This window comes from Lissotriton helveticus, chromosome 8 (genome assembly GCF_964261635.1).
Source record: "Lissotriton helveticus chromosome 8, aLisHel1.1, whole genome shotgun sequence".
NCBI lineage: Eukaryota > Metazoa > Chordata > Amphibia > Caudata > Salamandridae > Lissotriton > Lissotriton helveticus.
In genome coordinates this window covers 674982756-675054844 of record NC_136069.1, presented here as the reverse complement: position 1 = coordinate 675054844, position 72089 = coordinate 674982756, and positions in this window count along the sequence as shown.

Here is a 72089-nt window from a genome sequence, read left to right as displayed (position 1 = left end):
CCCTTGTGGCGCTGGACCTTGCCTCTCTTCTTATGGAATGATTGACCTCTGCTCAGCTATCAGTTGTCACTAATATCACAATGGACAGTAAACATAGGTTAATTGTTTTTCTAGTAACTATGCTTGGTTTACCTTATTCTATTTTAAATAGGGAAGGGGCACTTACTTCACTGCTATCTGAGTCTGTTGTTAACATGGGATTCTGTTTTAAAATGGTCTTTCTTTTTCTCCTATTTAAGCATTTACTGATAATTAACCTTGGCTCCTTTTCTTTTCCTCATAGGTTCTCTGAGCCCTTCAGTACCTTGCTGTCATGGTAAGTTTTTACAGCTTTTTATCTTGCTTTCTTATTCTTGTAGAACGTTCTTAGTTAATAGTTTATAAATTCACAGAACAACAGTTGAGAATTGAATTGTCTGAGTTAATATATATATATTTATCTAGCGCAGTGTGTTGATTATTGTGCACTTAGCTTGCTTCATCTGTTATCAGCGCTGGCGCTTCTGGCTTGGTTTTCGTTTCCTCCAGGTATGTATTTTTTGAAGAATTGAACACGAAGTCGCCTTTCAGCTCCTCAGCGGCAATTAGTGATTTTCTCTTCTGTCAGCCGCGACAGGCGGCCGCTCCTCAGCTGCTTAGCGGCTGTCACGGATTTTCTCACACTTCAAATCGGGCTCTCGCAAGTTCATTCAGACTCGCGCTTGGCTTGCCGCGCCGAGTCAGAACGCAAGATATTTACTCTGGCTCACTACTGTAATTATTCACGACGTCTGGAAACACTAAAATTAGAAACTTCGTCACTTCAAGAAAAGCGAACCTCCTCAACTCAAGTCTTTAGTGAAGTGCGCGTTCTTCATGACGCTCGCGCTTCACATTAGGATCCTTAGCAGCTGGGGTCTGGAAGACTAGAACGTCTGCTGTATTCCATGCTGGCAGTAACGGCGGCCATCTTATGTCTCCAGGAACGCACCTTGTCCACCCACGTGTCTGCAGTCCCTCTGGATTTGTTTAACAGCGCAGCTGGATGGGTGATGACAGGACTCACAGATTGAGTCCTGACAAAAGCAATGGGTCACGTTCCGTACCAACGGAACCGCCCAATCGGCCGCATCCCCAGTGAGATACGATATCACAAAAGCGACCCTAGAGACATTAGTAGGGAAAGATGCAGGCCGACAAGAAAAGTGCAACGCTATTTGCGTAAGAAAAGTCTGGATTTTAAGGGGGTCCCCTGAATACCTCTCCGGTGTGGCTAATAGGACTGGCGGGGGAACCGTGACATGTATCTGAGGGTTGGATGAGGAAGCATCAAAGGGTTTGCGGGCCTGCCTATCCACCCTTTCCCTCAAAGCAGCGGTCTCAGCCTTGGAATCTGCCAGCTCCCGCTGTACCAGCACAAGAGCTTGCAGCACATCATCCATGGTTGCCATGTTTGCAAAACACCCAGACCAAGAAGAGCAGTAATTCGTGGGTATCGGATTCTGTCAAGAATCCCCACGCTCTTCGGGATCCGGGTGATGCTCAAAGTGTCCACCTCCAGACCTCCCCAAGCTCGGTTCACCCTTGTACCCAGAGCTTAGAGGTGGTCTGGCGAGGGAAAATTGTATAAGGCCGGGATGGTGCGGCCTGGAAGGTATCAACCTGAAAGACAAAGGAAGAACCCATTATAACCACTCTAGGGCACCTCGCCGAATAGTAATCTCTTGCGGGGTGATGATCGTACCTTGCTAAGAATACCGGGCGGGACAACCAATGCGGTCACCTGACGCTCTTCTCTTGTGTGAAACTCCCTGACGGGTACCTATAATGACACAAGCACAAGTTACAACCTTCCTGCCTCCCTGTCTCCAGTCTCTATGCTTTTGGCCTCCCCTCCTCCAGTACGTACCAGAGCCTCACTTCCCGAAGCATTAAACCAGACGTCAGACCTCGCCCTCCACCGGTTTGAATAGCAAGAGGCTCAAAAGTTCACCAACCACCCCTCGTCCTGTTCCGTCACAGAAGCAAGGGCTGGCATCCACAGTTTTGCACCAGAGCCCGAAACAAAAGAAAAAAATAAAGAAAGGAGAAAACACAAGGAGTCACAAGAGGCGAATTTGCCCAAGGCCTACTGCCTATCACCGATGGAGTCTACAGTAGTCTGGGCTCCCCAGTAGGCAGTATCCAAGCTCCTCTAACCTTACCTCCCAGAGGAAGAAGAAAGAAGCATTATTCAGCGTCCGTGTCTTCGCGTTACCACAGCGAAGCACCACAGCGCCGCAGAGCGTGTCAGCCGACACCCCTCCTCCGTGTATGGAACACCAGTCTAGTGTTGGGTGTGTCTTCGCAACGACCAGTTCCTGCGAAGCACCACACCACCACAGTAGTAAGACCTCTTCCCCCAAGCCTCCGCTGAAACAGAATAGTTCCTGACCCAGCCGGGTCAAACAAGCAGAAGTCCGTGTCTTCGCGAATCAGTCTGCGAAGCACCACGGAAAAGCCAGAGCCTAACGGGCAGCCGCACCGTCAGTCCAACTCCAAGATGGAATCCGATACAACCCGACTTCCGGGTTCAGCCCGCATATGTAGCTCCCGCCTTCATGTCGCCGGGACTTCTGGGACATTTATTTCCTCCGCGCTAGGTAGGCGCCATGGTCCGGGACTCAGATCCTGACATTCTTTCCTCAAAGCGCTAAGATGCTCCTTGGAGTGCAAACTGCGCTATATAAAAACCCTTTACATTTACATTTACATTTACATCTACTACCTCTAACACAATAGAGTTGCCCTGCTCTTCTAAAGCACAGCAAAGTTTCAACCCGATGCAGTTAAAACAGATTTGTAAGGGAGATTACAAATGGTTAAGGGGTGGCTGAAAGGCACACTTTGCACGTTGATTTCATTATACGCCCCCATCTCGGATCAGTCCACATTTCTCTCCAACGCTCTTGACCAGAAAGGTGGGTTTACAGAAGGGCCCATATTACTACTATGTGACTTCAACTTAACTTGGCACGGGTCAATGGATAGTTCACTTGCTAACAGGGCCTCTACCAACAACTTCTCCAAAGGGGTAAAACAGAAAATGCTTGCTCTCAGCCTGTGAATTGCCTGGCGTTCCATACACCCCACCACTAAAGACTATACACATTATTCACACGTCCATCAGTCATACTCCAGGATAGACTATATTTTCATTAGCCAGTCTCTGCTGGGGCCACTCCAAGCTGCGCAGATTTTGCCGATCTCAGTTTCAGATCATAGCCTGATTACAATCAGCCTGACCTGGAACAGTCCTAAAACTGGACCTCCCAGGTGGTATTTTCCATCAGTGCTTACATGGGATACAGTCTTTATGGAGGAACTAAGGACCTCCATCATTGACTTCTTCACACATAACATTCCCTAGGACACATCCCTGCACAACAATTGGGACACCTTCAATGCGGTGCTACGAGGTAAATGCATCCAACTTAATTCGACCCTAAACAAGCAGAGGACAAAAGAGTGTTTGGCTCTTGAGGGGGAATTAGAGTTAGTGGAACAGGCGCACAAAGCCACACCAACACGCGCACTACATAGACGACTCACCGCACTCCGGGGGAAGCTATGTTCCATTTACTCAAATCGAGCAGAATACACTCTTTTAAAGCTTCGCCAGACATCCTTTGTACAGGGCGACAAGGTGGGCTCACATTAGGCGTGCCAACTCAGAGTTAAGAGGGAACGTGAATTTATTGGGGGTATCCTGGATCAACGGGGCCAACTCACACACACTGACGCCATTAAAGCCAACATTTTGGGGGATTTCTATGGACAGCTTCATCAAGGCACTACTCCTGATACGACCCTACAACAACAATACTTAGACGATTTGCCGCTTCCGCAGCTCCCACACACAACAGCTGACTCACTGGATTTCCCTATTACTCAAGAAGAGGTACGGACGCAATCTCCAGGCTCATACTACATAAAGCCCCTGACCCGATGGCCTTCTGGCACCATTTTTTTAATGTTTTGCCTCTGAGCTAGTCCCTCATCTTACGACTTCATTTCAGGCAAAAGCATAAGACGCCTGAGTTTCTGGCTCTATGGCTGAAACAGCGATAAAGGTAATCCCCAAATCTGGAAAGGACCCTCAACTCTGTGGCTCATATAGACCCATAGCTCTTCTTAACCTTGACGCAAAGCTCTACTCCGCCATCTTAGCAGTGAGACTCGAAAACCTGATGCCAGACTTAATACACCCTCACCAATCAGGTTTTATAAAAGGTAGGCTAACACATGACAACATCAGACGCACCATTCATTTGATTGAGAAAGAATCCAAATGTAGTATTCCTAGGGTATTGGTGGGCCTAGACGTGGAGAAGGCCTTCGACAGGGTGGACTGTCCTGCCTCTTTTTAGCAATGTGGAAATTTAGTTTTGGGGATCTATTCCTCAATATGTTTAAGGTCAACTATCAACTTCCAAACTCACGGGTCATAGTCAACGGCTGTCCTTCCCTTCTCTTTGCCCTGAGTAGAGGCACCCGACAGGGGTGTCCTTTATTCCCCTTTTTTGCGCCCTCAGTATTGAACCACTAGCGGCTTAGCTTCAGTCCAATGACGAAATACGAGGCATTCCATTTAGTGGCATTGACCACAAGGCATCTCTTTTTGACAGTGACATGCTGCTTACATTTACGAACCCTGCTTCTTTGCTACGGGCGATGCAAAGAGAACTATATTGATTCAAACAGGTGGCGGGCTTAAGGTGAATCTCTCCAACTCCTCAATACTTAACCTTACCCTCCCTGCTGCTGAGGCAAATAGATTGAAAAGCCAGACAGCTTTTCACTGGGCCAAACACTCTTTACTTTATTTGGGAGTACAGCTTACGGGCAAGATGGCTGATCTATATAAAGCCAACTACCCACCTTTAGTGGCGTAGCTACAGCAAGATCTTAAGAGATGGTCTCCTCTTTACATCTCTTGGCTTGGATGGATCAACGTAGTTGAAATGTCAGTACTGCCCACATTTTTATACCTGTTCCAAGCCCTACCCATCGAACTTGAGCGAACTCTAATGCCACACTTACGCTTGTTGATCACTAAATTCATATGGTAGAGAGGGCGGGCCCGCTTGCCTTACCGTGTGCTAAGACACCCAAGGAACAAGGGGGGCTGGCTTTGCCTGATTTTGCATTATACTATAAGGCCTCTCAACTTAGGGTGGCTACGGTGTGGTCGGTGAAGGAATTTGATAAACACTGGCTCCACATGGACCGCTCGGTTGTAGGAAGTTCCATTTGGGATGCCCTCTGGAAACCTAGGGAGATTGGCCTGCAAATGCGTACATTAGCACCCCCACACGTACCACCTTATCCATTTGGGACCAACTCACACAGAGAGAAGGTTGGACCTCCTTCCTATCTCCCCATACACCCATTCACCTCAAATCCAGCATTTCCTCCGGTGCTACACAAGGGGCCTTTCGACTGCTGGAGGGAGGGAGGAATCTGAGATTTGTTCTTATCATTTGATAGTTGTAAGAGAGAATTTGCAATCCCCCATAGTGAGTACTACCACTATCTCCAGCTTAAACACTGGGTTACACTCCCACTCATTAGAGAGGCGACCATTATAGACCTTACACCCATGGAGTGGATGGTGATCTACAAGGCAGATACCATGAAAGGCATCATCTCCTCACTCTATGATATGCTATTAACCACCGTACATACTCCACATGCACGATACATGACCTTCTGGGATCGAGTCCTTGGCACGGAAGTAACCAATGAAGAATGGAAACACATCTGGGGAGACATTACCAAACGCAATAAATCCATGGCCCTAAGGGAAGCTCACAATAAGACACTACACGACTGGTATCTGTATCCTATCAAGCTACGATGAATCTTCCCTGACACCTCAGATCTTTGCTGGTGGGGATGTGGGCTGCAGGGGGATTTCCGACACATCTGGTGGGACTGCCCAAGAGTTCACCCTTTTTGGGATGAAATTCTATCCCGCATCAAAGATATGCTGGGGTATCCCATTACCACCACCATAGAGTTTGCTCTTCTGGGTATTAGGGACCCAATATTAGAACACCAAACAAAAGCAGACAAGGCGATCATGTGGGCTTAGGGGTGGCCAAACTCACCATAGCAGCTGCATGGAAAAGGGTTGAAACACAAGCGATTTCGTTGTTGCATGCCCCGTTATGGAGGATCCTCTCCATGGAACGCATGGCAGACATCTTTAGAGATAACTATAGGGGCTTCAAACTTAGCTGGGGCCCACTGTTTGCCTTTTTATACCAAGGTCTGCCCTCTGCAGTCTGTCCACCCTCCGTACGGGCTATGCACCTTTTTCAAATCTGAGTCAACCTTAGCTCATTTCGTAACAACGTGACCCTTAATATGTGATTCGAGGGGGCCCTACGATGCACACTCTAACCCGCAGCAGTGCGTCAGTAACTCGTGACTCTACTGCACAATTTCATCACCACCGGGACCGGGGGGAGGATTGTCTTAGGGCGGAGGTTGAGGGGTGTTCGGAGGGTAGGTTCTAGATTGAAGAACCTCCTCAGGGGTTTGTTCTTTCAAAACTCAGCATAATTTACTTTACTAGGGGGTTGTGGTATGACCTGGGGCTTACTGTATCTAAGCCCAAAATAGCTGAATGTTTTGCAACCTTGGGGCCTGTGCGCCCCACTGTAGTTCTACTGCCAATTTATTATTTTGCTTGATGCTCAATAAAAAAAAAATTGACAAAAAAAAATGAAAAATGATTCATGGTTCCACAATATCTTCCCGTATCATGGCGGCCATCTCATCATATACTCTATTATTGTTCAATCTAACATTGAAAGCATGGAATTATGCCAGCCCCTAATTGTGGGAGAGTCGAGAGATAGCAATACCCAAAGAATAAACAAATCAAAATTAAACATGAAAGCTGTAGAAAAAGTGAGTTATAAAGTATTGCAGCCACACTGTGGAGATTGTACATTCATACTGTTACCATTAGTTATAATATTCACTAAGGGAAAGAAATTAGCTGCTCATTTGTGCCCTGTGGCATACACCAGCAAACAACAGTCATAGGCCGGTTGTGGTCTCACATGGCAAAAGCCAAAATTTATAAATTTGAAGAAAACAAATTACTCAAGTAAAGCACTCAAGTATACCTCTGATAAAGTTGTTTCTGAAAGTTAGACCTGCAACCATTGTTTTTATACCTTTAAAAATAAGTACACAATAGCCAATTGAGAACAAAAGGACATTCTATAAATTGGTTTCTATAAAATTGTAAATGCCACTTATTCTGAAAATTTCCATTAAACAGTTCAGGTGAAATGGTTTCTCAGTCATAGTATTCCATGAAATTGTTTTTCTATGAAATCACATACAACCGTATGTTTAAATGAGGAAGCACAAGCACTTTAGCACTGATTAGCAGTCGTAAAGTACTAAAGGCCAACAAAAATGAATTCAGCAACAATAGTTGAGGTGAAGGAAATGACCACCCTAAAGGTGACTGGTCTAACAAATTGGATTTACTAAAGCTCCTACCTTCCCATTTATTTGTAAATGTTTTTATATTTGTTTGTCAATTGAATGAAATATTTCAACATTTATATGTTTGTTTGATTAATGCTTATTTCTGTATGTTTGTCTATTAATTGCAGTTCAAATCACCGAACTTGCTTCTGCCAGCGTCCCCACATGCCAATAAAGACTCAGTGGCAGTCCCTGGATTCCAATAATGATTCAATGGGTGCCCCCACATTCGAATAATGATTAAGTGGGGGTACAGAAGTCAGAAGGTTAAGAACCACAGAAATATTGACAATCATGTCCTCTGAGGTATATACTTATTATTACTACTCCTTGAATATGTACAGAATTTCAGGAGTAGAATCTTTTCTTTCTTTCCCAATTACAAATCTCAAAGACGCAATTTTTGCTTCAGTTTTACCTCTGCTAAATCAGATGGACCAGAAACCTGCCAATACTTCATTTGGTTTGCATACTTATTACCTATCCCTTGCTTACTCATTCAGCTTTAATATTTGCACTAGTGGCTTGAACTTGTGTAGTTTAATGTTTCTTCTGCTTAGTTCTGTCAAGCTATTTGTTGTAATGGATAATTGATCATTCTTTTATGACAAACTTGTCTCTTTGATGCCCTCTTTTTGAGATTGATCCTTATGCCAAAATGTACAATTCAAGCTGATAGAACCTCTTTTAATGTGTCATAGATATATAACAGGCCTGTTGCTTCACTGCTCTTTGATATACATTACTCTAAAGCAGAGCTCTTCAAACTTTTTGATGCCGAGACCCCCTTGTAGAACCTTTTTAGGCGTAAGGACCCCCTTCCGACAAAAGTTTCTAGAAACTTGTACACCTCATCATCAACTATTGACAACCATAAATGCGCCTGTTAGACCTCATCACATCCATCCACCCATCATTCATCCCCACCTTTTCACACATCCATGCATCATTAATCCATGCAACTTTTATCCATCCATACATCCATCCTTCATCCACCCACCCTTTCATCCTTCGATCCATCCATCCTTCATCCGTCCACCCTTTCATCCTTCCATCCATACATCCATTCTTCATCCATCCACCCTTTCATCCACCCACCCTTTCATCCTTCGATCCATTTATCCTTCATCCGTCCACCCTTTCATCCTTCCATCCATACATCCATTCTTCATCCATTCACCCTTTCATCCTTCCATCCATACATCCATCCTTCATCCATCCACCCTTTCATCCATCCATTCATCCATCATTCACCCACCCACCTTTTCACACATCCATCCATGCAACCTTTTATCCATCCATACGTCCATATTTCATCCATCTACCCTTTCATCCTTCCATCCATACATACATCCTTCATCCATCCACCCTTTCATCCATTCATCCATCCTTCATTCATCCACCCTTTCATCCATCCATCAATCCACTCATCATTCATCCACCCACCTTTTCACACATCCATCCATCCATACACCCTTTCATCCTTACATCATCCATCCATCCATCCTTCATCCTTCATCCGTCCACCCTTTCATCTTTCCATCCACACATCCATCCACCCTTAATCTATCCATCCATACATTCATCCTTCATCCTTCCACCCTTTCATCGACCCATCCAAACATCATTCATCCACCCACCTTTTCGGTGCCTCTCTCATGGGGGTGGGGTCAGTATCTCTCTGCGTCTTCTTCCTTCTTCTTCCTCTCTCATGGGAGCGCATCTCTGTGCCTCCCTGCTGTGGGTGGGGGGGCAGACAGGCTGTAACAACATCTCACCGTGAAGAACAGACTCTCAGGCACATTTCACCCGCACAGGCGCCAGGTATGAGGGCTCCTAGGACTTGAACTAATTATTTAAGGGACGTGTAAACGTGGGGGGGAGAGGACCTTTCACGTGCTCTACTGGCGGGACCCACAGCTCCAGGCGCACAACGTCCATTGAACTCAAAGGGCTACAGCCTCCCCCCCCTCGTTTATGTGAGCCCGGCTGAAACAGCTACACGGACACACACAAAGCCACACTCGAGTACTTCACAGGTCTTTGAAAGACCTTTTAGGTGTTAATGAGGCTTTGATGTTTTTCACCCCTCGGTGTGAATTAGGCCTCCGCCGTGAGCACTCTCAATCAGCCCGACGCCACTAAGGCAAACCATGCGTTTCAAGGAACTGCACGCTCTGACAGAATCTGCGACCCCTTTCCCAGGACTCCACGACCTCCCTGTGGGTCGCGCCCCACAGATTGAAGACCTCTGCTCTAAAGCAACACTAATGATTTAAAATATACCCGCCCAGTTAAAAGACTTTGTCTAAGGCCAATGTTTTAGGATTCTTTTAGCTTGTACCTTTTTTAAGGAAAAGCTTGACCAAGGTGTGGTACGAACTTACAATAACTTGCACTAGATTTGAAAATCCATTATTTTTAGATGCTAAAAATGTAATCAATGCAAATGTATGGACAGTGAAAACGGAACTAAAAAAGTATTTCCTGAGTGGATAATGTTCACTCCTTCAAAGATATTTTAAATGTACCCTTGCCTTTATTTCAGGTGCTGCTCTTTTCTGAGCTCAGCTATAACACTAAAGTACAATTAGTTTCAGGCTTCAAATTAAATTTGAAATCATCATACAGGATGGCAACGATGTTGTGAATTTACAGATTATATGCATCAGGGTCCCACTGTTTATTGCTAAAGCTGATTGCATTTATTGGATCATGTAGATGACTGTATAACATTTTATTACTTATTTCTATATCCCACTATAGAATGTTGTTGTTAATTCCTACATTGTATAATGTGTATCTTGGGCTTAGAGTGATTTATGTATATTGATGTGTAAGCATATAAGGGATTCCATGAGATTCTTCACACAATGAAGTTAATCAAAAGGAGACTAGCTCGAGTAAAAAGGGTTAATAAAAATTATTAATTTTTAATTCAAGGACTCAGGTATGTTTCGTCAGGGGGTAGTGGCATGCTGGCTTTCTTCAGGACGAATTAAAATATGTGTGAGTGATTAAAACTAGTGGGTGTGTAATGCAGACTATGTGTATACACGCAGAACCGGTGAAGGAGGCACTACAGGTCCAAAGCAGGCTCTGCCCAGTAATTCTGGCCAACCCTTGCCACTTCACAGCCATGAAGTAGCATACTACCCAAACTAGCGTGTTAGAAAAACACTTTAGGGCGTGTATACACATAGTCTGAATTACACACCCACTAGTTTTAATCACTCACACATATTTTAATTCGTCCTGAAGAAAGCCAGCATATTCATAAGGCACTGGCTGAAACATGTTGACCAGTCTTAGGATGTGGGAGGTCGTAACTCGCCTCTAACATCCAACAGCCTTATTTTTAACCGCTGGCGGTGGCCCAGGTATTAAAGTCTAATTCACCGTCGGGTACTGGGACCCCCGCCAAGCCGTTTTAATCCACATCCCATAACACTCTTCACCGCACACTCAGCGATATACCTGCTCCGCTGTAATCAGGCATCGAAGCACACCCGGGACACGCTAGGTGTCACTGAGTGGGCCCGATGATGAAGCATGCCACCAACTAGGTTGGTGGGTGAGGGCTTCATGAGCACACCTACCAGGTGCCACTACCCCCTGACGAAACATACCTGAGTCCTTGAATTAAAAATTAATAATTTTTATTAACCCTTTTTACTCGAGCTAGTCTCCTTTTGATTAACTTCATATAAACCCGGGGATACGGACTAGCTTTCTGGTCCTCTCTCTCCCTCTTGATACACGATATTCTTCACACAATAACTTACCAATCACTGGGTCTTCTTCTTGCAGTTCCCTTAGAAAACAATTCTCTCAGTTTGCAAGATACAAATACTTGTATCCAGGGAGTCCCCTCCCCCCTTCTAAAAGCTCTCACAGACAGTGCTTTGTAAGTAAAGGGCAGCCCAACATTACCAAATAAATGTGCAATGGTGTATTCCACCTCTCAATCTGACAGAATGATTTAAATGCTAATTGTTATTTGCAGAGATTCAGAATACTATGAATACTATATTATCTATTTTCATAATATATACATTCTCCACATTCTATATTCCCATTATAATTATAACAGATGCTACAATACAATTTCATATGTTGTGTATAAACATATGAAAGAGTATTGTAGCATCTGTTATAATTATAATGGGAATATAGATATAGACATTAATAAATGTAGTCCAGATGTCTTGTGGGGGTCTGCCCACCCTAGGAAAATAGTAAGGAGAACACAAACAAAATACCTGGAGTCTTTAAAAGGTTGGTTTGTTCCTAACCCAAATCTTTTTCAGGTGAGTTTTGGAGAAGCTCACAGCCACCCCTCTGATTTTCATGGTTGGATTAGAAAGTTGCTCAGCCTGGGTGGGGGGGGTTCAATTGAACTCTACTGAGTGTAACCAATATTAGTTTGGCAAAACTATAGTAACAGGGTTAACTAATCGGCTAAAAGGAAATATCCTGAAAATATTGGTATCACTAACATTAGGATTACAAAGTTATACCAAAGAAGCACAGACCCCTACCACTTGTCAGATGATTATCTGAGTTTGCAACATAAATGCTAAAGTAGAATTCTCTTACGAAAGAGATCATCTACAGCAACAAAATCACCACCATGTAGAGCAAATTTAGCCCACAACCGGGCAGTCCTCACCAAATGCCTTCCAATCCTATACAAAGAACCAATATTAACCATATGGCCCATCATCACCCCAGAAGAAACTGCTCCCTCAATAAAATCCATCCACACAGGGGCCCCATCTGACCTGTGTTCCCATCACACCTAATCCAAAGGATTGCATTCCATCAGCACCATGATCATGCCCATTCTATATGCTTACACCTCTTACACGACCTTTCCTAATGCTTGCAAACATTCATCTGTCCTCCCATTCCTGAAGAAACCCTCTACAGATCCTTCAACGTTCCCCAAATACAGACATATCTCCCTGCTAATATTCCCGGCCAAGGTCTTAGAGAAAATCATCAACAGACACTTCACTGAATACCTCAACAACCACTACCAATTTGACACCACTCATTCTAGTTTCAGATCCAACCATAGCACAGAAACTGCCTTCATCGCTGCCACAGATCAGCAAGACCATGGACAGAGAAGACACTGCGGACTGCTTCCTCCTGGACCTCAGCACAGCATTTGACAAAGTTTCCCACCCTATTCCTATCCAACATGACATCAGAATTCAAGCACACACACTTCAATAGTTCTGCTCCTTCCTGACTGGGAAGACCCTGGTATTCAGCCTGGCAGCATACACATTTGACACCTATTACCTTATCTGTAGAGTCCAGCCAGGATCCTGCCGAGCCCGACCCTCTTCAAAGCATATATGGTCCCTCTATCCACCATAATCTACTCTCACAATATCAATGTCCTTTCCTACGCCAATGACACACAACTCATTCTGTCCCTCATGAACAAGATGCCCAGTACCCAGATCATGTTTAATGTCTGCATGCCTGAAATCCCTCACTGAATGAAGCCCAACTGTCTAAAGCAGAACACAGACTATTACCAAAGTCATGATCTTTAGGAGGAGCACATCACAGTGGGTTTCTCCTGGTGGCCAGAAGAGATAGGACTGACAACCACTCCCACCACCCATTCCAAGAACCTCAGAATCATCATCAACAGGAAACACAACATTAATGCCACCTCACGCTTCCATACCCTGGAGATGCTGAGGAAAATTTTCAAATGGCTCACAATCAGCATTCAGAAAACCATCATGCATGCTCTGGTCATAAGAAAGCTGGACTATAGGAACACCTCCCATGCTGGCATCAACAAAAAACTCACCCAGAAGGCTGCATCCTATTAGGAACTGGGCGGCCATAATCACCCTCAACCGACCACTCTGATCTCCCATCACCCACACCTGAAGGAGCTTCACTGGATCACCATTCACAAACTAACACAATTCAAACTCCTCACCCACACTATCAAGGCACTACATAGCACTGCCCCTGCCTACCTCAACAATGGAATTGGCTTTTACAAACCTTACAGACACCTCCATTTATCTAAATTCCTACTTGCACAAATCCCATGCATATGGAAAATCAGATCTGGTGGTCAATCCTTCTGCTGCGTCTCTTCTAATGCATGAACATACCTACCACTGCTCATAAAAGCCTCCTCTTCACTTCTTGATTTGCACAAGAAGTTGGCTTTTTGAGTAGTGTTTAGGTGCACCTATACTCACACTAACTTAGTGACAGTATACCCTCCTGGGTGATGGTACACTCTAAAAATCTGTATAGCATAACATAACATAGCATAACATGTGAGTAGAGCCAATAGATGTGCAATAATGTAAATGTCTAAGTAGTTGATGGTAATTGTTTACTTACCAGATGTACTGGAGACAAGATACTATACCTTGTTTATAAATGTTGGTCAGTAGTCACCTATGAAATGAATCAGATTGTCGAGGTACCTTGAGCTGATTGCAAGATTTATCAGTTTAAGGAAATTACCATAAATGAACTTTCTGTCTCATAAAGTGATCCAACTTCTTCTGACCCAGAACACCTTTGGAAATTCCAACCAAGATTAATACAGACAGTTGAAAATTAAAAAGTTTTTTGCACAAAATGGTGTTGAGAAAAATCGATTGTCTAAGAAAGTATGGGGGGATGTTACTATCCATGATGTTGAAGCAACTAAACTGTTGCTCTCTATTACCGAAAACGAGAATGACCCTGTCACATTACAACGTGTCTTACAAGAACTTGACTATTGTACCAATTTTAGTGAAGACAGTGGATTAAAAAGTAAGTCTAAGTGGACCCCTCAACTACCTAGGAACAACAACATTGATGCTTTCCACAAGATCATTGTTCAGGAACTTAATATATTGGAGAATAAGATCAAAAAGTCAAAAATATCTCCATATACAAACAACTTGACTATACGTGAACGACGAGCACTTAAAACCTTGTCTGAAGATTCTTCCCTTGTAGTCAAAGAGGCAGACAAGGGAGGAAATGTCGTCCTAATGGATAAGTTAAAATATGATCAAGAGATTCTCACTCAACTTAATAATCAAGTCTTTATGCTGAATTACCATCGAACCCCATCGTTTTGATTGTTACGCAAATGAATGGGTATCTTAAACAGTGCCATCATGAAACTATCTTAACAGACGATGAATACAAATATCTAATGGTGGATCGCCCCCGCTTTCCTTGTTTATACACCTTACCTAAGGTGCACAAGGATGCTACCTGCCCTCCTGGGAGGCCCATAGTATCTGGTATAGGGGGGCCCACCGAAAAACTATCAGAGTTCGTAGACATTTTTCTTTATCCATATGTGGTTGGCTTAGCCTCTTACATTAGAGATAATAAGGATGTTCTCAATATTTTAAACGACTTCACTTGGGAACCTGAAATGTTGTTGGTCACTATGGACGTCTCACAACTATATACCAACATTGGACATGAAAAAGGTATCTTGGGACTAGAATACTTTCTATATAAAAGACCGGTAGAACTATTAGACCACACCAACATGTTACTGACTATGTCTAAACTCATCCTTGAGAACAATGTTTTCCTTTTTAATGATAGATGGTATCGCCAGAAATGTGGAGTAGCCATGGGTTCCAGATTTGCGCCTTCCTTTGCCTGCCTCTACATGGGGTGGATGGAGGCGGTGCATATCTGGGGCCCTGGTGGTGCCCCCTGGCAGCAATACATCAATTATTATGGAAGATATATTGATGACCTTCTATTTATTTGGACAGGCAGTGAGACGCAACTTATGGACTTCTTTACATATATGAATGATAATTCATATAATATGTCCTTTACCATCAACTACAGCCGAACTGAGATAGTTTTTCTTGACCTGACACTATATGTTCATGATGGTAAATTATGTAGTAAATTGTTTAGGAAAAAAAATCATTTAATTCAGTTCTGCACGGTAGTAGTGCACATCCGAAATCTCAGATTAATTCAATTCCATATGGGGAGTTCCACAGAGCTCGTCAAAAATGTAATGAGGACACTGAATTCCTAACATGTGTCAATGATATTGAAAACATATTTTTATCCAGAGGGTATAAACAAGATGTGGTTAAAAGGGCAAAGAATAGAGCTCTGAAACTCAAATGAACTGAAACTCTCCAACAAAAAGTTAAATCTGTTAAAATCAAAAATCCAGTTCGACTCATTACGAGTTAAAGTGTTTGGTCAACACAGATTTACCAAATTCTAAACAAATATTGGTTTATGCTCACATGCGATCCTTCCTTAAATGAGTTGCTATTGCCTCATCCTTCGATAACTTATCACAGGGGTACAACAATTAGAAATATGATTAGCCCCAGCTACCCAAAAAAACAGCCATAAACAATCTTGGCTGCATACCCTGAATAAGGGATCTTTCCGATGCGGAAATTGTAGAATGTGCAGAATGTCCCTACATGGCACTTGATCTTTTGAATATAATGACTCTGGAGTTTACCATATCAAAACACACATAGATTGTAATACAACCTATGTTATATATGCCATCCTGTGTAAATGTAGAAGGGTATATATAGGTAGCACTATCAGAAGGCTTAAAGATAGGATCAGTGAACATTTCAGAGCTCTTAAAAATCGGGACGATAGAGTTCCAATAGCAGCACACACGGATCACAAACGGATCATCTAACTATGTCATTCCACGGTATAGAAGTGGTACCTATGGATGACAGGGGTGGAAATCGTGAATTAAAACTTAGACAACAAGAGGCACGCTGGATTATGCATGTCCATGCGGTTGATAGAGGGCTGAACTTTGATGATGAAATGCAATATTTCTTATGCTAATTAACATTGGGACAATGTAATCATTGTTGTGACCTCAGTTTTTATGTACTGTATTGTTGATGGAGGGTCTAGACAGATGTGTTGACCAATGATTCTGTTTACATTGTGTCATTTAGATCTTAGATGCAACTTATCTGCATACTCACAAGTGTTTCTTAGTGCGAACATGTAAATATGTATACTACTGTGCTTTATATACTAACTCTTATTATTTATAATTTTCATTTCTTTTATGAACTTTCCCTTCCTTTTCTGTTTTTTCATCTTTTATTATGCTATTTCGCTGATTTTCCCTAACTGTATTATTTTATATTCTTGATACACGATTTATTGAAAGCACAACTTCTCGTTTGTAGGTTTCTTAGTATTATACTGTTCTAATATTTTAGGCATCTGAATTATTTAGGGTGTTTGCCCCTCTTGTTTCTATATAATCTATTATGACAATCGAGCGGTGTCCTTTATCTTTATTCTTCATTCGGACATCTTATTTTATGAAAGAATTAAATAATTAACTTTGTTTACTTATTAACTTTATATTGGTCTAATAAATAGGTATCCGATATTTCTTTGGGTTATTGTTTACTTAAAATGAATTATATTTGATTATAGCAATCGAGCGGTTTCTTTTATATTTAATTTCAACCTGGAGACGTATTTTTGGCAGACGAACTACATATACGTTATGTCCAAGTAAATAGTTCCATCCTATTATGAAAATTAACATTTACCATTATCGTTGTTTTGTGAACCTATTTTAAATATATATTCAATCCCATATATCATTGCGGCGTGATACTATGTAAATATATGTTATTAGCTTAGGTTTGGATGGATCCAATAAGCTCATACCAACTAAAATCCATTACAATATGGATGCTACTGTGATGTTTCACAGGCGAACTTTTGGATTCAGTTAGTCCCTCTTTGCTTCCTATTACCTATGCATACTAATAGGAGGCTACTAACATGGCGTGCTTGCTGAACGCCGAACACACCTGATTACAAGCGGTATTTCTCTGCACTCAAAGGTAAGAGCAACGCTTAACGCTCGTTGCCTAATGAAACATTGTACTCCTTTGACCATGTCTAATTTGAGTAGATACAACATTAATGTTCTCCGCCTGTCATCTCTGGCATTTTACCGGTATGATGACTTTTTCTATTTTATCTCGACTGTAAAATGATCTGTTTTATTACTTATGACTCATTGGAAGAATTACTCTTTACTTAGAGTCTTAACACAGATGACTCTTGGAGTCTGAATGCTCGTGTTTTAACCATACTTAATTTAAGAACGTATGACAACTACATCACTAGGATTAGCAACACGGACGGGATATTTACGTGCTTATTTGTGTTCTTTCACCTTTAGAACACTGCTTGCTTGCATTCGATAGTATGTGTCGTCTTATTTAATAATATACGCTTGACTGGGGAGATCGACTGCTTTCTACATATTGGAAAACATTGAACTATCTTCTGGAACGAGGAAATATTTTTTAGTGAGTGTTTTTCTTCATATATTCTTTTGATTTGTATACGGATATTAACCCCTCTAGGGACATACTAGTCTAGTTCACCTGATATTACAGACCTCGTATTTGTACGAAGGACGGACAAGTTTATCGTTTTACCTTAGTTATTATTTTACTTTGTACATATATATTTAACTCTCTCAGGATGCTACATTATAATACATTATTTGTTATTATTTTTATATATATACAATGTACAAATAGGTAATAGGATGACGTATTACCCCCCTTCTGTTCTAGAGTATATTTGTGGATGCCGTGGATCCCTTTAGGCACACCTTGCCTCATTGATTTTTTCCGACTCTAGCCATAGGTGAGCGATCGCATACTTTCTCTCTGTCTATATTTTTTCTTTTGATTTCGTTTGTTTATTTAATAATTTTTCACTTCTTATATTGTTTTTGTCACTTTACTTTCGGTGTTTTGGGTACATATTTATGGTGTTTAGAAGGAGTCTTTTTTCTATGACTATTATTGTTACTTTCACTTGGAATATTGGATTACTCACTTTTCACGTTCTTATGGTCTTACTTTTTCACTACTTTTTTACTTCATCTAGTAGTGTCAACCTCTTGGGATGATATGCGATTTTGTCATTATCTCTGGTGTTAACAATTGAAAGAGTACTTTTCGCTGATTTTAATGCTGCTATATGATGGAAACACATATATGACCTATCAACTTGATATTGTTTAATCATAACTTAAGTGATATAAAGGACCCTTGTTGGCTCTCATCATTGGGATGTTAAGAACATGGTATTAATATACCAACCAGCTATGTGTTTAACTTAGGCCACTTTGTTTGGTATTGAATTATGTGTTTAAACATTTCTGTTCACGTGAGTGGATTTGTGATTATTTTTATTGTAATATTTCCAGCCCTGAAGAAGTCATTTTGGTCACCATACCAAGACGAAACACGTGTTGGCAACGGCTAATGTTTAGTTTCTTGGAGAAGACTGGATTAATTAACGAACTGAAAAATAAATTAAGATGATATGAAAGCAACCTGATTCATTGAATTCAATTAACGGACTATGATATTGACTTTTTTAGCTCAGGATATACAGTTTTTTGAAGATTAATACCACTCATCCTCATAACTCACATCTCTCGGACTTCTGCGATATTTAAGAGACTCTGCTTTAGAGTGGAATGCAATTAAGCCTGTCTTTGCAATAGTGTGGCTCATTATAAGGTCCTTTTTAAATTCTGAAGCAGTCAATAATTGTAGTTACAAGGCTCATTGGAGCTAACAGTGTAGGAAGTTGTAGTTTTGGTTGAGGCGATATAAACCCAACTCAGGCAACAACCACTTTCCCAGTCTGAGTGAACAGGAAAAGTCATTACATTAAAACTGTGCTTACCCCTCTAGTAGCTTGGACCAAAAGCTGTCAGGCTTAACTTGAAGGCAATGGGTAAAGTATTTATGCAGCACACAAACGGTAATAAAGTAAAAACTCGAGACAAGAAAAATCCTACACCAATTTAGAAAAAAAGAGTAAATTGTCATAAATTCAGTGACAGCAAAAGGAATTGAATCCAATCAGAAAAAACAGAGACATGAGCTTGTGGGCTGTATCTTAGGATTGGCCATCATCTTCCGGGAGCCATTGTACAGGGTTGCAGTGACAATTTCTACCTACAGGAATACCTAAAGGAAGATGGTGGATTGACTCCGCAAAGGAGAGTGCCCCCCGTAACCCTTTCCCAATGAATCCTCTGCCCCTGGCATCCCCCCTCCCCCTGGAGCATCATAAATGTGCAATCTAAAACTGCTATTCACTGAGAGTGAGAATAGACTGTGCAATAAATTAAGCTTTAGAAAACATACGGACAAATATAGAAGGGCGGCCGTGGCCGGTACCTCGAGAGTGGATGTGCCGGCTATGCTCAGCAGCTGCTTCATACATGTGAACAGGTCAGCAGGGTGGCTCTCAGCGGGCTCATATATCTCTCCCAGCCCAAACTACTTTCCATGCATCCTTGGCCCCAGCCAAAGTCTGAGCACCGTTTCAGCTGTGAACAGCATGGTCCCACAATGACCTGCCACCCTGAAGGGACACGGGTGCATCGAAGAATCAGCAGTGTCATAAGCATTGGCAGCTCACTCGATCTTTGAACCAGGCAGGGATCCTGCTGAACTGAGAAGAGAAGCAGCCAAGGCATCGGCTACAAATTCTGAGGCGTCTCCGGCTACGAACTTGGCAAGCAAATTCTACGCTTAATGCACTCCGGAAGGGTTTGTGGTCTACTCCAGTCCTGTGGGTCGGAGACTTCCATCCTGGGATCTGAGATGGTCAATGTCTTCATTACAGCAGTGCAGGAGAGCTGGGGTGTTAAGGATGGTCCCCGAGTTCGTCATGCTAGTGGCAAAATAACCTCAGCTCTTGGATTGCAGGTGGATAATGGAGGAAACAGTCCCTCCCCCATAAATATGACTACCACAGAAAAAGATATAGGTCACAATGGGCCTGAGAAGATAGCATGCTCAACTTTGAACCTGCTAACCCCAGCACTACATTATCATCTAACAAACTATCTAGACCTTCCATACAATTGCAACTGTGCACACGCAACTTGGGTGTGACAACGCCGGATGCTGTAGCCCCCAATTTGCTACCTGACCCCATGGCTGGTCTTGAATCTCAGAGTCCACTGAGCTCGGGAACAAATGAACCTTGGTCTGAGGCACCTGTGGCATCAGGATTTACTCATACTCCCCCAAACTCTTGGGCCTGTGCTCAATCGGAGCCCCAAGTCTAGCGCTTGGAACTGACTGATTCAGGGGAGGCGCCAGAGCCTAATGTTACAAAGGATGGTACCCCAGTGGGGTGTAAATCTTTAGGGGGGGAAGGATTCAAAGGTGCCAGAGGAGCTAAAGGAGGAAAAGGACATGGAGTCACAAACCCCCCTTACTGCCTTGGGGGAGGTGACTAAAGGACCTTTTCTCAAGTGGTATAAAGGCTGAGCTCTGCACTAGTCCCCTGCACAAATGGGTGGCTTCAAAAGGAGAGGTCAAAGCTATAATTTCCTGACTATCTAACTCTGGCAATATAGATGTTATGGTTCCTGAGGTGGGGGCCTAGCAAAACTCTATCATGCCTGCCATAATACAAGTGCTTCCCCTTTGGCTCAATTGGATAGCTCTGATAGGATAGGGTCATCGATTTCTCGGCCCCTTCAATTCTACCTCCTATACCAATGGAGCAACATGACCTCAAAAAAGGGCCTCCCGCCGGTGACTTCAGACCTGCTGAGTGCGACAAGCCCTCTCTATCCAAAATCTTACAGTCATTAACTACTCAAAGACCAGAGGCTCAAGAACATTAACTTCAAGGCAAAGCTGACAGTCGGGAGATTAAACAGGCATTGGCAGACATCACTACCAAGGTTGCCTCACTGTCATCAGAAGTTCTGGACCTGCAAGAGTAGGCAGCTTCAGTTGAAATAGTCAACACCTCCACTGTGAGATTTGTCAAAACCCAAGAGACTCAGATGACATTCTTACAGGCAAAAGTTGTGGACCTTGAGTTATCGATATCAGGGCGCAAAGGTATGATCTGTGTTGTGTATGGCCACAACTCTGATAATCCGACATCTTTCAATTATTTACATTCTGAATTACTGGGGTGGGATGGGGATTTGATAGTTATGGGAGACTTTAACTACATTATTTACCTGGTCAGCTATGTTTGAATTATTGCGTATCCATCAGCTAGGCGACGCCTGGAGGACACTGTTCCCAATGCTGCCAGGGTACACGTTCTACCCATCCTCATATTAAGAGTACACATGCGTTGATATGATTTAAATTAGGAGTTCACTACTGAAAAACGCACATATAGAGGTCCACCCTAAAATCAGATCTGACCACAATACAGTGATGCTAACACCATAGAAGCAGTTGGGGGCCACAGAGACTTATTTGGCCTTTCCATTTCCTCAACATTTATTTAGCAATCCAGAGTATCAGGGGCATAACAGAGTAGTATTGGGGGAGTATTTAAGAAACATCATGGGCACGTCCTCTATCTCGGTGGTATAGGAGTGTATGATAGCCTTCTTCAGGGGGGCCACTCTCCAGTTTATTTTAGTTCTGAAATGGTGGGTATTTCAAGAGGCGGAACAAGATCGCCATGACTACTTAGATCTGGAACGGCAACATGCAAAAGCGATTGTAGCAAGGGACCCAGTGAAGCAGCCAATATTCCTACGGCTCCACGATCTAAGCTAAAGAGAAGACTAACACAGAAGGTTGCCGCTACAAGTATAAAACATTGCAGTATGAATATGGGGAGAGGGTTGGCTGGCTGTTGGCTATTCAGATTTCTGTTTGGAAGGTTAGATCTAGGATCAAATGTATCAAAGGAGAGGGTGGTCTGCTCTACTCTCGACCACAGAATATAGTCAAACAGTACAGATTATTCTTTGCCAAACTGTATTGCGAGTCAGCCTCTTATAATAACTACACTCTCCTGAGAGAGCCACCTACTATGGCTTATCACTGCAGTCTGTACTACTGCAAAGAGATATAGAGCTAGCTGAGGTGGAGGATGCAATCAAGTCTCTGCCCTATGGCAAGGTGGCGACCGAGAATACTATCCCACAATGAATACTATAGGGAACTTCCGGCACATGTTTTCATGGAACTAATCACTTGTATTACCAACAGGGGATCCCCCCACATCTTGGAGTGTGACTAACATAGTGGCATTCCCCAAGATGAGAAAACAGCCGGAGGACAGAGGCTCGTATCGCCCAATATCTCTTATCAACTCTGACACCAACATTTTTTCCAAAATCTTGGCTACACACCTGGCCCCCCTTATCCACCAGCTAGTGTATGATCAACAGCATGGGTTTTTTCCTGGCAGAGACACATGTGCTCATATCAATACAGCTATTGCAGCTCTCAACGTATCTGGCAAATTAAACAAACACATAGGGATGATCATGCTAGATGCCAAGAAGGCCTTTGACAGAGTAGCCTGAGAAGCACTCAGGCTTACTATGTCAACATTTGGTCGTGATTCCCAGTTCATCTTTTTGGTACAGAAACTTTATAAAAACCCGGTAGCAACAGTCAAGCTGAACGACATTTCATCAGAATATTTTGCCATCCAAAGGGGTAAAGGGCAGAGTTGTCCACTTTCTTCTTTACTGTTTGCCCTCTACATCGAGCCTTTAATAAGACATTTGTCACAGAATGCGGGGATCCCCCAGTGTGTCTTAATGGTATGGAACTTAAGCTTACTGCATACGCAGATGAAATCGCTGCTTTTTCTGCCAACCCTTTTGTTGCTAAGGCCTGTATTACATGAGAGGCTGAGCTTTATGGCTCCTTTTCACGATACAAGTTAAACCTGTCAAGACTCAGACAAACCTAAATTACCAACCTGATACCTTGCCTATATCCTTATTGGCTACAAAAACGGCTACATTTCTAGGTGCCTGATTTAGAAGCAAAGTAGAGGATATTGTTACCCTGAATTATGAGCCCCTTCTTAACACAGTTTCGGCTAAACTGCGTAGTTTGCATCGGCTCTCTCTCAACATATTTGGTAGGTGTAACATAATCAACATGAACATACTGCCTAAAGTTCTATACCTATACCGCTCAATTCCCCTGCGGGTCCCATGATCTCTCTTTAAGCGTCTGGATAGCGGCAAAGGTAGTTTTATCTGGGGTTATAGACATGCTAGGAGGGCCCTCAGGTTCATCAAATTGTCCTATACACAAGGGGGCTTTAAGCTCCCATATTTCAAGCTTTATTATTGGGTTGCATTCATCGGGTGGATCCAGAGCCTGCTTAATGGGCTCGAAGCTGGTCCGAGCTCATTGGCCTACGAGCTAGCTTGTGGACCACCCATCTGGTTCCCACTATAGAAGAGCTCAGACACAAACTATTACAAGTGAGTAAGATTCAAGGTATTCAAGGATATCACCAAGATCTGGCAAGACATCTGTAAGGGATATGCTGTGCCCTTGCTGCATCAGTACACAGTGTTTTTTTAATTTTAATTTTAATTTTTCATAAACCTTTATTAAACAAAATTGCATAGCAAGGTTACATACTTACACCGATTCAGAGCACCATGTATATGCAAATAAGTGAATGTGACAACATACAAGATATTCGCCTTATGCATGAAAGTCCACATACCAAGTCCAGTAGTCGTCCGGTCTCATAACAATAGCGAGGATAATGAAGTGCGCTTTGTCCGCCTCTTGTCCAGTTACCTTGTCCTTAAAAGCAGTATTGGACAACATATGAACTCTCCTTCCCACCCCCACTCCCCCAACCCCCAGCCCCTCCCCAAACTCCCCCCTCCCCTCCACTGCCGGGTCTAGGAAAAAAAAGGGGAAAAGGTATGAACTAAGAATTGGGTCTATGCCACCCCTTCTTTATGGTGTAGTGTAGTTCCTATATTCCCAATAGGCTCTGCGCATTGGAATAATATAAACAGCAGTGTAGACGTAGGACTGAGGTCGACTAGGTCTCTACTGACTATATTAGACTTAATTAGTTTTGCCAGCTAGCTCAGAGGTCACTAGAAACTTTCTTGAATGTTCAGGAAAGAGTTAACTCTCCGGATTTAGACAAGAAGGTATTAGCTTCTGACAACCGCATAAACATGACAACTTTGCTCCCTCAGAATAAGAGTGTATCTCTAGAGTCGTGTGAAAACAATAGACAGCTATTTCACTCAGTCAATCGTGCATACTTAGTTTCACCAGAGTGCAGAGAATAGAGAGATGGGCGTTTTCAATAAAAGGTCTTATTTATTGAGCAGTCTTCTTTCTCATGCAAGAGAAATTAATTGCCATAATTGCAATACTTATCATAAAGTAAAGTGCGTACAGTAAAAGGAGTATTATAAAATAATACTGTAAAAGAATTGATATGGTTTCTTAGCCATATGATACTTTAAAATAGATAAAATATAGACATACATAAATACATTGACTAACGTACTCAACTGGTGCTTCTAATCTAAGCCTACCCCGGTGTACCTGACCTAAGCCTAATACGTGGGAAGGAGTAAGTAAGTAGCAGTTTAAGTTAAGTTGGTTTTTGCCAAGGAATCTGAATCAAGAATTCTCTTAAGGGTTTAGTCAGCTCCGTACCTGGGTAATAGAATGCGGGAGGTCTGGTATCTCTCTCTCAGGACTCGATATCCCAGGAACCCGCAAGGGTATCTGGAAACACCGGAGCTGGATTTTCTCGGCTGGAGAAAAAGACAGAGTCTTTCTCAGCGCGTCAAAAGGGAGGGGGGGCGTCCGTGGGCTCTCGCATCAGCTGGGCTGTCGGGCAAGTAGATAGCCGCTCTGCTCCAAACCACAGTGTGTTTGCTTAAGGCAACGTTGGTATATTTATAACGGAAAGGTGCCGGGTTTGACGTAAGGTTGGACATAAGACATCAATAAAAGATGTCACTAAGAAATGGCCATTCTTTCAGTGTTCGCAGGAGTTCTAGGACAAATCAAAACAACGGCATGGGGAATTCCCAGGTTGCTGGAGGTTTGGTGTGTTTAAAGAACGCGTTGTACTTTCTACGAGTCTAGGCGAGTAGCCTTGCCGTATTTGGACTGCATGGGTTATGACTAAATATGGATATGATTCTTATGCCTTTATAAGGATATTATTTATTATAACCACATGAGGGCATAAATCGGGAATATCGAATTAGGGTCCTAGATAGAAACACAACACCCACTCCACGAATTAATGTCCATCATTACTAAAACTAAGCAATAGTAAACATATAACGATGCATGTGTGTTTTCCAACCCACCCCAAAATACATAATCGCATTTGAAATGGTATATGGTAAATACACGAAAATGAGTATTGGTACTGTACGCTTTTCAAGCATTGGTATCATTCAGTTAAAATGCATATATATATCAGCTGAATGAATTGCGAAAATTACACATGAAATGGCTCTAAATACAGAAAAGAAGGTCGAGACCATTTCATCACATATTAATACAAATGCTGTACATGTGCTAGAGGCTGAGGTAAAATATTGTCTCTAGTTATCCTAAAATAGAAGCTCTGTTCTCTAAGAATAGTTCTACTTTAAGCAGATTACCATGTGCCAAAAAAGGGTAAATATTTTGGAAGTGAAAGAAAAATAATTTCGCTTTAGGGGGAAAATAGTTCTAAATGTTTTCAGTAGCTGTGTTTATCAAAAACTGAAGGCCGAATTCAGAGTTCAGGGAACGCTGTGTGCTCGTTAGTTTAAAAGTTATTCTCGTTGTTCAGTGGGGAACATCATATCAGACAGACTCGCCAAAAAATTGGTCTACAACATCAGATGAAAGTTCTACCAAGTTCGAAAAGGTCGAAATTGTGCATATGTGAGAATGATTGCTATCATCGATGTCTGGATCAGCAATGCTCACAGAAGTTTGTACCTGTTTGGTGCTGCTTTCCTCTCGTACTTCAGCGCCACCTACTTGTAGTGGTAAAGTCTCAACGAATGCCGTCATCAGAATAGGTTGCCGCTGGGGACAACACGATGCATGAGTCGTTACAGGACCTAGCAAAGTATCGATATCCATTGGTACTGCTGATGGTAGTGTAAGACAGATGTCCAACACGCATTCTTCTCCGCATAGCAGACAGCGAAGCACAGGTAAGATGCAATTCTGCCAGATTGGTCTGATTGAAAGAAACCAAGTTGTACATAGATCTCCTAGCCGGGCAAATCCGAGGACTTTAGTGATGCGGTCCCGGTAGCGTATAGCTAGGATCGTTTCTCCCATCGTTGCTGGAGTCTTGTCTGTGGCTTGGCTTGCCATATCGGAGCAGAAGAATCAAAAATAAAATTCCTGCTACGAGTCCCAAAAGTAGAGGCAGACCGCCAAAAATTTAATGCACAAAATTCGGGATAATGCCCAGAACTGTTTCAAAGGGTGCTAACAGTCCCGAAAAAATTGTCTTAAGTACATGCGGGACACCACTGGTATCAGACATGTTTAAGATTTGACTTAACATTTCTATGAAATGCGCGGGGCAATTTGTTGATAATAGGGAATGTATCTCTGCCGCTGTCCTTGCAACTTGCAGATCATACGTTTCTTTGGACGAGGTCAAAGGCTCAGTTGTCTGTAAAAGAACAGACTTCATTCTGCTTAAAGTATCAATTCGAATAGAAGAGATATTCAAATAAGGCCATATTGCCGCCTCCATGTCTGGATTGCTGTTTGGATACAATACTTGCATACAGCAAGTGACCATGGAACTAACGCTCACAAGATAGGTTTTCCTGGCACCATGCCACAACAGCTGTGGTCACTTATTAGAACATAGCTGCCATTGGAAAGCTGTCTGAAAAATGGCTCTATCTGAGTTGTAGGAGTGCCGTGCAGGTGACATGAAAGGTTATTTGAAGACCCTTCACAAGCTCGTTGCAAGTTAATACCTTGACACAGAAGTGTACCGCTTAGTGATTTTTGCCACTAAGAAATACCTCCTTTTTCTTTTCACTATAACATTTGTGTTTATAAGGTAATTTCCCTGTTGACTTGATGTATCCTTTACCCAACCTTTCATACTGGCCCGCTGGTATATACTCTTGGCAATATTTAAACTGGAAAGTTGTTATCGGAATTCTAATTATTCTGTGTATTATCCATTCAATGACAGGTCTTTCTGACATTGTCAATGGTAATCTTTCAAGTTTTTCAATGCTCAGAATCGTATAGTCTGCTCCTTTTTGTGCCAAACTGATTTGTTTAACAGTAAGGTTAAAGATAGAGAATAATGACGTTGCGTTGATTAAAAGCCATGGCACGTAGCCTGAACGCAGATTTTACAACGTCCAGCCAAGCTGTACAATAGAACGTAATTGGGACTGACCATGTTGTAACATTAGTAAGTCCTGCTCTATTATATCAATAGCAGATGATACGATACTGTCCAGTGAATATATTCTGGAAGACAGAGTCGTTAACCCATTGTCCACAACAGAAAGTGATTTTTCCAAATTAATACGATCAATTTCTCGTATTTTTTCTGCTGTTTCAATTTGTGTTTCTTTCCAAGCCTCGTTGTATGCAGCGTATATACCGGCCGCTATGAAACGTTTTTGACGCTGTTTGCGTGGTCCCAGTATGAAATCACGCAAGTCAGCAACGTCTTTAAGTAAAGTCAAGTGTTGCTTAATTTCAGCCATTGTGGATTTCTGTAGCCATTCGAGGCATAGTTTCCCTACACTGTATGTTGTAACTATCCCTGGTTGTTGTCTCTGGGAGTATCTAGGGTCTGGCCTGGTCATTTTGAACCCCTGTATTTTGTTCAGGAATCTATCTTGACAGTTATTTGTGTCTGTGGGCCAGATCAACCATTTTTTCCAATCAGGATATGTTCTGTTTTGGTGTAAAATATGGGATACGTCTATCTCCACTTCTGTAGTGCTATTACTATCAGGTAAGGGCTTTGGAATAGACGGTTTATTTAAGTCTTTTACCTTGGCTAGACCAAGACAGGTTGTTTGCTGAATGGTGTCATTCAGGAATATTAATTGTTCTGGGATTATGTGGGCTCTAAATAATGCTTGTAAACCTTGGACCTGCCATTCTTTTGTACCCCAGATGGTTTTTGTTTCAATGTTGTTTTTCTAGAATTCAAAACCAAATGTAGTAATTTTTTCATTAAATGTTTCAGAATAAATCAATTTAGTATTTGTCAACATTGTTTTCATTCCTGTCTTATTTAACATTTTTAAAATAAAACGTTTCTGCATCACTTGTGTTAAACCCTGAGAAGTATGGAAATTACTCATAAAATGTTTTTGAGCTGCCTTTAGGCGGTGTTACACAATGTTCCCATTGGTTATAATTAAAAACATTTCTAGGCTGTGCAGATTTATGCAAGTAGTGATGACCAAAATGATTATAGCAGTACCTTTCTTCATAATTTGATGAACCCTGCAAGTAGTCATGTTCTGTGAATTTAGCTGACATTACTAAATCTGACATCATATTATTAATATTTTCAAAGTCCCAATCATCAGAGAAAGTACTTGGTTTTACAAAGTCACTTAAGGAAACCTTGAACTGGTGTAGATATTTCAGGAGCTCAATCGGGCCATAAATTTCATAATCCATTTTGTCCCATGCTACCCCACCGGGTATTGGATTGGCTGTGATGTTCACTGATGACAGTTCTCTTTTCTCGATGTGAGATGACTTGTGAGGCTTTAGGACCAAGCTGATGTTCTGATTTGCTGTGTCCATTGTACTGTATTTTCCTTCAATGAATTTTCCCAAACAAAGAACCATGATGAGCCAAAGCAGGAGGAAAAGTACAGCTAACACAATCCAAAATTCAATCCATGGTGAAATCAGATAGGTTTCTTTTAGTTGATGAAAGAGTTCAGTTACTTTTTCTTTGAAAGTTTTTGTAGCTGGCATTTCTTCATGTTCACTTGGATCATCAGAAAAGTCATCGAAATTAATGAAGTAGCCGGATGCAGTTCTGTCAATTGTTGGAATTGCTTCCGGATTTTCTTTAGTCTTTGGATATTTCTTGGAAACATTAGTATAGTCCGATGCTACATCACTGTAGACAGGTGTTTCTTGACGAACTGTTGCAATTTGGGTTTCAAGAGGCACAAGTTCCAAGGCTTTGTTGCATAGTCCTTTTTTATTCACTGCAGGTTTATCAAATGTGATTAGTCTCTCAGTTTGAACCTTTTGGATTATAGCAAATTTTGGTATTCTGCTATTTCTTGGGAGTCCACTGGGCCTACTACTTTTTATTGGCCACATGATTGTGGTTTTACCAGGTCGATGGATACAACTCGGTTCTCCTTTTTACCAGCAAGGGGCAGTAGTACAACTGATCTTGTTCCGTTGACAGCTAAGACAGGTACTGCTTTTCTGTAAGAAGGCCCAAATTCCTTCTTTACCGCAATCTTCTCTCTGACCAGATCCCCAATCTTTGGAATCCAGACAGGTCTTGCTGGGACAGGTGTTTTTTCTTCAGTGGCTGTTGACTGTTGTTTTAACTTTATGTTACTCAGGTTTCTTCTTGTTTCATTTAAGTCCTGTAAAACAGCCAAACGGTCTTTGATATAAAAGCATTTTTCTTCTACCACTGAAGTGTGACTATCAAGATCCTGAATGTACATTCTAGTACCGAACAATAGTTCGTATGGAGTGAGACCTTTTAGAGAATTTCTTGGCAGATTATTAAGACTACGTTGGACACTTGTTAAATGTTTGACCCACCCATCACCTGAACCTAATACCCTCGCCGTTATAGATTGCGTTATGTCACGTTTTTTTCTTTCCACTACCGTATTTCCCTCAGGATGGAATGAAGAAGAGCACCGCAATGCAATGCCCAAGCTGGTCATGGCCTCTTTGTAAGTTCGAGAGCTAAACGCAGGACCCTGGTCAGAATGTAGCATGCCAATTGCGTATATGCCGATAAAGACTCGCAAATCTTTTATAACAGTTCTGGCATCAGCCGAGCGCTGGTGTCTGCATTTTAAGTGAATCTAGTCTTAAATATTATGGGGACGCATTTCTCCTGCTGGATTTCTGCGTATAGATAGCTTGATGCTTTCTAAAAAAGGGGTCCTGGCAATACTCCGGTCGGTTCACGACTGCAATCTCTGTTGCAGTTTCGACAGCTCTTTGCAAATTTGTAATGTGGCAGGCTCATCCCCGGCCACCAGTATCCTGATTGTAATTCTTTTAGAGATTCCACGATCTCTCGATGTCCTACACCCTCTCCCATGTGTGCGTCTTCTATTAATAAGACTTTCCTGTTCGTGTTTGGAATTACTCTATCCCCCACTCCAGGGATTTGAGCAAAAGGAACGGAGTTTGCATCAATTATGTATGTATTACTGAGTGGATAGTTCAGAGGTAATGCTGCATAGTCGCCTTTTAAAGACGCTTTTACCACCAGCATGGTTTCTCCGTCTATGTATTTTTTAGAACGCTTTTTTGTGGCTACGGAAGCCGGTTGAACTTCTTCCGCTGTGGCTCTGAGAGCCAATGAATTCCCTGCAACGTGAACGCCATCACGTTGATGACTCAGTGTATGTATCACGTGAGTCTTTCGTAGTTCTTTCTGCAAAAAGAACTACCTGTTCCCAAAGCTTTTTATGCTTTATTGTGGCACCTGTGTCATCTTTGTAACCGTTTTGAATCCAGGTCTGTATGTCATTATTGTAAGACTTGGCGCAGTAATGCGAATCACACACTATTAGTGTTGGGAATTCGCCATCGGCATTTTCAAGCGCCATCTTTAAAGATCTTATTTCAGCTCGCTGAGCTGAACAGTTTCTGAGTGATTCAGTTTTGGTAATTAATGGTCTGAATTTACCTAAGCGCCAGCGACCTTTAACAATCGCGCACGCTGCGTTGTAGGATCTTTTCTCTACATCGTAGTGTTGTTGCAAATCTGTCCATGTAGATTACACATGTGTACTGTTCGAGAGGCAGAATTTCGATTGGCAGAGGATATTCTTCTTCATATTCTAGATCTTCTAGTTATTTCATTTTCGGGTCAAAATAGTATTTTACGTCTCCTGCAGCAAGAGAATTTTCCCATTGTATCCATTTTGGATCTAATGCCACAGCAGTCAAATTGCGGGGCTTGTTAATGCCTCAAGGGCTGATTCTGCTGGTAAAACAGTTATTCTTCTGCCTTGGGCTTGGGCTCTTTCTTTTTCTACAGCAGTGTGAACTGCAGTTAGAATTTTTTCAGTAGAACTGAATTTCATTTCAGCTTGTGTGTACAAGTGTGATTTGTAAGCTATTGGTACAGTTTCTCCCTCATTCTCCCTCATTAGAGGTTAGGTACGTGAATCCGCATCTTCCTGGGATGACTCGATTACAAGGTTGCGTACGTTTTCGCGTGTTTGCAATTTTGTTTCAGCTAACATGTCTGTTTTCAATTATCTTAAAATTTCTGTGTGTTTGAAACAGGTTTTATTAATTCATAGAGAGGTTTAACCCTCTCTGCATAATTTAGAATGTATGTTCTTCCGAAATTCAGGAAACCTAGTATTGATTGTAAGTTCTTCAGCGTTTTAGGTGCTTGGAGTACAGCACACTTCTCTAAGAAGTTGTCTGCTAGGCTCTTGCCTTCACTTGATAATTCATATCCTAAAAACAGGACAGTTAGATAGGCAATTCGTGACTTTTTAAAGTTGAATTTGTAACCCTCAGCTGCGAACCCAAGTATTATGGTGTTCACTCTTTTCTAGTGAGTCTCCAGGTCATCGTCTGTGAGATAGATGTCATCAACATAAGATAATGCTTCATCATCATATATTTGTAGTAACTCTGTGACTCCTGCTGAGAATAATCCTGGGCTGTTCTTGAATCCCTGTGGGAGTCGACAGAAGTGTTTTTGCGTCCCCATTATTGAGAAAGCGGTCAAATACCTGCTTTCAGGTGCAATGTTTAGACAAAAGAATCCATTAGAGATGTCTAATGTAGTTTTATATTTTTTGCGCACGATGTTATTCTTTAGTGCTGCACTGTGTGAGTTTTGTACTGCAAATGTTTTGCAACAGGAGTTTAAGTGTCTGTAGTCCAAAACTAGACGATATGAATCGTCTGGCTTGGAGACAGGAAACAAAGGATTGTTCATTTGTGAGGTGCATGTTTCAATCACCCACTGATATTCAAGTTGATCCAAGATCTCCCTGACTTGCTTTTTAGCTTCTTGTTTAACTGGGTACTGCCTTTGTGCAGTGGGTTGACTTTTTAACTGGATTTTGTGAGGGGGAGAGTCCTCATCCCATCCTTCATGATTTTTGTATAATGCAGGAGCTTGGGCCACTGCCCATTTTCTTACATATATGGATTTTTTATGAGTTTAAATATGATTTGAGAAGGCAGGCATAAACATTTCTTCGCCATGAGGGCACTCCCTGACAAACTCTGGTGGCCAGTCTTTCTCAGCTAGAAGGATGTCATAGCCCTTTGAAAGGTTATCCCAAAAGAGACCCCTTACTTTCCTAGTCTTGTCCCCCTCTATACGCAGTGTTATTTCGTATATTTTATGAGGTTTGCTAACTCTGGTATCTGCAGTTTCCACCTGAATGTAATCATTCTTGTCCACTGTCTCCAGAAGATTCATCAAGATCTTGCGAGCTATTGTCACTTCTGCTGCACTGTCTAGCATTGTCTGGGCCCACTCTCCGTTTTTCAGTTGTGTCCTCAGTATCCTCGGCATGTTTAATTATTTTAATACTGGCTACCTTCTTTCTTGGAAATTGTAATTTTATACTTTGATGAGCAGGTTCCTTGTCTTTGGACTTGACGTGCTCTTCCTTGTGTTCTGACCGTCCTCTTCTTTCCGATTTCCGTAAGGAAGTCTGAAAATATCGAGAGGGACGTGTATCAATATCTTGATATCTATCAGGTTTTCTTAATTTATCCCTATCTCTAAGCTTGTATCTTTTCTCAGAGGGCTCCCTCTGAGGAGACTTGTGTCCTCGGTCTGGAGATCTCTCTCTCCGTTGAGGAGACCTTCCTCTGGACTAGAATCGTTTTTCTTTAGGAGTGGATTGTTTATTACCATCCCAACTCTTTTTTGGAGTATTTAGATTATTTTTAATACATTTTTTTTAAGGATTTTCAGTTAGTTGGGGTTTTACTGGTTTCCCACCCAAACTATCTCTTCCTAGTTCTTCATAGGATTTTTCTATGATTCTGGCAAGTTCAAAAGGTTGTTCCGCTATATCTGTTTCTTTCAATTTCTGGCGGATCGCCACAGATGCTGCTTCTCCTTTTATGTTGGCTAATAATATAGCCGAGACCTGCTTGAAGTCTTTCAGTAATTTAATACCCAGAGTTAAAGCAGGTTCTGGACCGTATTCATGTTGAATCTGTCTTAGTACGTCTGGTATAACCGCCATGGACGGAATACCATGTGTTTTTGTGTAGATTGAAGCAAAGACTGTGCCCCAAGTGTCACAGTCCTCCACATGTGGTGCGGTCCCCATTGGAAGACAGATAGTCAGAATTCTGTGTTTCTCAGTAGGTGTAGTATCAGGAAATACTGCTTCTATTTGAGTGATTTTTTGTGCTAATTAGAATGGAATTTGTTCCCGTTTTGAGGGTATTTTACCAAGACATGATTGTATGTTCTGTGGTGCTATTTTGTTTGTGTTCCCCTGATGAGGGGTCAGCTGTGGAATGTTAATTGCTGGTTGGACTGTTGAAGTCCGCATTACATATTGAACCAATTGTCTATGTATTTTAATTAATAGTTTTAGCTGAGCTAAAAGTTCCCGGTCTGACATTTTATCAATGTCTGGATGTGGTGTGTAGCTGGCTAGAACCGGCCACGTTGCTCCTGGTCTTCCTAGTGGACCGAGCCTGGTGATGTGATTTTGATGTTTTAGGGCGCCTTTAAACCAGAGCAGGTGCTCTTGGTAATTTAGTGGGATTTCAACCTCCTCGAAAGGAGTGTATTCATCCGGAGGTTCCTCTATTTTGTAATAGTGGAATTCCTTTGTTACAGCGTTTGCTGCTGGAAAGTGTATCCATGAATAGAATACCTCTGTCTGCCGATATTCATGGGCCTCTACCACGAATATGACTGTACCACCTTGTGAGGATAGTCCATTTTCTATAAGTTTAATAGTTATAGTTCTTCTTATATTTGCCGGAATGATAATAGCCTCCGGGTCATTCTGTTGGAGAGTTGTGTTATCTAACAACAGTTGAGACGCTGTAGAATCTCTTTCTTCGTCACCGTCCGGCATTTTACTGACAGAAAGTTTTTTTGTTGCAGAGCAAGTTTCAAGGAAACAAAGATTAGGTGCACAATATTTTGGAACACTGTATCCTTCAACGTTGACTAAACCAAAAACTATACATAGGAATCTCTTCCTACTAAGTTCCGGAGGATTTTAACCTTTTACCCACGCCAGACGTCTTTTGGAGTTTTTACGGGAAAAAGTGTTCTGTGTGAAAAAGCACGACTGAGTTACTCTAATGTCTTGCGTTATATTATCGCCTTACCAAACGATGGGCGCCATGTAGTGTAGTTCCTATATTCCCAATAGGCTCTGCGCATTGGAATAATATAAACAGCAGTGTAGACGTAGGACTGAGGTCGACTAGGTCTCTACTGACCATATTAGACTTAATTAGTTTTGCCAGCTAGCTCAGAGGTCACTAGAAACGTTCTCGAATGTTCAGGAAAGGGTTAACTCTCCGGATTTAGACAAGAAGGGATTAGCTTCTGGCAACCGCATAAACATGACAACTTTACTCCCTCAGAATAAGAGTGTATATCTAGAGTTGTGTGAAAACAATAGACAGCTATTTCACTCAGTCAATCGTGCATACTTAGTTTCACCAGAGTGCAGAGAATAGAGAGACGGCATTTTCAATAAAAGGTGTTATTTATTGAGCAGTCTTCTTTCACATGCAAGAGAAATGAATTGCCATAATTGCAATACTTATCATAAAGTAAAGTGCGTACAGTAAAAGGAGTATTATAAAATAATACTGTAAAAGCATTGATATGGTTTCTTAGCCATATGATACTTTAAAATAGATAAAATATATACATACATAAATACATTGACTAACGTACTCAACTGGTGCTTCTAATCTAAGCCTACCCCGGTGTACCTGACCTAAGCCTAATACGTGGGAAGGAGTAAGTAAGTAGCAGTTTAAGTTAAGTTGGTTTTTTCCAAGGAATCTGAATCAAGAATTCTCTTAAGGGTTTAGCCAGCTCCGTACCTGGGTAATAGAATTCGGGAGGTCTGGTATCTCTCTCTCAGGACTCGATATCCCAGGAACCCGCAAGGGTATCTGGAAACACCGGAGCTGGATTTTCTTGGCTGGAGAAAAAGACAACGTCTTTCTCAGTGCGTCAAAAGGGAGGGGCGGCGTCCGTGGGCTCTCGCATCAGCTGGGCTCTCGGGCAAGAAGATAGCCGCTCTGCTCCAAACCACCGTGTGTTTGCTTAAGGCAACGTTGGTATATTTATACCTGAAAGGTGCCGGGTTTGACGTAAGGTTGGACATAAGACGTCAATAAAAGAAGTCACTAAGAACTGGCCGTTCTTTCAGTGTTCTCAGGAGTTCTAGGACAAATCAAAACAACGGCAGTGGGGAATTCCCAGGTTGCTGGAGGTTTGGTTTGTTTAAAGAACGCGTTGTACTTTCTAGGAGTCTAGGGGAGTAGCCTTGCCGTATTGGACTGCATGGGTTATGACTAAATATGGATATGATTCTTATGCCTTTATAAGGATATTATTTATTATAACCACATAAGGGCATAAATCGGGAATATCGAATTAGGGTCCTAGATAGAAACACAACAATGGTGGGTCATCGTGCGTCACGCCGCCCTGAGTCTGGGTCTCCCCCTGTCCCGTGTTTGTGGAGTCTGAACTGTTTTGCGTCAATGGGGCATCTAGTCCCACCAATTCCTGAAACATTACTCCCCAAGCCTGTAGGACCTCAGGTAGCTTCCTATCCCTCCTTGTATGCCTCATGTGTGCTTCTTTCGCCAACGCCCATTCCCTTATATCCGCCCTCCATTTCTGCAGCATCGGGCCCTGCAGGGACAGCCAGTGAATTGCAATACGACGTCGAGCTGTAACCAGGCCTAGTATAAGGAACCGTCTGCTCACCCTCCGTTTAGGGTCTCAGGGAATTAGGCCCAGGAGGCAAGGGCGCAGGTCTAAATCTATTACCCACCCCGATACCTTCATATCCAGAACCGACCTCCAATAGGGTTGGAGGGTGGGGCATGTCCACATCATATGGACAAAATCCACCCTGGGACTGCGGCATCTCGGGCATCAGGAATCCCTGGTTTTGTCAATAACCTGGAGTTCTTTAGGGGAGAGGTAGGTCATGTGTATAATATTATATTGAATTTGCTTAAAGACGTTGCTCACCGACACCTTCCGCACACTCTCATGTATCTTTTCCCATTCACGGGGGGTGATTTCCTGCGGACACGCCTGCTGCCATTTGTCTTCTATCGCTAAGGGCCGTAACCTTTTATCCTCCCGCAAAGCCCTGTATAGGTGAGTAACGAACTTCCGGCCCCCCGCCATTGCCAACATAGTGACTAAGGTATGGGTGTGCACCGGGGCCTCCGGAAACAAGGGCCACAGCTGCCGCGCAGTCGACGCTAGTTTAGCGTATTGAAGGAATTGCCCTGGACCAAGCTCGAAGGTGGTGACCGCCTCTTGATAAGTGATAAATGTATCATTTGGATACAGATTAGCCAACATCAGGCAACCACCCTCCACCCATTTGTCTATGGACATGACCCGTGCAATCTGGGCAAAGGGCGGCATCAGCCACATATCCATGTCATGGGCGAACGGCGTGCTGCAGATATGGCATCGCATCACACGGTCCCAGATTGTGGCCCCCAACCGTACCAGTTGCAGAATGTGATCTCGCCGTCCCCCCTCCTGCCATAGCAGCGCTCCCAGTTGCCCACTCCCATCGGCCCCGCCTGCAAGGACCGCTCCCACGAGGGGTCCGTATCCAACCATGCAATGGCATGTTGTAGATGTGATGCGAAGTAGTACAGCTCTAGATCAGGGACTTCCATACCCTCTGCACCCCACCTATGCTTCAGGACCTCCAGACTTACCCTACTTCTCTTCCCCTTCCACAACAGGAGGACTAGGAGGGAATCCAGTTCCCGAAAAATCTGGTGCGGTAGCTCATAAAAGGACCCCTGCATCGCGTACAGGCAGCACGGGAGGACCACCATCTTGATTAGAGCAATCTTCCCCATTAGGGAGATCTTAAGGGTGTTCCAGAAGGCGATACTTTCCTTCAGGTCCTGGATTATCCGTCCCATGTTGTGGTGGAAGAAAGAGGTCGGGTTTTGACCAATCCAGATCCCCAAATAGCAAAGCGTGTTGTCTACCCATGGGAGCCCCATCTCCGGGCGCAGGACCCCTCACATTCAGACTGTTCTCCAATCGCATAGAGCTGGGATTTCGCCTTATTCACTGCAAGGCCAGAAGCAGCCGCAAAATGCAATAGCTCGTTCATCAAGATGGGCAATTTCTGCGTCGGCTGGCTGAGATAGACCAAGGCGTCATCCGCATATAAGGACACCACATGCTGCATTGCCCCTACTCTGATACCCCGGCCCTGCAGCACCTACGGAGATGGCATGCCAACGGCTCCATTGCCAGGGCAAAGAGCAGGGGAGAGAGGGGGCACCCCTGACGTGTTCCCCTCGATATGGGTATCTCATCCGAGACACATCGACCCGTGCGGACTCTGGCCACAGGTCTTGTATACAATAGCTGAACCCATTATACAAATCCTTCCCCCAGGCCCAATTTTAAAAGCACCTTCCAGAGGTAGGCCTAGCGAATCGAGTTGAACGCTTGTTCGCTATCCAGAAAGAACAGCGAGCTTTGCTTGGCCTGTCCCTCTAAAGTTCGCATGACGTGGGCCAGGCAATGGATATTCCGTAAGGTGTTCCGGCCCGGGATGAACCCTGACTGGTCGTCGTGGACCAGGCGTCTAAGATAGGGAGGGACTCTAGAAGCCAGCACCTGGCTGATGATCTTCAAGTCCACATTCAACATGGATATGGGTCTATAGGATCCGGGGAGGAGAGGATCCTTACCCGGCTTGGGGATCATTACCATCGTCGCCGCCCGCATGGAGTCCGGGAGCGAGCCCCAGTCATATGCCTTCATTGCAACCTCACAGAGTTTTGGGACCAGAACACCCTTGAACTCTTTATAGAGTTTGGCCGCCAAACCGTCCATCCCCGGGGATTTAGCTGTCTGCAGATGGGCTATCGCATCACGCAGGTTCTCCTCTCGGAGCGGCCCCCCCAGGTCCTCATGGCTATTTGCTTCAATACCGGGCATCTGTATCCCCTCGAGGTACACCTCTATGTACTCAGCGCCCGTTAAAGGCTGCGATTCCGAGTATATTTTGCATAGATGGTATCGTAACACCTCGTTAATCGCCTGCTGGGTATATACCATCCGGCCCAACTCATTCTGCAGTGCCAGAATCGGGTGAGGTTGGGTTTCTGCCCTTATCAGACGCGCTAATAGTCTCCCAGCTTTGTCGCCCTCCGTGTACCATCGCCGCCTGCAGGCTGATGATATGATATGATATGATAAATGGGACTTGTAGAGCGCACGTTCACCTACGGTTTCTTGGCACTGGAGTGGAAGGGCTGTGCGGCACATTGTGGGACGGACTAGTTGTGAGCTAACGAGAAGGTTTTTAGTGATTTTCTGAAGTGAGCGTAGGAAGGGAGAAAGCGGAGTGCAGGGGGGAGGGAGTTCCAGAGGAGAGGAGCCTGGGTGGAGAATCTCAGGCCTCCATGTTTCTTATGCCTGAAAGAGCAGGGGGTAAGAAGATTGGAGTTTGAGGAGCGAAGAGCACTTTGGGGAACATATCGGTGTAAGAGGGAAGAAATGAAAGAGGGTCCCTGAGAGGAAAGAGCTTTGTGAATCAGGCAGCCAAGTTTGAAGAGGCCGCGCTGGCCAACAGGGAGCCAATGAAGGCTCTTAAGGAGAGGCTTAGTGTGGCTGGATCTTGGCTGGCCATAGATCAACCTGGCTGCCAGATTCTGGATGAGTTGGAGGTGTTGTGATTGGTATGCTGGTATGCCCACATATAGGGAGTTCGCATAGTCGATGCGAGACATGACTAGTACCAGGGTGACCTGCACCAGAGCTTCTCGAGAGAATAGTCTGCTGATTTTGCGGATGCGGCGCAGATGGTAGAAGCAGATGGAAACAACTGAGTTAATTTGCGCCCTCATGTAGAGGTCCTTGCAGATGGTGATACCTAGGCTCTTGACAGAGTCAACAGGGAAAGGGGGAGGTCCAATTGAGAGTGGCCAGAAAGAAAAATTCCAAAGGGTTGTCAGGGGGACCAGTGAGAACTAACTCAGTCTTGTCGGGATTGAGTTTGAGCTGATTAAGATTAATCAAGGAGCTGATGAAATTCATAACAGAGTGGACGTTTTGGATGGAGGATGGGGAGGGGTCGATGTTAAAGATGAACTGAAGGTCATCAGCGTAGTTGAAGATGGTAACAGATTTTTTGTGAAGCTCCGAGATGAGGGGGCGAATATAAAGGTTAAAGAGGAGTGGTGAGAGTGAGGAGCCTTGCGGGACTCCATAGGAGAGGCGCTTTCCCACTGAAGAAAAGGGTGGGAGGGAAACTGCCTGAGCACGATCTTGGAGAAAGGAGGTAATCCATTGCAGTGGTAGCCCCCGGATGCCGGCGTGCTCGACACGTTCGAGTAGGATGGTATGGTCAACGGTGTCGTACGCCGCCGACAGATCCAGGAGCACCAGATCCTGAGAGGTGTTCTGGTCCGCCCCCTTTCTTAGCTCCTCATGAACGGCCAGGGCGATTGATTCAGTGGAGTGCTGAGGCCTGTAGCCAGCTTGGTGGGGGTCAAGAAAGTGGGTAGATTCGATGAAGGTGCTCAGACAGTTAACCACAAAAGCTTCCAGGACTTTACCCAAATAGGGGAGAAGGGAGATTGGGCGGAAGTTGGAAAGAGTGCCAGGGTCTGCTCCAGGGTTTTTAAGGATGGGTGAGACCACAGCTGTCTTGTAAGAGAGGGGGACCACCCCTGAAGAGAGGGAGTTATTTTGAAGAGAGAGAGGGGGCATGGGAATATTGAGGTAAATCTCACGACTAATGAGAGGGGGGCAGCTGCCGTGGGGGAAGCCAGACTTAATTTTACCAAGAAGAGAAAAGAAGGTTTCTTCAGTGAGCGTGGGGAACGTGAGATAGTGGACGGGGTTGGGGGGCCGCTATGAAGTGTGGTATAGTAGCAGCAGTGGGGATACTAGTTTTGATAGTGACATTTTTTTCAATAAAATAGCTATTGAGGGAGTCGCAGAGGGGTTGTGATGGAGGGGATTTAGCAGTGACACTGTCAGGTTTTACCAACTCATCCACGCTGGAAAAGATGGTTTTCGATTTACAGCTGCAGCTAAGTATTTTTGCAGAAAAGTATGTTGATTTGACCACAACGATGGCTACCTTGTAGTCCTGTAGGGCCATTAAGAACAACGTTTTTTTGAGGGGGCAGTAATGAAGCCTCCGCTTGCGCTCCAATTGGCGCAGAGCGAGCTTCCTGTCCCCAAGATCTTTTGTAAACCAAAGTTGGGCGTCGTGGGGTCCTATTAAATTTGCCAGGTGTCCCCCAGCTGTTGTTGCGTGGCTGTCCACTCAGGCCGTTGCTCCTTGTCTGTGGGGAAGTCCCTCTCCTTCTCTGCCAAGCGGTCCTCGTGTTGTCGGAGTTCCCGTTCCAGCACCCGCTTTACCCCTACCTCCGAGGACAAACACGTCCCACGAAGGACCACTTTCATGGCGTCCCATTCAGTCACCCTCGTGCTAGCTGACCCCCAGTTCTCTTCTAGATACGTCTCGAGCACGTGCAAGATAGTCTCCTTATAAGTGGGATCCCCGAAAGCCTCCATGTTGAGTCTCCAGAGCGGGATCTTGGGCCGAGGTCCACCCACCAAATATGTGAGCAGGAGCGGAGAATGATCAGATAGGTAGCGCGACAAATAGTGGATCTCTTCGACGCGGTCCATTACCATTCCCTGGAGAAAGAAGTAATCCAATCTACTGTGCGTGTTGACAGCAGGCGTGTAGCACGAATACAGCCGATGAGCAGGGTTGCGGTGCCTCCACGCATCTATCAGGTCATAACTTTGGAGCATCTGGGCCATTGCGTCTCTCATTTTAGGTTTGGCATCTAACTTGGGGGGGCATCTATCTAAATCCCCATTGAGTGCACAGTTAAAATCCCCTGCTATCAGGAGCTCCGTGTCTGGGTCTATATCTAACTGTCCCAGCACTTGACCCAAAAACTCTCCATCATTCGTATTCGGGGCATAAATGTTCACCAAGCATAGACTACGTTCATCCAGAGTACCTACCACGATTACAAACCTGCCCTCCGGATCTAGTTTTGTGCGTGTGGCCTCAAAGGGGACCCCCGGTGCCACCCAAATTAGAGCCCCTCTGGCAAACCCGGAGTAAGACGTGGCAAAAAATTGTCCACGCCATCTACGCTGGACATACTTAAGGCAGTCCCCCCAAAGGTGTGTTTCCTGGAGTAAAGCGAAGCTGACCCCATAGCGCCGGAGATAGGTGGCCACCCTGATCCGCTTAACCATATTATTGAGCCCCCTAACATTCCACGTCAGTAGTTTGTATTTACATGTAACACCTATCATGTGTTAGCACTTTTCTACTTCGCAGCTCCCACCTAACGCCCATTGGAACCTTCTCCGCAGCGTGACGTGACCCTCTAAAAAGCAGACAACTTAAACATTGCAAAGCAAGCGTGTAAAATGACCCGGCAGCATCCCTCCCTGAACCAAAACAAGGAACCCCAACATTTCCCACCCACCGGCGGTAGTACCGCATCTCCCAATCCGAACCTGGTCAAGAAACCTCGAACCCCGCCCCAAAGACACTTCCCCCGCAGATCCTTCCTTTTCAAATTGCAACTAGTAAATAGAAAAAACTTTTTTAAACTGAGCACTTGAGTATGTAGTAGTCCAAAAAGAAAACCCCCCCTTTCACTCCGTAAGTGAACCTTCAGCCAACTGACTGGTACCGCGCAGCCCTGCCCGGCCGAGGCCTAGCTGGCCCCAGCGGCACTCTACAATCGGCCTCTTGAAGTTGAAACTTAGCACAATAATACTGTCACTGTCATCAACAGGTCTCCAGCTCCCCCTTCCCCTCTTCATGCTGCTCCTATTAATCCGGGGAACAGCCCCATTTCCAGTCAATCAGGCTATACAGACCCCCCAAGTTGAAGTATAGAAAATACTCACAGTGTCCAAGACGCCCCTGCATCAGATCCGGACCATCAGGTTTACCAGTCAGCTGACCTGTGTAGGTTCAGCAGCCGGGCCGGTGGTACCCCCGAGTCTGATTGCGTTTCCTGCACCAAACAAAGTGGGGAGAATTGGTTCTGGGTTGGGATTTCCTCCAGTTCCGTCCGGAGGGTACCATCCGGGCCCACCGCGAAACGTCCATTCTCTGCGATGGCGCGCCCTCCTGGGGGCCGACCTCCCTCACCGCGTCGTTGGCTCCGCCGTCTGGCACTCCGCCGTCTTTGCTCCTTCCAGCACTGTGTGTGTTCGCGGTCCTCCAGGCCCAACGAGTCCATCCAATCCTCCGCGTCCGTCCGGCGGTCGAAAAAATGCATCCCAGCGGCGTGTTGCACTCGAAGCCGAGCTGAGAAGAGCAGACTGTATTTGAAATTGTGACTCCGCAACCGTCGCTTAACCTGCAGGAAATCATTCCGAAGGTCTTGCACCTTTCTAGTAGAGTCCGGAAAAATGTGGATGTCGTAGTTATCATACCTGGGCGGTCCGGTCTTGCGGATATGTTGTAGGATGACGTCCCGATCTCTAAAGTTGAAAAACCGGGCTATTATGGCCCTAGGTGGAGATACCGGCTATGGCGGTGGCCCCAGGGTTCTATGGCCCTCTCTATTGCAAATATTTTGGACAGTTGCAGGTTTGGGAAGGCCTTGCCAATCCAGTCCTCAAGAAAGAGGTCCGCCGCCGGGCCCTCTGTGCATTCAGGAAATCCCAGGAAGCGGAGATTGTTCCTCCGGGACCGGCCTTCTGCATCCTCAGCCCGATACTCCAATCGGGGCGTATGTTCCTGGAGAGCAGCCACTGTCTCCTTCAGCTGCCGGACCTCAGTTTGCAATACGGTCAGATCCCCCTCTGTGGTGGTGACCTTGTCCGCTACTTTCCGGAGGTCAAGGCGTAAATGGTTAATGTCCATGGCCATGCCGTCCATTTTGCCCTCCAGCACCACCCTGGAGTCTCGAATCGCCGCCAGAATATCGGCTTTGTCCTGGGCTGCCACATCCGGGTGGGCCTCCATCCTCCGTACTGCACGATCTTGTTCATTTTAGCTCCCCTTAACGGTCGGTCTTTCCCCATAATAATGTGAGCTTCCGAGTGTTCTCCGCCGGTCACTTCTCAGGAGATACTTCGGGTTCTCAGCAGCACCCCCTCATGTAGTGCAGATCAGCCCTGGTGGTAGCAACCCCCGGCCCAACTGGTCCGGCCACGGGGTACTGTAAATAGGGGCCTCCGGTCAGCCGTGCTCTTGCCGAACACTGGTTCTCACACCTCTTCCAGCAGGGACTCTCCTGGTGTCAAGCTGCAAAGGAGCGGGAGCGAGGGGGGCAGGCTCCAGTGGTCAAAGTCGAGCTTTTAGGTCTCTGTGCTGCCCTCCGACTCCAGCAGTCATGGCTCCGGGGAATCCCACAGCCCCAGCTAATCGGGGTGGGGGCTGGCCCTCTCTCCCGGTCCACCCCGTGTCTCAGCCGGACATCCTCTGGTCACCCTGCGGAAGGAGCTTTAGTAACGGAACTCGACCCCTGCGGGATGGGGGGTAAATGGGGGGCCCCCAGGCAGGCCGGGATATGCCAGCACTCCATCTTCTGTGGGTACTGCGGCGTCTCAGGGCCTCATGAATGTGCTTAGGCTGCACCACCTCCGTGTCGCACAATTACTCATGCCGGGACCACAGCATCTCCTCTGCCGGCCGCACACGACCCCGTCAATTGTCCCCACAGTTGCCTTGAGGGGCTCGGTGTATCACGCCTCCCGTCGCAGGGGGGGGGGTTGTTGGCACGCAGGGCCCTTCACCGCCGCAGACACTCAGGGTAGGGGCCTGGGGTCTCCACCGGTCCGAAGCGCAGCTCACCAGGTCACTCTCGGGTCCCAGCGGGCTCTGTCTTCAGCCGCTCCGCCAGCACCCTGGTGCAGCAGAAATGCGTGCAGGCCTCTCTTCCCCGGCCTCGCGTAGGGGCTCACCCCAAGGTCTGCGGCCGCGGGCATGTCAGCCGCACCTTGTCACCCCCGCCGCTCTCACCGGTCACTGGGGGGGTCACGCGCCCCCTCGCCAGCCGCCACGGGGGTGCTGTCGTTCCGCTGGGCCTCAAATCAACCGGTGGGGCTGGTTTACCACACGGCGGGTGCCATTTTCTGGACACTGCTGCAATCAGGTTTACCGCGGGCCACTGGGTCCCCCGCAGTCGCAGGCGGCAATCAACTCAGGAATTGATGACTTCCGAGGGCCGGGGGGGCTCCTCAACTCAGGAGCACCATTTAAATCCACAATGTGCCAGGATAATGAAGGATTTATGGGACACTAGGACAGGAGTGGACGAAAACGCGTCTAGCCGGCCCTTTTGCTCAGCCACGCCCCCTTAGTACACAGTGGTATAGGGTAATCCAACACTTCCTGATATATTTCAGGATTATGTCGGAAGAGTCTGGCAGCGTAAGGGCATCAACAGACTAGGACAATTATATGATGGTCAGGGCTTTCATTCTTTTGCCGCATTAAAAGATGAGTTTGGGCTCCTGCATAGTTATTTTTTTAAATATCTACAAGTAAGGGGATATTTCCTATGGGGACTGAAGCTAACAGATATGCCATGTTTGTCGGAAATAATGCCAGGAATATACACAAACTCTGGCAATGGCGCTATTAGTGCATCTTTCAGAAATTTATGTCAGTAGCTCGCGATGATAGCCTGCAGATATCTTTAAAATTAAGCAAGCTTCTTAAAACTGACATATCAGCAGAGGAAATACAGGTGGCAATGGACACATTAGATCGAGTAGTAGCTTCCCTTAATCTAAAATTACAACACCATTGGACAATCATTATACTGCACTACACGCCGGAGCTTATGTCTAAATGGGCAATCCCAATTCTCTGCTGAATCGTACTGCCCAAAATGTCAGCTTTTCATTGCAGATTTAAGGCACATGTTTATAGGCTGCCCAAGGCTAACTCCATTTTCGAATGATGTTTCTTCAATGTTTACACTACACCTCAGCCGTGACTTCCAGCCTACTGAAAAGGAAATCTTTCTTGAGAGTAAACACGAGGCTGCTAGTCAGAAGAGCTCAACAGCCACTATTGTCATTGTATGCCCCTTTTTATGCACTGCTAGAGCCTGGATAAACCCTATCAGCCCAAATGTCATGAAATCTGGGCACCACTCAGACAGGTGTATGAGTCAGAATCGGCTCCAGCTAAAGTCAGAGGTCCCCACTCATGGTTAAAATTCAGAAGGATCTGGTCTAGCTTTCAAAGAGATTAATTTTGTATTGTTACTGTATCCTATGTACTTTGGCGTTTGTCTTCCCAATCTTGTGTTTTTCTCTTCCTCTGTGTTTCTTCCCCACACTTCTCTACTTAGCTATTCTTTTCTTTTTCCTCTGGCCGTATCTGAGTAATCTTCTAGTTTAGAATTATGTGATTATTCTAAACATGTGTGTGAATACTTTGTTTTCTGTCAGCACTTTATAGTCATGTACTTTGTCATATTAATATCTAATACATATTAAACAAAAGAAAAAAATTAAAACTTCAACCTGCAGACATGATTTTTTGGAAGTCAGAATGCCCCAGAGGTATAAGGATGCAGGCTATAGCCAAAGAGGGCAACACGAGGCCAGATACATATGTGGAGAGGTCCAGCTCAACAGGAATTCCTGCTGAAAATAGGAAGATTGCGGGAGTTGTGTTGAAATCAATCTCACGGTCAATACACCTTCAGCAATTCAGCTTGCAGGTAGGTCTCAATCTCCTGACATGTCTCAAAGCAATTTTTGTTGAAACCTTTTCTAAAACTCAGGTGTTAGATTGTGGGTAGGAGAAGTACCACCAACATCACTAAAAAGGATCCAGGACCTGGAGGGCACCACTTGAGGGGTTAGGACTCACTCCAGCAGAGGCCACCAGCAGGGGCAAGGCATCTGGAAGCTTGTGTTGTCCCTGTAGCTCCCACAGGAGGCTATCCAACTAACATTTGGAGTCACTCTGATGGTCTTGCATTCAAGGGAGCAAGTCCAGTCTTCCTTTCCCAGGCAGCACAGCAGGGAACTCTTTCCAGCAGCAGGGTAATACTTTCCGCAGCAGGGCAGCAGGGCGGTCCTTCTTCTGAGTATTCCACAGGTCCAGGAGGGATCAGTAGAGTGGTTCTGATGGTCCAATATTTACACCAGGTGTAGGCGTCTATGTGTTGGGGCACACCCTGTCCTTCCCTCACATGTGAGTCTGTAAAGTGTTTCCCTTCCCCTGTCAAGGCTCCAAACTGTATGGGTAGATAAAATGCTGGTGTCAGGTTCCTTTGTGTGTGCTGGTGGTAGTAATAAAGTACACAGAGCCCTACAGTCAACAAAAACAAATAGAGCCAAAAGCGAGGGGGAAGGCAAAAGATTTGAGGGTTACCCTGCAGAGAGGACACTGTCCAACAATCAGATACACTGGAAAATTATAGATCTGTTTTTTTTTTCCCTCAGACATTTTAGCTGATGAATGCTTCTGAAAACAGCCAAAATACCTGGGTGACTCTACTTGGGAAAAATGCAGAATTGCTGGTCAGAATTACCAATCTGTTCACAATTCCTCATTTCTCAGTGGAACCTCAAGTTTCAACCTTTAATTTCACTCAACTCCGCCCCTGAATATTCCCTACATCGATATCAGTAACTTCTGGGTGGGTGATAGGAGTGTGCCAGACTCAATGGGTCCAAATGCAGAGCACTCAGAATAAGACTCTATACATTTTACAGATAATCCACAAAGGAAAAGAATAAAACAAAGATAAATCAAATAATGTTTTTCCTAATTTCGTTTCAATAATACTCTGGAGATTTTGAGTCGATTAGGTGCATTATCATGACACATCACTAGTGACAAAGGGCTTAAACAAGGTTGCGTTCTGGCCCCCACACTTTTCAACCTGTTTGTAGCTGACCTTATACCGAGACTAAACGCCTGCAACTCGCATGCTCCAAAACTGGGAGATATCTTAGTGCCGTGTCTCCTATACGCAGACGACATAGTCTTGATCAGTAAAACGAGAGTAGGGCTCCAACATCTTATAAATGCAACTCATGATTACTCAAAGGAAAATGGTCTATCGATAAACCTCGACAAAACCAAAACCATCACCGTGAGCAAAAAAAGAGAAAAGCCCTCAACTTGGTACTGGGGTAATACCCGAATAGAGAGCACCACGGAATATAAATACCTGGGTGTAAAGATCAACAAAGGAGGTCAATTCCTTGCATAGAGAAACAGCATCAGGCGCAAAGGTATCGCTCTGGCAATCTCTCTAAAATCTTTAAACTCCAAATTAACTGGCCCTCCGATTCTGCCCATAGTTGAGGTGATTTGTGCAAAGTTATTGCCAACAATAACTTATGGAAGCGAAGCCCAGAAAGGAAGAGTCGCCAAATTACTGGACTCCACCGTTACAAACACGTTTAGGATTATATTTGGACTACCCAAATACACCTCCCCCTCGCAAATAAGGCTCGAGTTTGGCATCCAGAAGCAATCTCTTGCGAGACATGGGGCATACATCATAACTTGGGACAAAATACGAAAAGCCGCTCCAGGGTCACTAAATGCACAGCTGTGGAAAGAGTTAAGCAGACAGCGAAATATCTTAAAGAAGGACTACACAAATTGGGACTGAACCAGCTGTGGGAAACTCGCACCAGCTCTGGTGTACTCAAGAAATTAACTTGGAAATCAGTCAAATACCTATCGTGGCTGGAGGATAAAGCTTTACTCGCTGAAAGGTCTCACGGTTGGATGACTCTGAACACATACTGTGAGCAAGCAGCCCAGAAGTACTTTAACACGGGTTACGTCAAGCATACAAAAATTAGCTTCATGAAGTTTAGACTTGGCTTGTTGCCTGGCACTCAGCATTCTCCACCCTGGCTGAAGGAGAAGGTGGACCCTAAGTGCCGCTTTTGCAGGTTAGCATCAGAAGACCTGTTGTACCTATTATTATCCTGCAAACAACTCGCACAAGAACGGCAACAAATATTAAAAGTAAAATTCAACCAGCGGGGAATTCGAACTAGGAGGCAAGCAGTTCTGGCTTGCCTTGCTCCAAGTGATCCCCAATTAAACTGCGCCTTGGTAAAATTCTTGACAGCATGCCATAAGAAATTGCCGGAAATGAAGACATTGACTGAAATCTAACTTTTAAATGTATTTATGCATTTATAAACAAAGTATTACATCCAAGAACTATCGTGGTGTAAATAATCGTGATATGCATTTCTGGTTATAACGTGCCTGAACAAGCGACTGCTTATACCCGAACTTTTAATGAACAGTCTTTTTAAGAGAATTTTTTATTTTTTTTATTTTTACCCTTTGATAATTAAGGAGTTTTTACATGCAAAAATTGTTCTGTAATGAAATGTTTTTGTGTTGCAATGGTTTTAACAAACTATGCAAATAAAATAAACTTGAAACTTGAAAATGACACATCACTAGTGATTACTGTACTGTATAGATAGAGACACAGAATAAAACGAAGAAAAACGATACCAAGAGCTTTGCACTAACCTTCTTACTGAACACTGTGTTTCATCAATGTATATTTAAGGTATTGATTTTAATGGTATGAGCTTCTTCCTGTGAAGGCTATTTAGCTATATTATTTATTTGTTATTTATATTTTGCTTCTAAACTAATATCTTCATTAAGCTACATTCCTTTTACAAATAAAAAAGATATCTTCATAAACAGGTTTTCATACTCCTTCTCTGAGTTTGCTTCTCTTGGCAGTGAGCCATTCGTGACAACCATCTGCGTAATCCCAGCACAGCCCTGTTGGCAAGGATTGAAACTGACAGAAGTTAACTCCCCAGGGGATGTTAAGAAAATGTGTAAATGTATATAAAAGCTGCAGGTTCCTCAGCTGATTGGCATTGTATGTGCTGCTCCCTCTCAAATAATTTCGGAATGATTATTCTTGTAAAAAAGAAAATATGTTAATCGAATGTGAATTCACCTTAAAAAAAAAAGACAAGGGGCGTTTGGCAAAACAGGAATAGTTGGTTTAATTAAACGCAGAGGCTGGGAGACCAAGGGCCCGATCCGAAGAACTAACTTGGGGCAAAATCCTAAACGTACTACCATTTTGGTGTTCACAGAAGGCACTTGCTCATTTTGGTATTCACAGAAGGCACTTACTCATTTGGGTATTCACAGATGTTAGGAGTCCTAACTTTAGGACTCCTAAATGCCTTCTGTGAATACCGAAAGTCTTAAAATTAGGATTTTTCTCAGTTTAGGATTAGTAAAGTTAGGACTCCTAACTTTGGGACTCCTAAATGGCTTCTGTGAATACCGAATGTCTTAAAGCTAGGAATTTCTCAGTTTAGGAGTAGTAAAGTTAGGACTCCTATAGGAAAAGAAAATGTGTGATTTCTTCTTTTGTGAATGCAGTTAAGGAATCGCAAATTGTGATTCCTTAAATGGAATATATGAAGCACCCAAGTTGTGGGAATATGGCATAAGGAATCGCAAATTACCACCAACTATAGGTTGGTGGTAAATTGCGATTTCTTTCAAAAATGTAAATTTTTGCATTTTTCAAAGTGGCATATGGCGCACACACATGCCCTTAGGGCATGTATATGCGACGCATTTGCACCCATGCTCATTTCAGGGGTGCAACAGGGTGTCCTTTTGACACCCTGACACACTTGAAATTGCATTCTCAATTTGCGATTCTCTAATTGGGAATCGCAAATGGAGGATGTCTTCCCATTCATTCCAATTTGCGAATCACAATTAAGGAATATGTAGGATTCGCAAAATGTTATGCAAATCCTACAAACATAGCGTTTTGCGATTCACAAATAGACATTCTCAAAAATTCGCAATTTGAGAATCGCAAATCATAACATTGATACATATGGCCCTTAGTCTATTCCTGCCCAACGCATTTGGTTAGGAATTGTGCCCTTATGTGTTTTATTACATTTGTGTCATAAGTTCCCCCATCTGGCCAGGAGAACACATGCTTCTTAGTGTGTGTGTGTGACATTCACAGCAAATTTTATATAGCTTTTTAGCCTGTCTTGGGAACTTAGTTTGCATGTGGTTTAAGGGCGACTCCATGATGGTTTGGGAACTTTGTAACGGATTAGTAAACTTCTATATTTTTTAGGCTTTTGGATAATCCTTAATTCTGTTCTGATCGTGGGAAAAATATGTACAAGGGATTATGCCGTCAACTACCTTTCTATGAGCTCAGCTTTGGACAAAGATGCATCAAACAAACTCAGTATATAAAATGACACAAAAGAAAAATTACAACCTGTAAGAGAGTGCATTGGTTATCTCAAAACACTATGAAGTGTACTTTTAGCAGCGGAATAGCAAAATATAAACAAATGACGGCGTTTCTTACTTGCATAGTACCATTAACCTGACATAACATTCAACAGAGAACACAGTTGCAAATATTTATCAGCACCACAACACCAAGTAAAATGCATCAATTGAAAACCACAATGAAAATTGAAAAGAAAAATGTGATAGAGTAAAACATTATGACTTTCTTCAAAATATATTAACCCGCTCCTAGTGCATGCTGCCCCATGATGATGGGAGCCTCAGCGCTGTACACAGAACTAAGTGAGCCCAATAGTTTCTCAATATTAGCTTGGGGACAAATATAGCAACAATTTATGAGAGAATAAGGAGCAACTCAACAACTTCAGCCCCTCCTTGGCTAAGCACAAGCCGCACCCAACTCACCAAGGTCCACATTTTTCCCTAAGGTATGAATTACACCCTACATCTCACCCAGGGGTCATGTGAACAGACTGTAGTCCAAGAAAATACCACCTCTCATTTCTTTAAGATTCTACAAGTGTTAAGAAATTGACAGCACTAAGAATACTCAATACAAAAAAATAAAAATGAGATACTGGCACTGTTTCACAACCAGAGCCTATGTGTACCATCTGTGTCATGCCCAGTTGTCCAAGCAGTGGGGCCCCATCCCTGTATCACACACAGGGATCAAGCCTACCCTCTGTGTCTCACCCAGCAGTCCAAGAAGTCCCTGCATCCCACCCAGAGACAAGCGTACCCTTTGTGTCATACCCACTGGTTCAAGCAACTAAACAACCCTCACTTTTCCAAGCGTTCTGACTTTCAAAGAAAGGTGACCTCCGTGGGATGGCCTTCGAGGCTGCCTTGCATGCCTTGCAACTACTCAGCACAGACACAAAAAATAAGCAATATGTCAGATTTCTGGTAGTGGCAGGATGCTCAGGTTAGAGTGTTATGCATCTTCCTAGTTTGCCAAACGCTAAATGCTTTGAGTAAGAAGGGTAAGATGTAGTCTCTTACCCACTGACGGCAGCTTGATGATGGACCTCAGCCCGTAAATTCAGCAGAACTTCCAATCAATTGAGGCATCTGCTCATTGCTCTTGTTGTCGGCGGTGACCTTTATCTTCAGCTGCAGTAGGGCTCAAAGAACCAATCTCCCCTGACTGGCTCACCAAAATGTTATTTCTTTTTTAAATAAGAGGCTTTTGGCATCAACAGGAACAGTTGGGTTGATTAAACACAGAAACCAGGAGAACAGGCAACAGAGTCGGAGTCTGAAGACTGTCTCAAAGCACATTCATTTCGGATGTAATTTGCTATATTACATGAAGCATTATAGACCAATTTGTACATTCCTTTGGAGACAGAAATCTTGGCCTAGTCATAGGACCATAAATCTGTCAGTTTGATAAGAAGTGCAGGTTCTCCTCGATTGTACGTGGACCCAATGACGGGCCAGTGGGTATGTGCTCAGATGTCCGGCATGGGGAGCACGGATCGCTGAGTGTAGTTTGCATGTTGTGTTCTGATTGGCTGTGTTTTCCTAACTTACTGTGGCATCTATATTTATTGTGTGTTTTTTGGAATGTGCGCCCCTCTGGCCAAGCATGTTTTATTGGGGCCAATCTCTTGAAACCATTATGTGTTACTGCCTATCTGTGGGATCGACCTGGGTTTTCCTGCGAGAGCTTCTGCCTAAGGAGTACATGTCCCCACCTGTGCTAAGTTAACCAGTTGCTTCAGGCCTAGGTCGCAGGGCCTGCCAGACAGCATATTTCAAAGAGGTCATATTGTGTGAAATCAACAACAGAGATGTGAGTTTGCCATTATATGTACATATATCATGGTGTACATCAACATCGTATTTATCAATATTAACAACTATTTCCTTGTTAGGTCAGCATGTACTAGCTCGGTAAGCTAAATGTGTTTGTCATAACTTTAACCCCTTCGACGCTCATGACGAGCTGGGCTCGTCATGAGGTAGCCTCCTCGCACGCTCATGACGAGCCCAGCTCGTCATGAAACATGGGAATAAGTATATCCCAGCATACGGGCGGAATTCCGCCCGCATTAAAGGTGTTAAATAATCCTGTCCGGGATAAATCAATGCAAATTTTAGGCTTTTAATGTCTCAATGTAGGAAACTGTTTCGATTGAGGTGGACTACATAATTTGAGGAAAGGGCTGTCGTTTGCTAATGATATTAATTTTATCTCTCAAGTTTTTGTCTTAGCACCCTACAGCATTATCGTAGCCATGTTTAGCAATAGAAGGTCATTTAAAGTCTTTCTTAGCCAAACAACATGTAGAAATCAGAAGATGACAGTTTCAGAAATAAGAGTCAACTTTTACACAGGATTACTGATTCGTGTAATCTCCCCCAAAAAATTTAATCGCGGAGAAACAACATTTATTACTGTTGCAATTGGACATTCTCATTAAAAAAGATGTTTACATTTTTATCATGGCAATGCACATGGGAGTAACCATTCTGTTGCACACAAAAAAAGGTATTATTAAACACCAGAAAACGATTATACTTGTTTTAGAAAAGGCAATAGAGATCCACCTAAAGTAACAATATGACTCTGTAATGAACTAAAATATACAACGCTAGGAAGAGGCTGGTAACCAGTAATTTGAACTGCAACGAGCTTTCACCTCTTTTTAACCTTTTTTTAAAACTGTATGAATTTGAATGCTTTTTGAATTACAAAAGTAAAACTTACCACATTGAGCACTCGCCGTCTAGAGCGCTCCAGGACTTCCTGCCTCCCACCAGGGTCACGCTCACATGAGCCAAAAGCAGGGGCTTAGGCAATCAGCTGCCATAAATGCAGGCTGAATCGCGGGAGCGCAGCGGACATGCACAGCAGGCGCGCCAGCAGCGCGGCAACGGCGCAGCCAAAGGCAAGTCCATCTGCGCCTGTACGCGCCCACACATGCCCTGGGACCAGATACTATGCCCAATTTTATAAGTAGTCCTCCCACAAACTCAGAATGCTCCACTCTACTTCACTCACGCCCAACCCTGATATTACTGCATGCTTGCACAACAACACACTTCAGCTTCAATACTCGTTCCCTGAAGTTTGCCAACCCATCCCCATCTGCAACAGGAAAAAAAGATGAGCGTAAGGCTATATCAGTATTCTATCTCAATACACGATCCATAGTCAGACACCAATTGGAAATCTTTACCCTCCTAGATTCAGAAAAGCCTAACATTCTTCTGCTCACCGAAACTTGTCTCACTCCTGTATTCTCGCCTGACATCCTAGCTGCTCTACCAAATGAATACTATATTCTGCAAACAAACCGCCCGCCAGGCAAGATGGGTGGTGGAGAAGTGGCTATCATCCATAAGGATCTCAAATTCACTGCTCTCACCTCACGTTGCCTCCCCGCAGTAGACAACGTTGTGATAAAACTTGAGTTCGACTCAACCCCGCTTTTATGTGTATTACTCTATAGGCCCCATGAGCACATGCCCCTGTTCCCCCACTCTATGGGAGAATAAGTTGCACACCTAGTAACAAACCATGACAGAATCCTATTGATAGGCCACTTCAACTACTGGGTAAATGACCCTCAAGGAGGGCCTCAATCCTCCGAGCTGACTGAATCTTTAAACAACATGAACTTCACCCAACCGATCTCTTCAGCAACCCACATAAAAGGGCACACCCTGGACCAACTTTGGACAATCAATTTGGTGGTATCGGCACTATCCATCACACCCTGTGTATGGTCTGACCATCACCTGGTAAAACTCACTCTCCACCCCACACCCGACGTCAACCTCCATGAGGATACTATCTCAGCTTGACTCTTAGCGGCCAGCAATGAACGTGCCCCACTTAAACAAATTAGATTAACCCGCCATCATGAGGCACAGAGATGGTTTTCCCCTGAACTGAAACTACAAAAAACTAACTCCGCCAATCAGAAAGGAATTGGAGGCAGAATTATTCACACGCAGGAAAAATCACCTACCTAATGGCCTTGAAAGAATACAAAAAGGCAATCTCCACAGCTAAGGGTGGACAGTTTTCCTCTAGAATCCTAAACTCAAACAACCAAACTAAAGAAATCCTTACAATCGTAGACAAACTGTCCAAGCCAGAGAGAGTACTAAGCAAACCCCTGCCGTTGCAGGCCCTCTGCGAGTCTCTGAACAACTTTTTATTGATAAAATCATCTCCATCAAAGCCAGTATTCCCACCCATATGTCTCCAGAAATCTACCCTCCTACGCCCAGGAATCCCCACTCCCTACATTCTTTTCTGCCCATTGACACCGATACCTTACGCGACCTACTGTCAAAGGTCAGATCAGGCTCCCCTTTGGATTACTGCCCCCCTCATGTCCTAAAAGTGGCCTTCACCGCCTCCCCGGACCCTGTTCTTGCCCTCCTAAACAACTCCCTGTCCTGGGGCTGTGTCCATTATGCCTTTAAGGAGGCTACAGTGGTCCCCCACTTAAAAAAAACAGGGACCGATCCCCAGATGATGTCAAACTACCGCCCCATCTCCTTGCTCCCTTATCTGGCCAAGGTATTGGAAGCCCATGTTGCAAAATGCCTGTCCAATTTCATGGAACAGACTGAGTTCCTTGACCTACACCAAGTGGGTTTTCATCCAGCCCACTCCACGGAAACAGTGATACTGGTGGTACTGGACTCCCTACAAGAAAACGCTGACAGAGGCACTTCCCAGGCCCTGGTGCTGTTAGATCTCTCAGCCGCATTTGACACGGTCGACCATGATATATTGGCAGACTGTGTCAGTGAGGCAGGCCTCCAGGGTTCAGCCCTTAGATGGGTCAACTCCTCCCTGAAAGACTGCACTCAGGCAGTCCATATTGGCCAGTTCAAAGCCCACAAATTCAAAACCACATTCGGGGTCCCACAGGGTTCCTCGCTCTCCAAGCACCTGTTCAACCTCTACCTTCTCCCACTGATCAGATCCTTGAAGGAAAGAAAAGTGGTCACTTTCAATTATGCCGACGACCTCCAACTAATGTTTACAATTGATAACTTCCCCCGGTCAATATCTGACTTTCAGTCCACCATGAAATTCATTCATCACTGGATAGACCACAATCACTTAAAACTAAACCTAGACAACACCGAAATGGTTCTGACAGGTGGTAGCCACAATCAGTGGTGTCCACATTACTGACCAAATTAATTAGGTACCGCCCTGTCCCCTCTCCCTCAGTGAAAAGCTTAGGGGTTACCATAGACAACAACCTTTCCCTAAAGTCTCATGTAGGCTTGCTGATTTCCATCTGCTTACTTCAGTTGTGAAAAATTAGACAAATAAGAAGGCTACCGACTCAAGCAGCTCTGGTACAGGTCCTGATAGCCATGGTCCTATCACGTCTAGACTATGCAAATGCAATATATCTTGGTCTACCACTTGGCCTTCCAAAACGATTACAGATGGTACAGAACCAAGTGGCTAGATTGATATACAAACAGCCCAGGTGGCAACATGCCTCCCCCTTCTTAGGAGCCTGCATTGGCTCTCTATCCCCCAATGTTGCACATGTAAAAGGTGGCTGCCTGGAGTGGCCCTGAATGGCCGGAGCCCTAAATTTATAGATAGCCTCATTTCTCACTACACTCCTTCACGAAACCTCCACTCGGCCCAACTCAAACTTTTGACTGCCCCCACCTTCAAGCTGAAGCGCCAAGGGGGATGCAGGTTTGCAACTCTGGCCCCCGGTCTGTGGAACTCCATCCCCCTGGAAATCAGATCAAGCACCGACCTTCTGAGATTCAGAAAATCTCTCATAACTTGGCTATAGATACAAGCATACAAATGAACTGCCTCTGGGTCGGCACCAAGCTAGTACCCAGCGCCATGAAACCAACTAGTGTATGAGCACATTTTTAACATAACATAACACTTTTACTGTCTTGGCTTGGGGAAAACATGGCGGCCGCAGGCTAGCGCGGTATGCATGTCTCACCCAGCGCTCCTACTCTACGGCACCTGATGGCGTGTTGAGCTGGCGGAGTTCGGCCAGAGCACGAGTATGGTGGTGTGATTTAGACCTCGGACCCCGGAACTCCGAAACAGTAGGAATTTAACTCAAAACGCGACCCCAATAACCCTGCGTCTTACGGAGCGAGAGACACTTTCACATAGGGTAGATACTACGTTCAGCAGCCCGGCACCAGGACCCGGATTTCGGCCGATTTTGGCCCCGCTCCACCAGGGTTTTGTGGCGTTTTTTTTCCAGCGGACTTCGAGGAGGGAGCCCATGTGCCTGGCTCCGGCAGAGAAACTCCACCCCCCCGCCTGCCTTCCGAAGTGGAGACAAGCAGCCGTGGAGCTAAGGCGAGGTCGCAGGGCGGAGGCTCACGGGCTCCTGCAGAGAGGTTTGATGGGGGGGCGGGAGGGAGGGGAGACTGCCACGGTGGACGACCAAGTCAATGCAGGGGGCCCCATAGCACTTGCTCTGGATAGGGGGCTTTGTGACACAGAAGGAAACAGCGAGGTTGGGGGAGAGCCTGAGGAGGGGGGGCAGGCACTAAGCTGATTGGAAGCCGACAAGCTTCCGGGGGCACACCCTCAAATAACAAGGGAAAAAGACAGGGCAAAGGCAAGGGTATAAGGGGCACAAAAACTGTCGCAAAAATTGGCCAAAAAAATACCGAGGTGGAGAACCCTCTGAAGGTACCCAGCACAGTTAAAGATAAGGCTGAGGGAGGTTGAGTTTCAGATAATTCCAGTGAGAAGGACAGGGCAGGACATGTGAGCAAGGAGGTTGGAAAAAGAAGAAAGGGCAAGGATAAGAGTATATCAAACAGTGCGGTGCCTGTTACCCCATCACTTCGCTCCTTTTTCAAAGTGCTACCCCAGGTCCTGGCTAACAACTCTGAAAAATCTGGAAACCCGACAAACCTGACAAACCGGTCAAGTACGGCTGAAGTCAATCAGCCTGAACCAATTGTAGGTCTAAATAAAGGGGGACCTACAAGTAAGCCTCTTACCCCTGTACTGCTGTACTGCCCTCACCTCTACAGGCTCTTGCCCCGAGGGCGTTGGCACCCCCTCTCCCCTCTCTTTCTACTCCTCTTACCTCTACCCCTACCTCTACCTCTGCCCATCCCGGCGCCATTGATGGCACTATCGATGTAAATCATGTTCGGGACAAGGAGGGTATAAATCCTATGCCTGGTACTTGCATGGTGGATGGGGCGGGAGGGGGAGGGGGGGAGTCAAATAATCCTATTGAAACTATTTTGATCGCTATGTCAGCCATGAGGGAGGAGATTAGGAGCGATTTCGCAGTATCCAAGGAAAATCAAAACGATATAAGAGCGGCCTGCGAAATACTGGAAAGAAAGGTGGATGGATTGTACAAAAGAACAGAGAGTTTGGAGGGAGAAGTAGGGGTCTATAAAAGCGAATTTGGAGGAGGCTGAGTGTAAGATTCAAACATTACGGAGGGAAGGAGAAGCTATGAAGGAGAGGGTTGAGTGGCTCGAGAATTTATCAAGAAGGAACAATTTGCGGATATTGAAAGTCCCCGAGGGAAAAGAGGGGAAAGACTTGAAAGCGTTTGTGGTCTCTCTTTTGAAGGACTCTCTAAATTTAGATGAAACAGTTGAGTTACTTGATAGAGATATTCAGCGGATCCATCGTGATCCCTTTCGCCTCAACCCTGGGAGAACTAAACCACGAAAGATCTTGATAAACTTTCAAACTTATACACTGAAAGAAAAAATCTTGAATCTTGCATTAAAGGCGAAGACACTCAAGGGTCCCGATTATTTGTGTGGAATCAGGTCAGATCTCTCCAAAGTCACATTAGACAGGCAATGGGAGCTGGGTCAGATGATGGAAAAATTCAGGGCAGCTGGGGCCACGGTCCAGATGCGATACCCCGCCTTTTTGCGGGTAATGTACAATAATAAGATGTACAATATCCGATCCCCCTTTGAAGCGGATGAGTTTTTAGGAAAAATGGGGCAGAGTTCAAAGGGGGGAGCTAAAAGGATGGGCCAGCTGGTTGTTTTTGGCATTCTTTATAGAAATTTGGTAAAGCACCGGATGGGTTTAGGGGTGTAAGAGGTTTAAGTACTACTAAAGGAAGGGAGGAAAAGAGAAAAAAAAGAGAGAGAAATGACAAAAGAAACAAAATTATAATAAAAGAAAAAGGAGACAGAGAAGGAAGGAAGAGAGAAGGAAAAAAATATATATATATATATATAAAATAATGGGGTATAGATACATGGTATTTAGATGACTATTCAGAAAGTTAGTTTGAGCTCTAAATATAATTCACAACCCTAAACAGAGAGGGGAGAGACAGTAAGAGATACTGTGTATTGTATATTCTGCGGGGGTATATCTCTCTATGTTTGTTTTCGTAGTACTCTCTATAGTAGGAGGAGGGTCTAAGGGAGAAGAGATTAAATTGGCATATATTATCCTTTATTACTATAATCCGTAAGGAAAACAGGTTGCAGTAGGGTAGGAGGGAGCGGGATGGGGAGACGAAAACCTTTCCATACATCTGGCAAGAGTAAGGAAGGAGGGGTTTTCCAAGGGGGGGGGAAGTAGGGGGGCACATGGGGGGAAGCAATAAAATCCCTCAGGAGTCAGACCTCACAAAGGTTAGAAGGTTAGTCTGTCTTACAAGCTTTTATCATCAGATAATTGGTATATTCCAGCTCTTGGTAAACTTGTCCCTATGGCAATGAAAAAAAGTAGGAGGAAGGTTAAAACAAAAATATATATAGATGATCCCTATTAATTTTTTATCCTGGAACGTCAATGGCTTGCGAGTAAGGAGTCGAAGGCATAAAATCCTACAATATCTGAAAAATTCTACTGCGCAGGCCATCATCATCCAGGAGACGCATTTTCTTAAAGCGGAGGTCTGTGAGATGTTAAGGAAACAGAAATGGGTTGCTAAGTTTCTATTTACGGACCAAACCGCTAATATAAGAGGGCTATTAATAATTTTCAAAAAATCAGTAAAAGTTCAAATTCTGGAGTGTAAGGAAGATCACAGCGGGAGATGGCTAATCACGAGAATTGTAATGGAGGGCACAACCTTGCCGCTAGTGGGATACTACGGGCCGAACCAAGATGACCCCTCCCATTTGAAAGCAATTCACAACCATCTTATACTTTCTCAGGATCCAGTTATCTGGGTCGGAGACTTCAATATTGTTCTTAATCCCTTGTTAGATAAGTCTTCCAAGTCAAGAGCTGTTACTCCATCTAAATCAAGGTTGGCTCTGCTGGACATAATGGAAAATTTTGGGCTAGCTGATGTATGGAGGGAAAGGGCAGGAAACAAATTGGGGGTTTCCTTTCAAAATCCTAAATATAAACACAAATCAAGAATTGATTACACCCTTTTTAGCTATACTTTAAAAGACTCGCTAAAGGGGGTGGCCTACCTTCCCTCACATATGTCAGATCATATGGCTATTATATTTGATCTCCAAATGGCTAATTATAAGAAAGACTCCTCTTGGTCTTTTGACCATACGATCCTTTTCGAGGAGGAGGAGACTAACTTTTTGTTATCTGAGGCAAAGTTCTTCTTGTAATCAAATTTGGACTCGGCAGACAATTAACATAGTTTGGGATGCCATGAAAGCTTATATGAGGGGCTGTATAACTAACAGAGCTACTCATAGAAGGAAAGTGTATCGTGAGAAAATTCAAAACATTGAGCAGGAGCTGGCCAAAATAGACCAGCAGTTGGGTTCCGCTATGGCATTTCCGGGTGTGGCAGAAAAACAGGCCAATCTAAGAACTCAGCTCAAAACCATATTACAAGAACGACTCAATAAAAGATGGGAGGCGAGCAAAATTTCACACTTCAAATTCGGGGAAGCAGCGGGAAAGGTGCTTGCATGGAAAGTTAAACCAGAACAGGCAAGAAAGTATATCAAAGAGATTAAACGAGAAGGAGAGTCAACTATTAGGACCTCGGACCGGGGGAAAGGGATCGCTTTTTAAGAATTTTTTCAAGAAATATACAAGGAAGAGGTCAGGGATGACCCGGAGGCTAGGGATAGGTGGTTAGATAACATCGCTTTACCGTCTTTGCAAACATCACAAAGGGCCTTTTATGTTATTTCACTGGCAGTAATGTAATTGAGGCGCACCTTATTCAACAGTATACTCAGATTAGGTCATACATTAAGGGATTGACAAAGTGTGAGTCATCAGCATTAGTACAATCAGTGTTGGTGCCTCTCGGGATAAAAAACACCCTACTACCTAGGTGTACATTTACACAGGGATATCAAAGAAAATCCCCAGGTAACTCAAAATGAATAAACCAATATCCCGGCACTCAAATGTAACCATTAAATTACTTATATTTTTACCGTAAAGGACTAAGTTTGCGCACAGTTCTTGAACACTCAGCCACAAATAACAATTCTGGTTCATATAAATGAATATATTTAATTAACACATATTAGAAACACCATCAAAAATTGATATACACAAATTGCCACAAAGTGATACAAATTACATTGGTGAAAAACTGGTCAAGAGAGGGTGATGAACACAATGTACAGGACAAATGAGATATATAAGTCCTCCTCTTCTTGATCCTCAAGCAACAACAGCTGACACGTGTTTCGTCACGTCATGTGACTTCCTCAAGGCTTCTGAATATTTGTAGTGCAAGTTTGTTAACGTCTATGTTCGTAATCTTCTTTCGAATGATAAAGATTTGATAGTCCCGTTTGGCGAATAAATTTGTCCATATATTTTGTAGCTCCACTTTAGTTAGATTCATATGTCCAGCCCATATTCCATGTCTTAGTAACCTCCGTTACAAGGAACCATAGTGAAGTGATTGTTTTGTTTCAAAAAAGCATCACGAAGTCATCATAATGCGTCCTTAACTCAAGTCTAAATTCTCAAATAAGTTATAATCTTCTCAAATGGTTAAGCCTTAGGTCACTCTAATGCTTAATATCAATTCCACCTTAGTTTTCCTTTCTCTCTTTGGTAGGCTGAGATTAAGGCCTGGAACTCGTTTTTTCAAGTAATGAGCGTGTATAATCCTAAAAAAATATTTGCTAATTTCCGTTTTTGAAGGCGTGGGTGATGGGCTCTGATATGCCGCGTGTCCAAACGTCCTCTTTATCAGTGTCACCGTTAACGCTTTTTTGAAACAAAACAATCACTTCACTATGGTTCCTGTCGGCTGTTGTTGCTTGAGGATCAAGAAGAGGAGGACTTATTTGCCCTGTACATTGTGTTCATCACCCTCTCTTGACCAGTTTTTCACCAATCTAATTTGTATCACTTTGTGGCTGTTTGTGTATATCAATTTTTGATGGTGTTTCTAATATGTGTTAATTAAATATATTCATTTATATGAACCAGAATTGTTATTTGTGACTGAGTGTTCAAGAACTGTGCGCAAACTTAGTCCTTTACGGTAAAAATATAAGTAATTTAATGGTTACATTTGAGTGCCGGGATATTGGTTTATTCATCACAAAGGGCCTATTTAGAGAGGGAGATCTCAGAGGAGGAGGTGGAAAAAGCGATAGGTCATCTGAAGAAGGGGAAATCGGCGGGCCAGGATGGGCTACCCGGAGAATTATATTGGGGGTTATGCTCTGCCATAGTTCCAGCATTGATGACTCTTCTTAATGGCATTCTTCCGAGAGGGGAGAACCCCCCAGACTCCTGGAATGGAGGTACGATTGTTCTCATTCCTAAGCCAGGTAAAAATCCTTTGGAGTGTGGATCCTATAGGCCAATTTTCCTCCTAAATAACGATTACAAAATCTTTACATACATTTTGGCATCCAGATTGGGGGAGGTAATCGGTTCAATAATTCACCCAGATCAAAGGGGTTTCATAAGGGGCCGCCAACTGGCTGACGACACTCGAGACTTGGTGGGGGCGATTGATATTGCAACCACATTCTCTCTCCGACTGGCCACTTTGACTTTAGACGCCACCAAAGCCTTCGATAGGGTCAACTGGCCCTATCTGGTGGAGGTGATGAGAAGGTTTGGGTTGGGGGAGGACTTCTGTCGGGTCATTGAGATATTGTATAGGGCACCAACGGCTAGACTGCTAGTTAATGGTGCCTTACCAGACCCGTTAAAAATCACCAGAGGTACTAGACAGGGCTGCCCGCTCTCCCCTCTTTTATTTAATCTCTACATTGAGGCGTTTGCCCAAGTGTTGAGAGAGGAAGCAGATATCCCCCCATTTGCATTTAGTGAGTGGGAGAAGCAGATAGCTCTTTATGCAGACGATATTTTGGTCTATACGTCAGATCCGCAAAGAGCTTTCCCGACTGTAATTAAAAAGGCAGAGGAGTTCGGGCAAATCTCTGGCTACAACATCAACGCCAGTAAAACAGAGATTATGTGTTGGAACGTCCCTAATGTACAATTAACAGTTGCAACATCTATGAGATACCTGGGAATACGTATTACTCAAGAAATAGGTAATTTGGCACAGACTAATTTAGAGCGGGTTGCCACGGAGTGCAGGAAACTTTTGAAATCATGGTCGTTTCTGCCACTTTCCATCTTCGGGAGAACAAACCTAGTTAAAATGTCCATTCTTCCAAGATTTACTTTTATTTTTAATTCCATCCCCTTGATGTTTGAACGAAAAAAATTGGAAAAAAGCCAGCGAGAGATAAATTCATTTATTTGGAACTATAAAACAGCTAGGCTGACTTGGAAGAAGTTGAGAAGGAGGAGGGAGAAGGGAGGGCTGGCATTGCCAGATTTGCTATATTATGCATGGGCATTCCAGCTGACCTATTCCAGGATGCTCCTTAAAACTCCAGTAATATCATCTTTGGGGGCTATGTTCAGGGCTATGTTAGGGGGAATGGATATTCCACTGGATGGTTTTCTATTTAAGTTTGGAGACCTGAAATACTTCAAGAAAGTGAGATTAAAGACTCTACAGTCTGCCATAATAAATTGGGTGCAGATTAAAAAGAAAATCGGGTTACACTATTACTCCAATTTTGCCCCGGTGTGGGATTCCCCAGGGCTGCCACCTTGTATGCAGGACAGTCTGGCAACCCCTTTAAAGGAGGCTTGGATACTTAGATGGGGAGAGTTATTGGTGGATGGGAGGGAACAAGACTGGGAGGTGTTGAGGGACAAGGTGGGCCCGGCCCTTTCTAGGTTCAAATTCATACAGTTGGACAGTTGGGCTCTAGCGGTAAACAGGATGGGCCCCCAATTGGGAAAATACAGTCAGCTCGAACAACAACTGGTAGAAAAGCTAGAAGGGGGTAAAGAGGTGGCAATTTGGTACCAGAGCATAATGGAGGAGGCGGATGGGGATTTTACCCAGCCAGATAAGCTATGGGGAAATGAGTTGGTTTTCCAGTGCGAGGATTTATGGATGAGATCTTTTACTTTCGTGTATAGAACAGTGAAGCCAGCTTGGTTAAGACGCAATCATTTGTTCACTCTGCACCACGCTTACCTCTCACCCCTAAGGCTCTCAAAGTTTCTTCCAGGGACGAAATGTAACAAGTGTGACCAGGTGGCATCTTCAGATACACACATGTTTAAGGACTGTCCAGCAATCACGCTGTTTTGGGAAGAAGTAAAGGCTACCTTAGATTCGATCTTAAGTATATCATTGAATATTACTCTTCCGCTAATAATTTTTGAGTTGGAGGAAAATGTAACTGGTCAGGCAAAGTCTTTTCTTTTTTATTCTATTATTCTGGCAGTATGATAATTTTGGGTGTATTCTAAAGCTCCATCGCACGCAGCCTGGTTAAGGTCGTTATATGAAACCTCAAAGACTGACTTGGCCAGATCGTGTAGTAAAAGAAATCTGTCCTTTTGGGAGTTGTTAATCACTTGGAGATAGGATTACCAGGGTTCCCCCCCCCCCCCGGGTCCTATGATTATGCCGATAAGTCTCCAGAGACCTTGGGACGTGGCCTCCCCGCGAAACAAAAATCCCGGGTATGTCAGTTTGAATACCGTTGGTTGGAGTATAAGGGCTGTGCCCGTCTCTCCGTTTCCACTTAAGAGGCTGGTCTCCCACCTACTAGTAAATCGTGCCTGGAAAAGGTCATGGAGGAGGAAAGATCTCTAAGTACCTTAAGGCAGACACGCGTGGTGGTTGGCGCGCCTTTGTGGATGGAGGTTATGGCTAATGAGGACAAAAAAAGAAAAAAAAACACTTTTACTGTCCAGCATTATTCACTGCTTCTGTTGTAACTCATCAGGCATACGTCTAGGTTCTTTTTACGTCAAAGCAAGTAAACTGTGTTGGTTGCTATAGATTGCAAGGTGTCATATTGATATAAAACCTGTGATAAGATGTGTTAGTTTTGATAACTAACCTGCAAAAATGGAAAGTATATTCTAGCATAAGATTGTCTATCTACGAATCAAAGCCAATGCCAATATATAAGTAAAGGGCAATGCAAGATTTCTTCCTTGATTAGGATTTCGCAAATCTAAGAAAAATCCACTTAAAAAATAATGGCACTCCATTGGACTAGAGACATTTTATTTCTTATCAACAAATCCGCTGTACTTTGATTGGCGTGCCTTCCCAGAACAATCTCTGTTGAAGCTGCCATTAACCATTATGATACATTGAGCAAGAAACAAAATAAGGCATACAAGGGCAGGGTGAGCCTATTCTGAACCCCAGGCCCATGTGGGAGGGTCCCCAAAAGGACCTTCCGATAAATAGAATGACTATAAAATATGTTTATGGCAAGATTCACAAAACCTGGACAAGTTTCTTTGTACTAAGGGTGCTCTTTGGGCTTCAGAAGTCAGGAATCCTGAAGAAAATTTTTGAAAAAGCATTCAGTGCCCAACGGCTGTACTTGGACATTGGCCACACTGGATGTTGGACAAACGTGGCGAGTTGGGAGCAGGGTCTGTCTGCAGTTCAGTCCCTGCTTTGAACTTGTTCTGGCTATGGCTGAAGGTAATGTGGAATAAGATTTGGCTACCTGCAGAAGGATGGTGCCTTGCAGTCATCCCCTGCTGTGCACTGCAGAAGGCCTTGCACAACAGAGGTGAAAACCATAACTCGGACACCAAATGAAGAGCCTCATCTACCAGAACTGAAGCATTGCTGCGGTAAAGCAGCGATGCATCGGTTTTACTTGCTCCTGCATCAAAATAAATGACAATGCCATGGATGTGCCACATTTACAATCCAGGACTCCATGGTGCAAGGTCCTAAGGATACGTCAGGAATTCTGACGTATCTCTGAGAAGGATTCTGCAAGGCATCCAGCGCAAATGTGCCGCATTGCTGTAGTTGGTCAAAAACAGACTCAACTACAGCAATGCATCAAAAAAGAGGTGATGTGTCAGTTTAGACTGACGCAAGTAGCCTACTGTGTGTCAACTAATATAATAGGGTGTCAAGAGGTGAAAAGTGGCCTTGCACTCTATTATATTGGTCCTAAATGTCATGCATACAAGTTGGCATAGTGTACTTATGTGTGGCACTTTGCATACGCAGATATGACAGGAGTCAATAATGTTGTGTAATGTGTGATGTACAATGCTACCTACCTCATGTGTGTCCACTTACGTGTTGAGGAGATGTGACTTGATTGCAGATTACACTGTTTCAAGTCACTTTAGCTGGGTAAATTCCTCTTCAACAGCCAATGCATCATTCCTACACCTTGGTTTTACAATCGTAGGGATTTTGACTCATTGCAAACAGGAAACAGGCCGCTGCTTCATTTTAAAAAAATGTAATAAATAATACTGCACCAGTTTTATGGGGGAGTTTCCGCCTACCACGCATAAATTAAAAACGAATGTGACACAGCCAATTTCAATGCTGGAAAAACTGACTCATCCAGGCGAAAAGTGATGCATCTGTCACTTTGTGAATATGGAGCACATGAAGTGCCGCCATTACTTAAAAAAATTGGACACAACAGTGATGCAAGGGGCTTGTAAATTAGCCCTGAAATTCTTATGACCTGAAAATATATATTCCAATAACTAAATAAGAACAACTAAAAGCAAAACATATCTAAATTACAATACACAGTCAAACTCACAAATAACACTACATGTGTCACATTAATGGTGAACTTAAGATCATTGCTATGTCTGTTATCTGGTAGTATATATTTTTAATTTCCAACCATAATTCCACTTTAACTGTTGCTTTTCAATGAATTTCTAAGCATGTATTAACATATGTTATTGCGTTATAACTAAAGAAAACCATAACTTCACTTTAACCTTTGTTTTTTCCTTTGGAACTACAGTTCTCCAGAAGGACAAGCGGAGTTGTTAATTATTTAATGATCACATTTTCTCTTGGAGGAACAACATATATACCTTAGTGAGAACATCTGCTTAAGCCATTCAATAATTAATGGGACACTTATTGTAGTGCACAGGGAAGGCAAAGAGCATCATAAGCAAGTGCTATTAAAGATTCCTAGTGTAGCTAGACTTTTTTATTTTTATTTCTTTTGGGGTTGTTTTTTCTATATACATTTAGAAATCGACAGTCAGATGCCTGTGGCCATTGAAAATTCTGCTCCTCTCAGGTATTTATTACCATGACAGAACTGAGTCTTTGAAATATTTATACGTGACCTAGCACCACACACTTACTCCTCTAAATCATGCATGGTTACTAAAAAGAAAACATAAATACAAAATATAATTAACAGTCTTATGCTATATCCATTTTAATACAATACTCACAAATAGCAGGCTATTTCTTTGCAGGAAATTCCAAATGTTAAATATATGTTTTATTTTATTCTCTCAATGGAAAAATAGAGGTCTTATTATGAAAAACAATGACAATTGTAGGAAGGTCTTCGTAAAAAAGCATTGAAATTAATTCGTAGATTGTTTAAAAAAAATGGTAACTTTTTTAAAAAGATACAAACAAGATGAGAACTTAATGTTTGGGTTAAATTTTAGACCGTCATAATAACAGCTGTTGGCTTTCTTAGAAAACAGTAGACGTTATTTAGGATTTTAAAGTGCTGGTATTTCTCGGTCATACTGTATGAAGTTTACGTAGGAGTTTGCCAACAGATACTTCGCATTTTACATAGATCGCATTGTTGTAAATTTTCCAGATCGTTGAACATTTTAAGAAATTCATGTTTTGCTATGTTTTACCAATATTATCCACTGGACGTCTCGTGTTTTCATTTCTGCTTTCACTCCTGGAAAGGTTCGAGCCTACGCGATCTGTTTCATGAATAGGCATTTCATATCCAAATTAATAACTGTAAAGGGAAGCGAATGTCTGTGGGACAATTTTCTTGGACACAGATGTTGAAGATAGGAACAAATGAATAATGTTTGCCATCTACTAAAACATAATTAATGATTTTAGGACCCCAGAAAGATACTATTTTCAAGGTAGCTTAATTCCTCATGTATGCTGCCCATGACCTCGAGGGACTGGTCAGCTCTGGGTCTCAACTGTAACTGGTAGAAATCACAGCTGAGTCCTCATCTATTACTCTATTCCAGATCAAGAATACGAAGCAAAGGTAAACATGTCACTTACACGTGCCATTACATAACAATGCTGTAATATGAATACACTACATACACTACAGTTACATCCAGGTCTGACTCCATTCCCAACACCTGCCAGAACCAAATCACCATTCTCTCACCACTTGTACTAATTCACCCAGTGAATGAAGCCCTAGAATGTATTCTTTGAGAAAAGTGTGTTTTAACTTTATGAACCAAGAGTGTTTATTGAGTTTTAAAAAAAATAGCACAGCGTTCATCAGCTAAATTCACTGACCAGTTAGAGCAATGTGTTAGTACAAAACAACACAAATCCTGTCGTTATCAATTGCATACAAGACCAAAATGATTTAATGGTCAGACGATGAAAACAGCAACATCACAAGAAAACAGAAAAACATAACCAGAGTACATTAATTACGTGCAGAAATGCATGTATCGTTATAGCACAGGTACATGGAGATATCTATGTACACTAGATTTAAGGTTGCTCCAAACAGTGGGAACAATGTGACTCGCGTCCTTGTGCAGAGTGAACATTTGAGAAACGAAGGGACTGCACATGTAAAATCAATAAAACATGAGATGCAGTGCTAAAGCAGCCTGCACGCTTTATGCCCAGAAGAGGGAAGAATGCAGCCCTCCAGCTGTGGTGTTTTTCCAAGCAATGGAACTTTTTTTTAAATGTTCATCTCTGCAAAGACCAGACCCAAGAAATATCATTGCTTTCTGGATTCCATTCTTTCTTATTCAATTGTAGGAATGGGTCGGAGGGGTGGTCTGAATCCAAAACATATCATTGTGTCATTAGTTCACCAAAAGGTGGTGGCGGTTTTTAAAATTGGTAATTCATATTATGGAATAGAAATATTCAACACATGACTTTTGAAGCTTAATTTTAAACACTCAATCAACAAAAGCAAATAATTGCTAGTGGTCATTGCCACCTTAAAGATATCCTTACCTAGGTGCACCCACAAATATTGCCACTTCAGCAAAGCCGCTCCGCAATTGTGTCAATGTTGAGGCGAAATATTGAAGAGAAAAAGGGGCACACCTCTCTAGTACTTCTCTATATGGGAAAAGGCAGTGAAGAGCCTCTATTGACATGGGAGACTTCCATTTCAACACAGGCATTACATCGTTAAGCCTTTACAATACAACTTTTACAACACAGGCACTATTACATTGCATGACATTACATCGCATGATATTGTGGGCACACTACTAGCAACATGAAAGTGAATGCGTTGGAATACCTCCCTCAAAACTGTGCCACAGGATTGATTGGCAGTGGATGCAATATCTTTAATTTCATTAATATTTTCTCTTACTTCAAACTTCATTGCAGAGGCAGAGTAGTATTCCCACTCCAATATAAACCTATTTTGGGAAGGTGTTGGTCACTAAAGGGGTGACATTTACTATTCCCACACTAATCTATCTATAATGAGGAGATGAAGTGTACAATATCCACTTCAAAATAAATCATTTTCCATAAAATATTACAAAATAAATATATTACATACACAATCAATACTCCGGATTCTAGTATTTTTTTAACAAAAAACGAACTAATATTTTATTTACAACCCACTAATTAAAAAATATAAACCTTTATATACATATTTATATTTTAAAGTATAACATTACAATTTCAATTACTATTCTAATATAATATATTGCTCAAAATATTTTCTACATTCATAAACTTTAAAGAATAAAATACTAACCGAAATCCTCTTTTCTGAATTCAAAATGGTTGGGTAGACAAAACCTGTAAAAACTTTGCAGGCGATTGCATGGTTTTAAAGTTCAGATCCCCCTATCTGGTGCAGACTATCGTTGATAGGGCTGGTAATCACTTTATTATGGCCCAGAGAGTCACCATCATCCCATTAGTGTATTTCTACCAACCACCAAAGGTACAGCGGAGCAGACCTATGACTGCAGACATGGTGCATCACAGTTTTAGGGTGCCGGTTAGTAATAGCTTTGATACTCTCTATACCTTAGAAGACATTGACTGAATACCTAAAGAAATGGTTCCCAAACTTTTCCAATCTGCGGCTCCCTTTACTTATTGACTGATGGCCGCGGCTCCCCATTATGTCACCTTTTTTTGGCGGGTGGTGAATGTAAGCCCCTTCTCTATAGTACTTTCATGTTTTTCCCTGAAAATAATTGGGATGAAGGTGATAAAGGTATACATTAAATCCTATTCTGGCCACAGCAGAGCCCCATTATGTGTCAACAACTGATTGGACTGCAAAAAAGAATCAAGTAGGTAGGCCATCAGGCGGCCTGATGACCATTGTGTCAACAAGGATAGCGATAGATATACAATTGCTTCAATTTAAATGTAATTGGGCATTAGGCAGTAGAGTATTAATATCAAATAAGAATCCAGGTGGCGGACGGATATGCATCATAAATGTGTATATACAGAAAGGGAAAATAAAGGACTATAATGTGGAGTTGGTCTGCTTAAAGAAGGATTTGGAAGGATTATATGACATATATCCTAAAGAAGTACTTTTAATATTGGGCGACTTCAACCACAGATTAAATCCCCAAAAAATTGATTCATGGCAGAGTGATGTGCTAAGTGCCTATAGTATAGAACTTGCGAATTTCCCCTATAGCGATAGCTCCACCCAAGATGTAAAGCTCAGGCAGCTGCTAGGAGCCATGGGCTTGATCTGTGTTAACGGTAGGAAAGAATTGGATCGGCCCGCCAAACATACCTTTAACCCCTTCCATGCTCATGACGAGCTCAGCTCGTCATGCAGTACACTGCTCGTGTGCTCATGACGAGCTGAGCTTGTCATGAACAATGGGAAATCTGGAGTAACAGGGCTCAGGGGGAATTGCTGTAGCATTGATGAGGTTAAGATAGGGCAGCAATTCTGCCCCATAGATTATGTATTTATTCAGGCCTGGTGCTTCTATTTAATAAAACATTTTGAAGTACTTGGGGTAGAGGGTAGTGATCATTTCCCACTGCTGATGGAACTACAGGTAAACAGGGACCCGCCGAGACAGAGAGTGTTGCAAACTGATGTTGAATTCCCAAAGCGGCTTACAACCCGGATTCGCGAGGAATATTTAAAGAAACTGAGAGCTCTCCAATTATTAGTTGGGATTGAAAACCCCCTACCAGGGGAGGCTTTACCCTGGTATGAGGATACAATAAGACAACTGGTGGAAGCCTCAGGATAAAAATCAAACGGGGAATTTTTTTAGCAAAAAAGTAAAGCTAGGGCATCCTCAATCAATAAACCTTGGTTTGATGATGAATGTCGGTATTTAAAGGCCGCTCTTAGGAAACACGAGAGAGGCCTCAGGTGTAATTATAATGATATATCATCATTAGAACTAAAGAAACTAAGGATAAAATACAAGGCGACCATT